Source organism: Glycine soja, chromosome 15 (assembly GCF_004193775.1).
Source record: "Glycine soja cultivar W05 chromosome 15, ASM419377v2, whole genome shotgun sequence".
NCBI lineage: Eukaryota > Viridiplantae > Streptophyta > Magnoliopsida > Fabales > Fabaceae > Glycine > Glycine soja.
The window spans coordinates 21,937,153-22,009,241 of NC_041016.1; the positions used below are offsets into that span (position 1 = coordinate 21,937,153).

Below are 72,089 nucleotides of genomic sequence, written 5' to 3' on the forward strand. Positions count from 1 at the left end.
TTTTAGAGGAAAATTTCATAAATTTAATTCAATCTTAAAATAATATTATTAAAATGAATAATTCTTTTGAAGTTTTCAAATGTTTTAAAAAGTTTAAAATACAAAGGTGATGTCTTACTATATGATTTCAAAATCACAATAGATGAAAGTAATAAATTGAAGCATAGTATTTGGGTCTTTAGCGATTCAATTCAAGTTTATGATCCTTTTGATAATGTGGTAGTCTTTGATACCATATATAGAATAAAGTATTATAATATGCTTCATAATTTTTGGGTTTGGATTAACAATCATGAAAATTTGATTTATACTTTTTTTCTTTTATATTGCGAGATTGAAAAAATCTATTTATTCACATATATTATAAACAAAAATTCTTATTCATTTAAAGTTCTTTTATTACACTATTTTTAACATCGAAATTTTGTTTATATTTTATTATTAGAGTTTTAGGTATTTTCTATAATGAAAATATTCACGAACAATTTTTACTGACCAAAGTCGTGTACTTAAAAAAATATTTCAATGAGATGGTTAATGCAGGTGACATATTGTAACAAATTTATCAATCTGATTCATAGTTATAACAACCAGACCGATTCGATCAGGATCGATGTCCTAAGCAGTTTGGTTAAGGTATAGGATCAAAAATGCAATTGACCCAATTTGACCTAACTGATTTTGGGTAAATCCAGTGACCCAGACCGATTTTCCCCGATTGAGATTTTTTTTTGTTCTTATCCCATCTTAAATAGTTAATACCTGATTATTGAATAACATATAATATGTTCCTATAATATTTTTATTATCTTGATAACAATATATAATAACTAATTATAATCATATTGGTTATATATGGTTCAAAATTTAGGTGTTTTATACATCTTTCAACAAATGTGCTTATGATCATTTGATAACTTTTATATTTAGTCATGAAAAATAAGAGTTTTCTTGGTAAATAAATGATAATACCCAATAAAATACTAGTAACTTATAGTAATAAACGATTGCATAATACTTTATAGTTTGATGATGATAGTGAATTAAATTTTAGAGTATAGAATTGATCACATTATATTAGGTATTATATATATATACATACAATTTTTTATTATATATACTAGGTTAATCGGGTCAAAAAGTGACCTACCAATTCAACCTCTGACCTAGTATCAGACCGATTTTCATAACACTGACTTGAATATCTTTGGAGTTCAAGATATAATGATTCTAAATATGAATTCTATAAGTTATATAATTTAGAATGTGGAGATGATTTTAATAATGAAAATTCATGATTTGGTGTACATATGGACAACCATGTTGACTTAATATTTAAGTCTTCAAGCTTCAAAAAACTATTATTTTGCTTTAAGTAAAAAAAAATTAAAACATCTTTAACGGTAGATTCTTCATAGATCTTGGCATAAAAGATTCCAACTTTCCATGTTTGGTCATTGGACCCCCAATGGAGATATCCATGTTGGATGATATGTTCTTTAGTAAAATCCCTAAAGAATGGGATGGTATGAATTAAAAAATATTTAATTGTAAAAGTAAGAATGGTTGAAAAATAACCAAGAAAAAAGACCATAGATGAAGAACAACAACAAATGAGAGCCTCGTGGAAGAATAAATTAAACCAAACAAAAATTAAAAGTTAAAGAAGAATCTCAAAATCAAACCACAAATCAACAATTAACTATGATCAAACTCAAAGTTAAATATCAATCAACAATGAATTTCAAATTTTAATCCCAAAATCAACAATGAATTTAAACTATGTTTGAATAAGAAGAATATTCAAGAGGAATCAAGAGAAAATTTCAATCCCACAAAACAATGTTAAAAAACTAAATTAGAACAACTTTACTGGATTGTGCCCAAAATACACACCACACCATATCACAATGGTTTTCATGGCGAAGTGGATTTGGGTCGTGGAGGCGTGTAGTGGTGCGGCTGCGTTCGTGGCAAAGTAGATATTAGGCGTGGAGGTATGTGGTGGTGTGATGGTCTCTCTGGCAGTGCGGATGTGGGTAATGGTGGTGTGTGATGGCATGTCCATTGTGATGGAGCATATTTGCATGTGGGGCCAATGTATATAGTGGTCGTGTTCATTTCAATGCATAGTCTATATGTTGTGAGTAGGCCAGCAAGATTCAAAGGTGAGTAGGAGAAATTGATTCATGAATGGAGATTTTGAAAGATGTAGAAGAAGTGTTTTTGATTTTGAGGGAGGTGTAGTGTATGTTGGGGTTGAGAGGAAGTATTTAATTTTTTTATTTATGAATGGATGAAGATGTGTTAAAGGTTTTGGAGAGCACGGACAAGAGAGTATATTGTCATGTGGGAATGAAGAAAAAAATTGATTATTTCCTACATGTGTGAAGTGTTTATTGATTAGAAAATTTGACATTTTGTTATAGAATTGTAAATTTGATTGATAGGCTGAGATTTAATAATCGCAGCTAATTGAAGCAATAATAAAATTCTATAAATTATATTTTCTTATTTCATATCTTACACAATCTATCTTCTATTCATTGTATTCAATTGATCTTAAGTTATAGAAAATTTATCCACTTCAAATAGTCCATTTTTATTAGTCATTTATTTATTTTTTCTTTATAAAATGAATCCAAGTCAATTTTATATTTACTTCAATCATATGCAAAATTATCAATTATCTCCTAGTGAAAATTCACAAAATCATCCATTTTATCCAATGTATCCAACACCACCAAATAATTTCACATTGAATTCACAAAATTATTCACCCTCTTCCATCGAAAATTCTAAACATCCTTTATTTTATCCTATGCATCCACTACCGTTTTTAGGCCTACAAAGGTATCCATGGTGAAGAATCCACTAATGAAAATTCCCAATCAACAATTGAGTCCATGTCTACGCAATTTTCACAATAAAGGATATAATGTATGCATGCGTCATATTGCACGATATGATTGTTGACGGTGAATGACACACATCATGATAATTTTCAGTATTCTTATGATCATTTAGACAATTACATTTCACTCATTCCAATATCTAATGGTCATCATTCTGATTTTAAAATATATCTAATACGGACAATAAACATGCGTCAAAAGAAAATTCAACGAAACCTTCAAGCAAATTTGATGGAATACATTTGAGCACTTTCGAGTATGAGAAAATGAAAGTTAGATTTTATTTTAAATATTTATTGTTATGCATTTTCCTAATTTTTATTTTTTTGTATTTTTCTTAATTTTTAAATTATTGTTATGTATTTTTTTCTTAATTTTTAATTTATTGTGAACCTAAAATTAACATAATGTATTTATTTTATTTTTATTGTTATAAATTTTGAAGAAAAAAAATATACCTTAAGAATATATAGTTTTTGGTATATTTATTATTTCAAAGCTAAAATGCAAATGAATTATCATTTTAAAGAAAAAAATATAAATATAAAATTATAAACATGTGGGGTAATATGTGAGACCCGATTGAAGTTGTTAGTGAAAACATTGTTGAAGCAAAAAAATTTATAAAGATCTTCAAAGCTGAGGTAACGTGTGAGACCCACAAAAAGTTGGTTAAGATCCAAGAAGAGAAATCTTTATTATGGATGTTCTTAGTGGTAACAACCCATGTTGGGTTCTTAAGTTTCTTTTTGTTGGTCCCGTAGCATTTTATAGGATATAAAAACTCATCATTTTTGCTCTAATGGTATAACTCACTCTTGGTTCTTATCTTATTTTTTATAGGTCCCACAATGAATCTTATATTTATATAGTTTTGTTTAAATCTATTTTTAATGTAAATTCAAATGATTATTTATATAAATTTAATTGTGAAACAACAAATAAAAAATACACATAAAAATATAAATCATATAATTTTTTTTATCACTAAAAATTAACTTGATTTGAAATACATAACATTGATATTGAGATGGAAAAATTAATATAAAGTTACAACATTGAATTGATTACCTAATTTGCACCTAATATAATTGTTATACAATTCGTGGTCTCGATGTTAACTCTAAGACATGATAGATGTGTAATTCATTAAGATGTCATACAACATCACTATTTTCTTTGTCTCCTTTGTTTCTATTATTTTTGTTATGATGACATCTTTTTTCCTTAAAGCATTTCCCATGACATGCAAATTGATATTGTTATGATATGTCACAACTTCTTTTCCCTTGCTCTTAGATTGATGAAGGTGTGAACTAAATTGATGATGATCCATTTAGAAAATAAATGAGTTAAGATATGGAAATATTATGAAGATGGAACTAACATAATAGTTTGAAATTGGAAAATAGAGATTGAGAAACTAAGCATGAGAGTGAGAATGATAAATTGTGTGAAAATGTGATGACCAAAGAACCAATTTAGGTCAAATCACGAGTTTGGGCCTTCTCAGCACCCTCAACTTACATGTTTACTCACATGCAATGTTATTCATCAATACATGTATGTTATGATCATACATCCTATCACATTCTACATATCATCAATTCATCATTAATTTACTATTCATATTCTTTTTACCAAACATGAACTCTCACATAGTTCATCTAAACATCATGGGACTTTTCCACATCACAAGTTCACATAATCAACACCAATCATATGAATATGAATTGCATGAGAATAGTAAGATATATAAACTATACTCATCCAATTTAAGGTTCATATAGACTTCAAAAAGCAATTAAGGTTGAAATTCAAATGAGATATCCAAAATAAAACTTGATAGACAACCTCGCTTAAGTGTGGTCCTTTTAACATCCAAATTTTCTAGATTTAGGAAACTCAATGTAGAAATAACTTATGTTTGTTTGATATGCAATGTGACAGTATTATCCATGGTGAAATAATTGATATAAGAGCTAGAACCATCATTGGACAATCAAGTAACCTAGATTTTAAGTACTGGGTCTAAGAAAAAGTGGTTAAGAAGTAGAAAACCCTTGGTCAAACCTTCAGTCAACAAAATTCAACCACAGTCTAGACAATCAAAGTTACAAAATCCTTTATTAATAGTAGTTTATTAGTAATTAAGAACATTTAGGCTAATATGAGAGATTTACATTAATGAAAGTTTAGAATATTAGTTTTTCTAGATGTGAGAAATTATTACTTTGATTAATTAAGGAAGAAGAGAATTAATTTTTCACTCACTTTAATTTTTTTTGTTAAATCTAACAAAAAGGATTAATAAATGAAGCATTACTCTATAATCAATTTAGAAGTTAGAATTTAATTAGGAACTAAGTAGAGGATTGAGTCATTAAGGGTGGTTAGGAGGAAATAAAAAGGGGGGGACCTAGGGGACCCACATGTGGGGCCCACTCATGACCTAGGACACTTGATATAAGAGAGAGAAGCTCACCTTCCCCTTAGCATGTGTCGTCGATTTGGAGAGAGAGGGGTGCCTTCTCTTTCTTCTCTTCTCCTTCATTGTTGAGGTGCTTTGAAGGTTTTTGAATAGGTTTTAGGTGAGTTCTTAGTCTTTTTTCATGCTTTTCTTCATCCTTTTCTCATCAACCCACTAGGATTCTCATCTTCCCCTCTTATTTCATTTTCATGTTCATGTTCTAGGAAGAGCTCAAGGTTTCAACTCAATCCACACTCATCTTTTTGGTTCTTTGTGTTAACCAAAAGGAAATGGAGGAGTACTTGATAATTTTGAATCAATGTTTTGTTTATGAGAAGTTAAATTTCTACTATGTAGTGCTTTGGTGTGAAATCTGAAATCTGCAATGTGATCCTATGATCTATGCGTGCTTTATTTTTGAATTATGGGTTCAAAAAATAATTTCCTTAACCCCAAAAACCTAGGAAATCATATATGATATATCTCATTTGAAGTTATATAGCATTTAAAATTAAATTTTTTTAGTTAGGTTAAGTTATATTTGCATATTGCTCTGTTTTCAAAAAAATTGAAATTGAGACTAGAATATATGATTATGGACCTCAAACTTGAACTCACTTGGTCCAGAAACCTAGGGTTAGACATAAAATACCCCTAATTAGTATAGCTCTCAGAATCACAATTTCATGTTTTGCTCTTTTTTGGTAAATCCTACTCTATTTTGCACGAACTGCACCTATGGGCTTTGTTTCTCTAGATTTTGACCATGTAAATGAGTTCCTCATGTTTGAAAACATAGGGTTTGATATAAAATTGCACGAAATGGATTTATACAACTCTTGGAAATTAGAAAACAAGTTGTGTGAACTTTGAGAATTAAATGTAGGACAATTTGGTATTAGGGTCAAATGAGAGTGGAATTAGAGAACTTTGAATTCAAAACTAAATTCCTTGCCTTCGAAAACCTTAAGAAGCATATATGGTTTGTCCTAAATAAATTTCTACACCATTGAGAAATTTGATTTTAAAGCAGACAATTATGTACAATTCCAAGTGAGAATGTGTCATGAATATGTAAAAATGCATGATATGAATTATGGAATGAGTTGTTTACTTTGATTGAGACCTTATGATGTGAATTGTAAGAATTGTTATGTTATATGTTGTAAGATGGAGTGAGTGTGTCCACTTGGCAATACATATTGCATGTTATAAATTTGAGTTTATTAATAATGTTGATTATGAACTGTCATGCTTTGGGATTGAGTTTGGGGATGTTTGACCCTCAGTAAAATTTACTTTGAATGTTTTGCAATGATTTTAGTGATTGGATATGTGGTGATAAATGATTTTGTAAAGTGGTGTTTTCCACTTAAAGGGTCATGTTGATGATGGATGACACTAGAGAGAAAAAAAAGGATTAATTCTCTTCCTCTCTTGATATGTTTGTGTGTTTGTGCACAATGAAGGATATTTGTGATTGGGAGCTTCATAAGGATCAACACACATTTCAAGGAAGGAAGGGACAAACAAGGTAGTGAGATTATGTTAAAATTAAAGATATTGATGTGTCGGGAGTTAGGACATGACCCTATACTCAATGGGAATACACCTTTTAATATATATTCACAAGTACCAATGCAACCATCGTTCATGCTTCTCATCATGAAGGAGGAGAGAGGATTCATTAAGTGAGGGTGGATGACATACAATAGGTAAATTAGGAGACAATCCAAATGGTTCAAAGGAACTTGGAAGAATGTTGAGTGGTGATAACCCGACTAAGGGCATTCCTAATTAGTTCAAGGGACTCACAGACCTCACTTGATATTCCTGACTAGAGTGGAGTTGTATCCATGGCTGGTGAGAGCGTCATGTCCTATATCAGCATTACGTGTCCTTTTAATCGTCATTCATATGTTGCATAAGATCGTGAGGGCTTGAGAGGCTTAACGGTAGTGTTGGGCCCAAGAATAAGGCTTGTGTGAAAGTAGAATCGTAGATTAGGATATCATGAGCGATGTATGTTAGAATACCACTCTGGTGGTTGTCTTGGTTATGTGTGAGACTTAATGTTTGTATGCGTGGTTTTCAAAGAGATGGAGTACTCACTCCCTTATTACCATTTTCAGGATTGAATGTCGAGCATATCACCAAATCCTCCATACTTCATTGATGTCATCGAGACACGGTGGAAACATGATGATACACTCGTTGTGGACTGTTTCTTTAGGTTCCTCTATTGCCATTGTGCGCCCATAAACATATCAGGATACAAATCTTGCATAGTTGACTTCTATGTTTGGTGGACCCAACCCACACTGTCGTACTATCGCTTTGTCGTGCCCATGCTAGAGGTTGTTATTCCTTCTGAGTCGCATTCACCACCTGTGGATGATGTGATGTCCTCTTCTAGATCTGACACTTCATCTTTGGATATTAAGACCATTTCCCCTACTATGATGTCTCACGAATTGATCTTACCTAAGTCTTGGGTACCACTTAGGATAGACTTGGTGAATCACGTGTTGAAGGAGGAGGGTGAAGATTTGGGGGGAGGACAAGTCTTTTGAGGAGAATTTATCGATGGCTAAGAAGGATCTCGTCATGGAGTCAAAACTTATGGAGGAAGATTCATCACAAGATTCATCTAAAGAGTCTTGCTAACAAGCTTCTTACATCAAACTATACTTCTTTCTATGGATATAGTTGACTTTGGGCTTTGGTATAGGTGACTGCTTTGAGTCTTAGGTTTTTGCCCTTATGTGCGTATTTTGGGATGGGTAGACCTAGGCTCACACCTTTTGTTCTTAATTAGTCATTACTACTTTACATCACTTTACTTTACTTTAATTTACTTATTTGGGGTTGTATATGTTACTCAAAAGTTTCACTGAGACGCATTATATTTTGCTACTCTTTATGGCACATGACACTTATTTGTCTATATTTGGTGACCATGAAGATTCAATTGTTTATCATTGTCTATTATTTGAGCATGTATGGTTTATTTATGTCTATATTTTACTCACCAAATTGAAGTTTTAATGTGTAAAGTGATCACTACGTTTTATTAAGCATGTTTTGTAAAAAATAAGTGATGGTTTATGAAATTGGAATGGAAAGTGTTTTTAATTTTGCCAAAAAATTTCACCATCTTTTCTAATCTTTTGAGTTAACCTTATTGAGAATTGGGGACTATTTTTTCGTTATGTAAATCAATGGGTGATTAAGCATTTGTAATTTAGTATTTTTCTATTTTTCTTAGCTCAATTGACATCTTTTGACCCTTATTTTCTCACTTTAACTTAGATTTGGTCTTAGGCAAATGATTGAGCTTAATTAATAATTGTGACTTATTTTCAGATTTTTGTACCTACTTGACCTATCTACCTTGTGCAGGGCTTATAGGATACTACAAAACTCCAAATGTAGCATGTGAGTAGCCCTGGAAAGCTAAGAAAGAGATCTTCAATTTTGTCAGAAATAAGCTTGGGCCAATTCTTTCATTTCGTGGGTTAAATTTGGCTTGGAAGTAAGAACCTTTGCACTTGAATAATTGGGTTGTGAGTTTGTGCTTTGTTTTGTGTAATTAGTTTAATTAGGTAGATTAGATGGGCTAATCAAGGCAACCCCTTCCTTTTGAGTAGTCATCTATATATTAGTGGAAGTTAGTTAGTTACTTAATTTGGTAGAAAAACAAATTTAGTTACTTGTTGTGCAAGTTTTAGGATGAAACTAACTTTTCTCTTTTTCTCTCAAGTGTTCTTCACTCTTCTTCTACTTTTCACTTATGTTCTTCCTTTTTCTTACACAAATTTTGTGGCTCTTCCATTGGTGATGATCATGGAAGGCTAAACACTCAATCAATCCAATGATCCACTCCAATCAAGGCTGAATTCGAGTTTTGGTTTAATATTTCTATATTGTGTTAATGTCCATCTTTTTCTTCAATTTGATTTTTGATTTTCATGATTATGAATATGCTTAGGATTGAAAATGGATTAGGTTATGGATTCATTTTCGAATTGCGAAATTTAATCACAGATTGTTTGGACGATATTCCAATCTAATTTGCGAATTCAATGATTTTATGGATTAATTTGATTGATCTAACTCTAATGACATTGATTGAACTTTTACAACATGATCATCCTTTGTGGAACTATGATAATTCTGTTTGCATTGGTTTGGTGAATTGGATTTATGCTATTAAACCTGATTCATATTCTATTTTTGTTCTATTTTGTTCCTTCATTTCTATTTTTATGATTTTGCATTCCTTTATGTTGCCTACAAACTATTTGTTGAAATTCCCCCCTACTGTTCATAAGTGAGTTAAAGTAGGAACCAAATTGAATTGTATCTTTGAGTTGATCTAGGTTAATCCTGTAGTGCAGAATTTCCTTGTTTTAATTGTTTTGGAATGATTCGATAGTCGTTATAAAAAATTGGCATCGTTGCCGGGGATATGATTCATTGTGTGCCAACCTTAATTCACTCATAACTAACATTAGTATAGTAGTATAGGTTTGCATTTGTCTATTGGGAAAAAATACACATTTGTGCATGTTTTGCATATTACAGCATTTTGCATTATCTTTCTTCGTACACTAACTGTTTGACATATTGGATTAGTCTTGTTAATGTTGTTTATGTAGAGTATGTGTGAGTAGTAGAGTGTTTTACATTGAGCATTAAAGTAGAGTAGCAATAAAACAGAGTAGTGGTGTAGAGGCATAATGTAGTGTATTGTGTGTCAGAGAAGTAAACTGTCTTGTGGAGTTTGACTGCGCAACTTGGTGTCCAAAGTTTATTCCCTATTCTAGGGATATTTTGGTCATTTCACATGCAACTATCTCAAATAGACTGAAACTTTGTCATAATGTAGAAAAAATAAAATAGAGAGAATAAATTGATACTAAATTTACTATTTTGTCCTTTTAATTTTCAGGTTTAATTACTATTTTTGTTATCTAATTTATTTTTTAGTTTCAATTTGATCATTTAATTTATTTATTTGTTTCTATGATTTTAGATGACACTAATAAATTATGTGTTTGGTCCTTGATAAATTAATAAATTTTGTTTTTGGTCCTTAATAAAATTGTTTTTGTATTGAGTCCCAAATAAAACAAAATTTTTTTTTGGTCATTATTATTTTGTTTGTTTTTTTTATATATTTGCTTTTTCATTTTTGTCCCTATAATATATATAGATAATTTTTTATTAATCCTTATCAAATATTTTTCAAAGAAACTAATACATAATGAACAAAATTTTATAAAGACTAAAATGAATATATATATATATATATATATATATATATATATATATATATATATATTAAGGATTAAAACAAAATAAACATAACTAAAAACAAATTTTTAGTTTTTTTAGGGATTTAATACAAAAAATTATTAGAGACTCTAAACAAGATTCGTTAATTTATTAGGCACTAAAAACATAATATTTAAGCTTTTTTTTAACCAAATAAAGCTATTTCTCACCCCCAATGATAAAAATTTCCGCATCTGTCACTGAGTATAATGATAAAATATAATTATTATATTAATAAAACATATGAGTAACATTTTTTTTTTATTTTAGTAATAAAGATATATCAATGAAATTTAAATGAATTTTTGTTAATAATAAAATACTTCATATCTTTTTTAATGGAAACCTATTAATGTTTTTCTTTAACAAATGAGATAATTCAAATATGACTTTAAATATTATTTATGGAGAAGTCTTTTAAATTTAAACCAAGTATTATCTGTATTTATTATTTTCTATCATGTAATTCTTATTTACTTTTTTTAATATTTATTAAAATATCATTTCTTTATTTGTGTACTCTTGAATATTGTTTTGTTATTTTAAATTAACATGAAAATACAAAATAAGATTCAAACTTTGACATATTTCATATAAAAAAATATACTACAATAAATGTTTTCATTTTATTAAACTTCAAAATATAATTGATCATAATATATATATATATATATATATATATATATATATATATATATTATCCTCTATTAACTATACATTATGTTATATTATGAATATTAATAATGTAAAATTGCTATAAAAATTAAATTCATTTAACTTAATTTATCAATAATTTATTATCAACTTTATTATATTAAATTAATTTTATTTTTATTTTCCTTGATAAAATATTTTGGACAAGTGACGAATAATTAAACAATTTTTGATAATTTATAGTTATTTTAAAAAATAAAATAGACTTAAATAATGATGATGAACCTATTTTTAACATGAGTACATATTTTATTACACGATAAGGCAATTGCTTTCCTATGTTATTTTATTTAATTATATTAATTTATTTTTAGAAGCTTTATTTACATGATAGTTCACTTTAGCAAAACACTGTAACCAATTTTTGATTCGACCCAAATTTTTTTAGAAAAAGAGGTTTATGATTTTTGAAGTTCAACAGCAGCTGCGCTGGTAACGCACATGGCCTAGCTCCTTCCGCTCCTAAGAAACCTACTCTTGCAATAAACAAACGAATTCCCCTAATAAATACAAATTACCAAACCGATTTTACTTGCACCTTCTTCAACTGTTCTTGTTCTTGTTCTCCCAAGTCAAATCGAGTTTACTTTAGTGGTCGAAATTATTATTGACTATTATTATTGGAGATTCCATGCTCGAGAAAAGAGCAATGAGTGTATTTGAAGGCACGGACCCCACATGGGTGCTGGGGTTGGTCCTATGAGATGCCAATGCCATTAATGTTTTACACATTGCCCCATGTCCCAAAACCATAACTTTCCACACACATGAGGGAGTAGTAGTAGTCAATGTCGTCTATTTAACCATATTGTTACTCCTTTGTGTACTTTTTCTTTGATGGGTATGAGTGGTTTTTTGTTTTGCCCCTTTGGTTTAGGTTTTTTCCTTTTGTTTGTTTGTTAGGGGTAGACAGAACTTGGTGGTTGACCTAAACTCAGTGGTGATTAGGAATTTGGGTTTTTAGGGTTCCAATTTTTATTTTTTGGGAAGTGGGTGTAACCGTAGTGGAGTGGTTCTAGGGTTTTTTGAGGTGGTGTTGTTGTTGATTGAATCTATTGGTGGTGGATTCGGCTCTTTTGGTTTGTTGGGCTGCTGGAATTTTTGATAAAGGTTGCGTCTTTGGAGGAAGGGGATAGAAAGAAGCTGCATTGTGAATCAATTTTGAGGAGGGTGAATTTGAGGCCAAGTGGGTCTATGTGGGTTTGATTAGTCAATTGAACTTAGATCTGTTCTTGACTCGGTTTTGTGAAGTAATTGGTGTTCTCTTTTGGGATTTAAGGAAATGGCTTGTGTGAAATTGGGTTCCAAAGCTGATGCTTTCCAGCGGCAAGGGCAGGCCTGGTATCTAGCTTTATGCTTTTGTTTGCTTTGTAAATTGCAGTTTTGCTGTTTTTATTTTCTCTTTCTTCTCTCCTCAAATGTGATGTTCTTTCTGTGTGTTGTGAAGTCTAGGATTAGGAAGAACATGTTATCTACTTTTAAGCTGTACGTTTACTGCATGCTTGCTTGTTTCTTTGAGTGTTTATGATGGTTCGGAATATTGAACTCTTGTTAAAGTGTGTGTTACTTAATATTGGATATAAGGAGAATATTTCTTTTTGTGAGGTCTTATTAGTCTTGCTTGTTAGATCTTTCTATGTCAATTTCATTCTTGGTGGTACTTGAGACTTACATGTAAAGTGGCAATGAAAAGTACTTCAAGAGTTCCTACCTTTTTATTAGTAATTTGATATAGTTTGTCAAACGTACATGCATGGCAAAAGTATGTAATTTATTTTTCCTGTGTGCGAGGATTGTACTCATTTGGTGCCATAATGATAGAAATAGACATGTAATGAAGATTTTTATTCTTCTTTTATGAGTGTTTAATTTGATTTATTTTGTTCATGGTCCTTGAAGAACTGATCTAAGATTTTTCTTCATTTTTTCCCCATTTGTCATTTGATTATGCTTCTTGCATGAATATGCCTCAGTAATGGACCTTGCAATGCACTTTTTCTTACTAGATTTTTAGTTGTCATATATGTTTCTTTTATTACTATTCGGAAGTGAAATTGGCATTCGTTGAATATATGATTTTACAAGACAGTGAAGGCTTAACATATTTCTTTACTGTCTTGCCTTTTTAAAAGTAAGCCATTTTTAAATGAGACTGTTCTGAGTACAAACTGATCTAAATGCTCTGTGTTTGATGGAACTTTTTTGTAATTTTGTCACGTTTGTATAATCTTGTAACCTTTACATTGCTGTTATAACTATAGGTTCTGCACGACTGGGCTTCCTAGTGATATAGTTGTTGAAGTTGGAGAGATGTCATTTCATCTTCACAAGGTATAAAATATCTATATATCTATATCTATTCTTTTAGTTTTTTCCATCACATCTAGTTGATGCACTATTCAAACATTAGTTTGCTTAAATTTCTAGCTAAAAACTTTCCAAAGTATACATGAAGATAGACATAGCAGAATTTACACTAGTACATTAGCAATATCATGCTAAGAAGTATTTTGCCAATTTACTGGTCATTGAAAATAATTGATATTGGGCATGTTTCTGTGTTAATAAAAACTTGACAATTTCTGTTATTGTCTTTGGGCATTATGTAAATGCAATATGGTGAAGGGCATTATTTTGTTCTGTTTTTGGAATGCAATGCCAAGTTACAATTCTATTTCCCTGCATATATCATTTAGCGCATGTTTGATTTTACATTTTTACACAATAACTTTCCATCTAAAAAAGCTTGCTCTCACTATTTTGAAGATAAGATTTTGTGAATATTAGATTAGCTAATTCATATTTATGCTTAATGCAGTTCCCCTTGCTCTCTAGAAGTGGGGTTCTGGAAAAAATGATTGCCAAGGCTTCTGAGTCAGAGGAAGAATGTGTCATATCCCTCGGTGACATTCCTGGTGGGGCCAAAACATTTGAACTCGTGGCAAAATTTTGTTATGGTGTGAAACTTGAACTTACAGCATCAAATGTTGTGTACCTCTGGTGTGCTGCGGAGAGTCTTGAAATGACTGAGGAATATGGTGAAGGTAATCTTATTTCACAGGCTGAAGCCTTTTTCAATCAAGTGGTCCTCCGTAGTTGGAAAGACTCTCTGAGAGCACTTCAAACCTGTGATGATGTTTCGGCCCATGCTGAAGAGCTCCACATTGTGAAAAGATGCATTGAATCACTGGCAGCAAAGGCATCTACTGACCCAAATTTATTTGGGTGGCCAGTGCTGGAGCGTGGTGGTCCCTTGCAGAGCCCTGGTGGAAGTGTTTTGTGGAATGGAATAAGTACTGGGGCAAGACCAAAAAATTCGAGTTCAGATTGGTGGTACGAGGATGTAACAAATTTGAGTTTACCTCTTTTTAAGACATTGATAGCTGTCATGGAATCTCGAGGCATTAGGCAGGAAATTATTGCCGGTTCTCTTGCTTTCTATGCTAAAACATATCTGCCTGGGTTAAATCGACGTCAGGTTTCTGGCGAGTCCAGTACCCGTCTGTCACAGGTAGCCATGGGGTCTCCACTATCAGAAGACAACCAGAAGATTCTACTGGAAGAGATTGATGGATTGCTCCCAATGCAGAAGGGCCTGGTTCAAACAAAGCTCTTGTTTGGTCTACTACGAACAGCCATGATTCTACGAGTGAGCCCCTCTTGCATATCAAACTTGGAGAAACGGATTGGCTTGCAGCTTGATCAAGCTACTCTGGAAGATCTCTTGATGCCAAATTTCTCATATTCAATGGAGACACTTTACAATGTTGACTGTGTGCAAAGAATTCTTGATCATTTCCTTGCCATGGATCAGGTTACTGGAGGTGCCTCTCCATGCTCAATTGATGATGGTCAATTGATTGGATCGCCTTCACTGACTCCAATCACCACGGTAGCAAAGCTGATTGATGGTTACCTTGCAGAGGTTGCACCTGATATTAATTTAAAACTTCCCAAGTTTCAAACCCTTGCCGCTGCTGTTCCAGAGTATGCCAGGCCTTTGGATGATGGTTTATATCGTGCCATAGATATTTATTTTAAGGTATGAATCTTGAACAAATTGGTTTATGTCATTCTATAATTAGTGCTAATATGCATTATCGTGCTATAATTCCCATCCTTGATTTGAATAGGCATACTTTACCCAAAGGATATTTGACTATAAGCCAGATATCTGTGTCACATTTCTAGACAGTTTTCAAAGTCTGTTTTCTTCTATACACGTCATATAGCACAAGTTAGCATGGCTTGTCACTCTTCTAACTAGTTTGGACTGATTCACTTTTGCTTTCACAAAACTACAGTCTCACCCATGGTTGGTGGAGTCAGAGAGAGAGCAACTATGTAGGCTGATGGATTGTCAGAAGCTCTCATTAGAAGCATGCACTCACGCTGCACAGAATGAGAGGCTACCCATCAGAATAATAGTTCAAGTTCTATTTTTTGAGCAGCTCCAGCTTCGCACTTCTATTGCCGGTTGCTTTCTAGTTTCAGATAACCTCGATGGATCGAGGCAGTTGAGAAGTGGTTTTGTCGGATCTACGGAGGGTGGCTGGGCGTCAGCCGTGAAGGAAAACCAGGTTTTGAAAGTGGGAATGGATAACATGAGGATGAGGGTGTCTGAGCTTGAGAAGGAGTGCTCAAACATGAGGCAGGAGATTGAGAAATTGGGTCGGGTGAAGGGATCGAGCGCTTGGGGAACTGTGTCTAAGAAACTTGGGTTTAAGTTAAAGTCTCAGATGTGTAGTGCTCAAGAAGGGTCTGTTAGCAACCAGAACAATGCAAATAATACGGTTGAGAAGTTGAAGGAAAGACATGTAAAGCACAAGAGAAGTTCTTCTATTAGTGACAAAGCATCAGTCTCTTCAATTGTTCATTCGTAGTGTCCACATGTTAATTTACTCACAAGGTACTTTGCTCTCATGATACTGTGTCATATTGACTAATCAATTTTCTTTGCCCTTGCTTCTTAAGCAAGTGTAACTGATGGAAACAAAAGTCTCTGTATTGTGTAAAACCGTAGTTTTAGCTTCGTTCCCCCACCCCCTTCTATTCCTTTGTCCCACTACATCTGCATATAAAAAAATTCCATGCACATTGTCTCCTACTTGTCCAAAATATTCATTTGTTTGAATTTTAATAGAGGTATGTCTAAGGATTTATTCCTTAAAATTATGAAAAGTCTCGGTAGTGTAGTGTGTGGTTTGAATGGTAGATAATCATGTTTCTTGAGTATATGATTAGAGATTTGATTTTCAAGTTTAGGTATATGAAAAAAAAAAATAGGATATAGGCTTAATTTTATTTTTTATTCTCAATTTTTGACATTTTATCACAAGTTAATTTGGCGCATTTTATTTCCATTTCCAACTGTTAAGAAACTTGTGAATTTTATCTTCTGCATTTATTTATTAATAAACACATGAGTTGGAGGTAAAATTTGTCAAAAAATATTAAGTTAGGGATAAACTTTGTCAAAAATTAAAAAATTGGGTGCAAAATTTGCCAAAAAAATAAAAAGTTGAGAGTTAAAAGTGTAATTATGTTAAAATTGGAGGGAAGATGCAATAATTAATTGTTGGGGAGTTAAAATTTGTCAAAAATTAAAAAGTTGTTTAAAAAATGCAATTAAGCCTAGGATATATTAGTCTTTTAAATAAAATTTGAGTACTTCAAAAAATTTGTTTGACTCTTAATTATACCTTGATCTTACTCAAAAGAGAACTCAACTTCCTCGAATATTATTTTTTGTGAACTTATCCCATGGACATAAAGATAGAGTTCATTTGTTGTGAATATATGATAGCTTAAATGCTATGTAAGACCATGTTAGTGATGTATTTGTTGATTTGAGGATTGTCCTTTTTGTCTACACTAATAAACTTTTTCATTTATAAAATGAGATAAAAATATATCGACATTATTAAACACTGGTAATTTAAATATTTTAATGATAATAATAATAATAATGTCTTCATTATTATAAGGATTTTATTTTATTAAATAAAAATTTAAAAAATAGAATATTTGGAATTAATAGAGCTTGAATTATATGTTGAAGTATAACTCTTTTTGAATTAAATATTTTAATTACAACAAATTTTTAAGACTTAAATTTTAAGTTCATTAGACGTGTGTTACTAATGATTTGTTTAAAAGTATTTTCAAAGAAACAAGACTTGGTCAAGAAAGGTGCCTATGGTGAATGTTTCTTAAATATGAAGAGCATCTAACTTCAAAGCAAGAAACGAGAAGCAAAAGGGCAAAAAGTGGAAATAATGTATTTAATGAGCTATTAATAATATCATTATATCTAATCATTAATTAAATTTGATTAAAAAATATATTTTTGAATGATTAATGATATCATCTATTTATATATTATATAATAAACTTTCCTTTTGAAATTTTTAGAACTTTTGCATGGAAACCTTAACTTGAATGTAGAACAATTGTTGATTTGATTTTGCCCTCACTTCACCATTTTATGTCGTTAAATAGAAACTTAAAACTTGAAATGTATAACAACTATTGATTTAATTTATTTTTCTACCGTTCCAACATTTTGAGCCATCAGATAAAAGTTTAATACTTGAATTGTATAATTGTTGTTGATCTGATTTTGCTTTCACTTCAACATTTTGAATTGTTGATCATATTTAAATTAATATTATTCTAAAATCTAGGGAAAATTAATATTATTTTTAAAATTAATTTTTTAAAAAATAATTATTTACCTTTAGAATATTTACTATGAAAAAGATGTATTGTTTAGACTACTTGATAATTATATTATACTATCACCTGTGTCATTACTTTGAAAAAAAAATTATTTAAGTATTATATCTATATAAATTTTGCCTCAAGAAATTAAAGGAGACCATTACTTTTCTTTTTAAAAAAAGTTAAATAAATATTCTGCTATCTTTTACAAAGATGTAATTATATATGGGTTTCTACTTTCTTAGCCCGTTAGCACTTACCAAGGAAAGCGTGCTGATAAAAACCAAATTCAATCCTTCTTCTATATTTTACAAAGATGTATAATAACTTCATTTCATAATTTGAAACTACCAAATTTAATTTAAATCAATTACATATCAGTTTTCTTTTTGTTTTGAAATTGCAAAATTTATTAAAAATGAATTGCCAAAATAAGTCACTGGACCATACAACAAATAGAGCACAAACGTATCAGCCTGAATGTCTCCTTCAATCACATTTTTTTTTTTTTTATCTTCATAACAGTCAAATAATAAATTAATGATATAATTACTTTTCATTATATGAACTTTATAAATAGGCATGTTGATAAAATTTAGCTCCTTGCATCTTTTTCCTACTATTCCTCCTACTTCTTAATCCCATCCCATGATAATAAAAAGTGTCTATTTTTAATCATAATAAATATAAAGGATACTCGAATCAATCACCAAGAAACAAAAGATTAATTATAATAATATTATGAATAATCATATAAGTAAAGATTAATTACAACAATATTATGAAGAAGTAAGAATTAGTCTTACATTTTTTTTATTAATTATCATGTTGTTTCTCACATAAAATTTACTTTATTTTACTATTGACTTCCATTTGATAAAAATCATATACTTTGTTTTTTCATGCTTCCTTGCCATTACATGCAGGGAGTTGAAAGTTTTAATCAATATTCTCTTTCTCTTTCTAGGGATCAATTTTAGTAAGTGTATTCTTTCATTCTTTATCTTTTTATTTGCTCATTGCTTCTTTTTTGGGCTCAATATTTTTTTATCTCATTTTATTATTATAGTTTGAGAAAATGAGAGTCTCGCTCAATATATCATACTTAATTAGTTTTCAATGGTAAAACTTTTATACACATCAGAGATGAAAAATCATCATCCAATGAATTTGATGGAGCATGAGAAGGGAGGATTGACAACCAAACATTACATAATTATCAATTAATCTATATATTTTATTATTACTGTTATTTCTTTACTCTCTTCACATATGTAATTGTATGTATTTTTTTCTTATCGTTTCTCATTTTATAATCATGTTATTTAATGTTTTTTATTATTACTGTATAACTATTATATATATATATATATTTTTTTTTTCCTGTTATATTATAAATAAATAATGTATATATTTTTATCCTTTTTCATTTTCAAGAACAAAAAATTAATAATTAATTTGACTTTTACTTTATATTTTCAATTTATAATAATATTATAGATGATATTTAAAGTAATAGTACAATAGTAATAAGTTCACTTAAGTGTGTTTTATAATTATTTTCTCCGTATATACGACACTTAAAAAATGGCAATAAGATTTATGAAAAAGCCTCACACGTATTTTTATAGAAAAAGTTTGTTAAATAGCGCATAATTCACAATACTAATTGAATTAATATAGAAATAAGATTATTATTGTTATTATTATTATTATTATTATTATTTAACATACATAATAAAAACTTATTATTCTCTAAGCTATGTCTAAATTTAAAACAATAAAAAAATCATAATGTCTTAAAATTCATCAGTATGAAAAATAATAATAATAGTAACAATTATTATTATTATTATTATTATTATTATTATTATTATTATTATTATTATTATTATAACATTGTCTTTCTGAATTTATTAAAAATGAAAAAATAATAGTAACATATAAAAATTAAAATATAATAATATTAAAAAAATAGGACCACATATAAATAATATTTCTTATATAAATAAATAATATTCTTGATGATAATTAAATTAAATGATATAAATTTTAAAATATATAATAATTCTTATAGATAAATGATTTAAAACTAACAAGTTATAAAATTAAAATTAAAGAGCAAACTGTAGTAGCAATAATAATAATAATAATTTATATTTTTTATAAAGTACTGAATCATTATTATTATTTTAGAAAAAATAACAAATCATAATAAAGTTCAAGAACCTTAGTATTTTTGAAGTTAAGATATGTTTAATTAAAAACATAGTTAATTATCATCAATTTTAATATAATTATATTTAATATGATATTAAATATTTTAAAAATTAAAAATATTTATTTATTAACATATATTAAAAATATTTAATATAAATAATATATATAATTAATTTAAATAAATTCGTGCATAACACACATTTAAATTTAGTTATATCTAACCATCACTTAAATCTATTAATTCCGTAACAACTTTTGGTATAAAGTTTAGATGTATAATAATATTAATAATTAAAATGAATTAGTTTAATTATTTTTATTATTTTTATATATTAGATATTTATTAAATTATATTAGTTCAATGTATATTCAAATAATTTATTTTATTTTATTTCTTGACAGTTTTTTATTTTTATTTTGTAAAAACTAAACACTAATATCTGATTAAAAATTGATCTCCAAAATTATATTAATTTCATTTCCTCCCTCCAAACATTCATAAATTTCTTGCTTCTTCCCACAATTCTCCTACTCCCGTTTCCCATTCAAAGACGCATCTCTGTCTCCCTCTCTCTTACGGTCTTTACTCTTTTACCATTCTCATTTTATCGACTACGTACGTAATCAAACACACAATAATATAAAGCGCTGGATCTGAATTTTCCGTTGCATATTCTCTGTTTCTCCCTGTCCAATAAATTTGTGATTTGGATCTGAGAAGAGATGGATCGAGAAAATGGCGACGGCGACATTGAAGGCGGTGGAGCCGACGACGGGGGTTTTCGATCTTCGATTGGTCGCAAGTACCGCCCTGTGTTGGCCAACGATCGCGCGGTGCTCGAAATGTCCTCCATTGATCAGGGATCTTCTTCTTCCGCTTCCGCATTTCCAGATCAAAATCCTAATCTCAGGTATTCGCACTCTTCCATCTCCGCTAATTGCACGCTTCGCGATTTCGCCGATTTCGTTTCGTAACCGGAAACTTGTGCCCCTATCAGAATAATGCAAAACGAGTGGAATTTTGTGTTTGTGTGTGAATGCGATTGTGAGATAAAGGAATCAAAGCTAGTCACTTGTGATGAGTTGATTTTGTGTGAGAGTGCGATTGTGTGTTTTTGTGATAGAAATAATAAAGCTAGTTCATTGTGATGAGTTGACGATGTTGTTGTTATGATTGGGTTTATTCTGAGTTTTTTTTTTTTACTTGTGGTTGTGTTGGCAGAAAAGTAAATACGAGTGTGAATGGGAGTTCGGATGCTAAAGAAGAGAACCTTTCTCATGAACAGAAACCTAATGGATCCCGGCAGCAGGAATCTAAACTGGAATTGTTCGGTTTTGATTCTCTTGTCAACATTCTTGGTCTGAAAAGGTATATGTATACGGGGCCTTGTTTGCTGCTACCGATACTCCTCTTCAGCCGTTTAGATGTTGCTTTTATAGTTTGCATACTACTTTTATTCGTTTGAATTTGAGGGTGGATTGGATAAGCTTTGAAAATAGCAATTTTGGGATTTGACTTTTTTTATTTATTCTTTTTATAAATTTCAGAAGCCTTAGCTACTAATTTTGTCTGGGAGAAAAAAACTGCAATAACTTTGAGTTTTTGCCTTTTTTTTAATTATCTAATTATTGTGAAGTGATTCGAGTATTTTTTTAATTAAAAAGGACTTTTTCTCTCTTAAAAAAAGGCAGAAACAAATGGACATTAAATCTAATTGTTTCCTACACTGGACGGGTGACTTTGATCAATGTGATTGTTAAATTTGATCTTAGTGTGGAATTTTTTATTCTGTTTTTCTGATGTTAAACAATGTTTATTGACTATATCCTGTCCTCCAGTATGACTGGTGAGCATGTTACACAACCATCTAGTCCTAGAGATGGTGAGGATATTTCCATCACAGCTGGCTTGCCTAAGGTATGCTAATTTCTCTAGTAGATAAGTTTTCTTCCTTTCATTTGTATTCTATATATACTCTGTTAACAGCGATGACACATTCACATGTAGTCATTGATGAATATGTTATGTGTTTTTTGGTTTGAATTTACCAAAATAAAGGATTGGAAAGAAAAAAGTTTAGAACATTTTCTGTCTGTGTATTTATAAGCAAAAAGATTAAGAAGAAATAATTTTGATTGTTCTGGTAGTGGTGACAAAACTATTGTGGATCTTTTATAATGATAAGTTATGAGAAATTTCTCTTTCCTCATGCTATATGGACTTTATACACACAACTAGTATTTATAATGAGTAATAGAAGCAATGGGTGTTAGTTGAGAGGAACAAATCTTGACCGTTGGGTCTTGCAATGGTGATCTGGAGTAGAAATTAACTAAAGTTAACCTATTCCCATTGCAATTTATGAAGTCACAAAACATAATCTAATTCTACCTACCTGTGTGATTTAGTGGTCATGATTTATGGCTCTCACTTTCGCAATAAGCTTCTGTTCTCACTTGATGTGTCCCTTACATGCATGCACAAATAAATACTTCTATGCTACATTGGAGCTATTGTTTTCTACTTGGTTGAGGTAAGTTGTTCATATGAGACTTAAAGCTGTGACTACTGTGTGGTGTGTGGAGTTGTAAATTGTAATTCACCATACTTACTGACAGTTCAATATAATTTTGGACCTATTTTTTGTCACTGAATAAGTTACATTTCCTATTTCACTTTGATTTTAATTTTGGACTCTTTTTTTTTTGGTCTTGACATAGCATGTTTATTTAATTCTGCAGCCTGCTGCTCCCAAACTGGGTACGCTGATGGGTGTCTTTATTCCATGTATACAAAGCATTTTGGGCATCATCTACTACATTCGTTTCTCTTGGTAACTTGTAAATTGCTTTAAATCTTGTCTTATATTTTAGCTCGTTTGAGGCTTTTGGAACCTAATATCTGAGCATTGGAGAGTGATAATTGAAATTCAAACAAATGTCTCAAGCATTCTGATATTATAAGTTGGTATTCAAATACAATTTAACAATTCACCTTCAAATTTAAAGCTCCAAAGCCACAACTTCCTTATTTCTTTCATGTTTTGAGTGAATGGTCATTCATTTAGTTTGAAGTTCTGAGTTCACTTGTGAGTTGTGACAACAGTTTGAAGTTGAAATTTGATCCTCTTGTGAGATATGCTCAAAATAGTGAGAAATGTCAACTTTCAAAACTCCGACTTGGCTATTTCACTTAGTTTTGAAACATTTCCATGAATGCCTTTTCAATATATTTATTTATTGTTTATTGAAATTAAAGGTTATTTGTTAAGATTGAATAACTTATTTGAGCTTTCTAGTTACAGTTGTACCATTACATAGGAAACTGAGACTATTAGAAATATTTACCTATTTGCGTCCATTGGCTTTGTAATGCAATCTAAGGGCCTATTGGGTTTGAGAAATTGTTTTTTTTGTTTTCATTAATAATTATAAAAATGCCACATTGAAGATTGTACAAAAAAATGGTGAAAAGTGAAAAGATAATGCCTTTTTCACCAATCAACATTTCTTGTACAAACTTTTGAAAATTGGAAAGAAAATGAAAACAGGGGGGTTATTTTGTAATTAGTGAAAGCAAGAAATGAGAACAGACAATGTTTTTTCAAACCAAATAGAGGCTCTAAGCTTCCAAAACTTCGAATCTTCAAATATTCTGCCTGCTTAGAAAATCTGGAACCTGCATCTTGCGTATAATTGTATATGATTCGCATGGACACATTTAACATTTGTGGAAGTGCTTTAAGTAATTCTACTAATTATGTTACATAGAACCTATGATATGATTCTTATGTGAAATATGACACTGACGCATATGCATCATGTATTCGCCCTAATCAAAATGAATTGTATACATGGCCTCATTAATTAAGCCCTTCTTGGCCTCTATGCTCCAATTAATTTTAATTTCCCCTCTCCCTAGGCCACTGGGTTCACTATAAAAAGGTTTTGGATGAAACAATGAGGCTTAACAGTGTGCAGTGTGCGATCTTTGCTATTCTTGGGCATTTAGTTGGACCAATTGCATGCTTCTTTAAGTGAATTTCCTTTCCACCTATATTGACAGTGTTATGATCTTAGCTGTTCTGTGGTTCATGGCCCATGGTTGTATCATGGACGTTGGCATGTAACATTTCATTGTGCCCTCAGCTTGGTCCAGTTTAAAAACTGGAATCCTGCTAGACACATATCTACTAATTTGTAACCATAGTACCACTGGTACTAATTCAGTTCTATAGTATATATATTTTTGCTGAGCAAAAAAAAAAAAAAATGGACGTTGGCATGTCCTACTTACAGTGGGGTTGGGATGCCCTACTGGCCTACTACATTCCTATTCCCCGCAGCTCTTAATAGGACTTCATTTTTCTGAGCTGAAATAAAAAAAGAGAAAACCAAATGATGAGAATTATGTTGTGATTTTAATAGCTAAATTGTAACTTAATGATACTGATTAACTTTTTCAAAAAAAGTTTGCCTTGCATTTGCATAATCTGATATAGAATATGATCAACCAAGTATAACTTACAATAAGTTGATCATTATTCATTACTTTCTATGTGATACTGTATTTTAATTATCATAACATTGGTTTTCTCTCCTTCGGTATTTTGCATTTTGTGGTTAAATTAGCTGACATTTGGATATTTTCTTTTCAATAATTGTCATTGTTGTAGGATTGTTGGTATGGCTGGCATAGGAGAGACATTGTTGCTTGTTTCTTTATGTGGCGCTTGTACATTCCTTACTTCAATATCATTGAGTGCTATTGCAACCAATGGTGCCATGAAGGTATGCACTGTATGAGTAAGTTGAGCTTTTGCTTATTTGGTATGACTACAGTCTTTTCAAAATCTGATTGTTAAAATTAAGTATACCTTATGTATCTTCTGTTTTAAATTTTATTTTGGATTATTTCACAAATTTCAACTGTATTTGTTAGTTAATTTGAAAAAAGGAGTTTGCTGTCATGTCTTGCTCAAGTTATGAGGCTAGTACAGTTGATTTGTGACAAGGGAATGACTGAGTATTTAATTTTAGTGGCTGTTACGTACATAGGATATTATTGGATCAACTAGAATTTTCTCTCTAAAGACCATTGAATGGGGGATTAGTCAAACCAGGAAAGGATGTGAGGACTCCTTGTGGTCTTATGATAACAATAATAATGACAACAAGTCTTTTCCTGTTAGTTGGAGTCGGATATGTGGATGATTAAATCATAGTTGTCAATAGCGGCTGTAGTGGCCGCTATAGCGGCGGAGCGGCACCCATCCGCGACGGACACGTGTGTAGTGGCGCGGTTTCGGGTCACGGCTGGAGCGGCCGCTATCGCGGCGCGGGTTGCGGAGCGGTTTTTCGCGCCGCTACTTTGAAGCACTGGTGGTTCTGAGTGGGTTCAGTGGTTCTGTTCTGTGTTGCTTCTTCTGCTTTGTTCTTCCCAGAGAGAGAGAGAGGGAGGGAGGGAGGGAGGGAGGGAGGGAGAGAGAGAGAGGGCTCTGTGTTGCTTCTTCTGCTCTGTTCTGTGTTGTTAAGAAACCCTCGATCTCAGATCTCACTTGACGAAGTTGCACCCGTGCGCTCCACCAACTATTTATCTCCACGTCTCCCAAAATTGTTCTGCCTTAACAATTATCTAGTATCTACCATGTGTATACAATAAATTCACGTTTTAATATATCATTAGGGGATTCAGCAAAAAAAAAACATATATACCACTAGGGTTGGCTTATGTAGAGGCAAACAATATTAATATATAATAATAATGTTAATAATTAAATAATATAGAAATAATATTAAATAAATATAATAATATCATAATTTTATAATATTAAAAACTTATATATATATATTTATATTTTTGTTTTTGAACATATATATATATATATTATTAATTATTTATATATTTATATTTTTGTTTTAAAGTTTAACATATCTAGTTAAATTGTAGCCGAACAATATTAATATATAATAATAATGTTAATAATTAAATAATATAGAAATGATATTAAATAAATATAATAATATCGTAATTATATAATATTAAAAACTTATATATATATATATTTATATTTTTGTTTTTGAACATATATATATATATTATTAATTATTTAACATAGATAAAAAAACATTAGAATAGCGGTCATCCCGCGATCCGCTATCCCACTTTTGGAGTCGACCGCTCCGCTCCACTACGCCGGTATTGACAACTATAGATTAAATGCACCATTGTGTTTTGTCAAAAACCAATTCAAAAAGGTCATTTAGATCTAAAGCATTGTTTGGCCAAACTCTGTTAGGGCTTCCTTTCTCCTTAAAAGGAGAATTTAGGTCCAGCACAATTTTATTTCTAATATGTTCTGTGAGATTTTTATTTGTTTCTTTATCCTTTTTTTAGCTTTAATTTTGTGTATGAAATAGCTCACAATAAAATGTCTTCTCGAGTGATCTTTTGTAAAAAGAAAAGCAGTTTTTTCCCCCCCAAAAAATCAAATTCTAACACTCATTAATAATTGATATAGTTTAGTATTTTCTTGTGTATGCTCTGTAGGGTGGGGGACCTTACTATCTCATAGGCCGTGCCCTTGGTCCTGAAGTTGGAGTTAGCATTGGTCTATGCTTTTTCCTGGGAAATGCTGTTGCCGGAGCACTGTAAGTGTATAATATGATTTTTTTTTTTTAAATTTTCAACTTTTGAAAGGAAATCAGGCTAGGAGGATGATGTATCAAATATTCAAATCTTACCAAATTGTAGTCATGATAGCTTGACATGTACTGTGCAATTAATTCTGAAGTTCTTTTCCTGTTGCTTATGGTTCTAGTTATGTATTGGGAGCTGTAGAAACATTTTTGAAAGCAGTTCCTTCTGCTGGGATTTTTAGAGGTAACGAGTCTCATTTTTTTTTGGAACTAATTGTATTTTATGCATGTTGTTTATTTTTAAATTGTTATTTATTAGTTGCTGAAGATTAGTATTTTGTGGTATTAGTTTTGCATATATCCTCTCCAACTGTCATTGTCATATAAGTAATTTAGTCAGTGACAGTCTGCTGTGCTAGGTTTGATTCAGGGACAGATCTACTAGTGCTTGTGGGGGGGCCTTGCCCCCCCCCCCCCCCCCCCTGATTTTTTTGTGTCCAACATTCTTTCAAAAGTAAATTTTAATTTTGAAAATTAAATTCATAGTTTATTGGAGAATATGCTCCCATCATCATTTACATTCGACACTCTGGTGTTGATAGAATGCATAGCGTCTCCAGAAGAATTTTTAATGTTATATACATATGAGTCCGTGCAACATTAATATAGTTTATGAAATCCTACAAACTGTGCAATTAAATGAGTTGTTTATTATTTGAAGTATAATCAATTTTAATATTATATTAGGGTATCTGTTTTTACTTAAGGGGTCTAATTAAAATAATAATAATGACATTTAAGTGTTATTAATTTTTTAGATTGTTTGATGAAATATGTTTTTTAATATTTTTTCTGTGTATAGATAATTATCTTTTTCTGTCTCTTTTCAGATGAAATATTCAAATATCATTTTTTTTCTCAATAATTTTTTTCTTTTGTAATCTCTTATTGTTATTTTAAAAGTTATAAATGATTACAATTGCATTCAACATGACTGTATTAGCCTTACCTTTATATTGATTCTTTTTTTAGGAGTATATTGATTCATTTATAATTGATTTGACAATTAAATATTATTTATTAATCTTTACTAAATTGATAAACTAATGAGCACTCTAAGAAATTTACTTTTCATATTGTCTTTATTTGTCTTATGTCGTCTCTGTTCTTCTTATCATTGTTTGAGTTAATATAACTTATTCTGATTTTATATATTGTGAGTAGCATAATTTATTCTAATTTAGTAGGTTTTTATAACATAATTAATAGATTTTTTTTATAAAAATCACGGTTGACTTAGATACCAATTTTTTTATTATCATTTTTTTCTATTATATATATATATATATATATTCTTGTATTATTTTGAAACATATATATTTATATATTTCTTAGATATATATTTTAATTTTTATAATTGGCACTTGGCCCCCCTATAATCCCAAGCTAGCTCCATCCCTGGTTTGATTCCTAGTGATGTGTGCTTTTTAATCAGAAAAAAAAATTAGTCAGCAACGAATTGCACCTCAAACTTTGGTGTAATCTACTGAAATTATGGAATTGTGTCATTGTGCTATATATGTGGGATATAAAGAGATATTTTGTGTGTGTGTGTGTATTTACTTTAGTGTTTGCTTTTTTTGACATGTTAAAAAGACTCTTTCTAAATGATAAAGATAAATGTGCATAAAGCCCATCAAACTGTGATTGTTTTTGTCATCACATTTTTTGTCAGTGAATATAACTCAGGACCCTTTGCATTGATCACCATGAAAAAGGATAGCAAGAGTCACTATTCTCTTTTTAAGATTAGTGAAAACACGTTTGTAATTTTTCTTCTTCTTGGTGTTACTGTCACATTTTTTTATTGTGCAATAATTTCTTTTATTTTGAGGTTTATTATACTAAAGGGTTCTATAATATTGATATGTTGACTAAAATTAAAGCAGCATCATGTTTGAAATGAGCAATTGAGTGTTTAATGATTTATTGTTGTTGTTGCTGTTGTTGTTGTTGTTATTATTATTATTATTATATTTTTTTGTATTGCAAGTGCAGAGACTGTCACTCAAGTTAATGGTACTGCAATAGCACAACCTATAGAGAGTCCAAGTTCACATGACTTGCAAATATATGGGATTGTTTTGACTATTCTGTTATGCTTTATTGTATTTGGAGGAGTGAAGATGATAAATCGGGTTGCACCTGCTTTTCTCATACCTGTTTTATTCTCAGTCGTCTGCATATTTTTGGGAATTTTTTTGGCAGGGAAGGATCATCCTTCAGGTTTGTTTTTTGCTCTATCCCCTTTTCCCTATTTTCCACTGTTGGCTTGTCCTTCTGCATCCACTTTTCTGTTGATAGAAGATCCATGTTTTAGCTTTATCCTAGCCTTAGCTTACATGTAGACCTTTTTGTTTAGAAACTTTCTCAATCTTGTGACACTTAAGTTGGTTTTCAGGAATATGAAACATAAATTTTGGGCCTTTTGCTTCATTTAATTTCTTGTTAGGGTAAGACTATTGTGTCTCTTTTGCACATAACAAGCTGTTATCAAAAGAATGAAATGAAAGGAAAATCAAGAACACTGATTATGCCGTAGGCGCAAGTGTAACTAAATATTCCAGAGTTTGAGCTTAAAACACTTTTAATTTCAGTGTAATGGATCTTGAAACATATTATTTCATCTAATCTAAATCTAAAAGGGAAGATTAATTTTGAGTGAATATACCTGAGAGCTGAATACACTAAGTTAAATTATATGCAAAAAAAACTATCTCAATTTCCTAAGATCAATGAATGTAGGCTAATTTTAAAAAGTGTGGAAGAAATTAAGATAATACTAAGTTATTTATAATACCAACATACTCTTCTCAAGGTTCCCTTTTTACTGTGTGTTTAATTTATTTTATTTTGTACAAATTTTTCTTTTTGGCATGATTTTTGAAAGAGCTTTTCATTACAAAAATATTCCTCCAAATTTAAGTGTTACCGAACACACTCTTTGAACTTCCGTTTGAGATGAAATTTGATTGATGGAGAAGTTACTGAGTTTCAGTCTCTTTCCTTGTTTGATTCTGCTCATTTTCTGTCAATGTTGATAGGGCCATTAATTCTTTGTTATCCTTGCAGGTCCTTATTTCAGTTTCTAATTTACTCTCAAATCATCATCTTTTTCATGTCAAATGTAGGGATGTGCATATCTATAGGTTGATTTTGTGAACCTGAAGAACCCAAACCAATCCAACCTCTAAAAAGTGTTTAGGTTTGGGTGGTCAGATAGAGTGGTGACCTGATAGTGTTTGATTTCTGATTATATATGTGTGTGTGTGTGTAATTTTTAAATGATTGTTTAAATTTTCTTATGTGACCCAGTGATCAGCCCCAGACAACCCATACCTAATCAGGTTAAGCATAAAAAATTCACAGAAAAAAGCGGCCTGGATTCAGTTGGTTTGGACTAAATTTTTTCCCAAACTTGACCCAGCGCAACTCAGTCAATCCTAGAAAAATGTATTTGGAAGTCCAAATCTGCCTAAAATCGTGTTTTGTTTGGAAAGCAGTATTAAATAAGATCCCTTTTTTGTTTTTTGGAGACAAAAAAGATTAGTAAAGAGGGAAAGAGTATATAATTAACAATTTGACTTGAGTGATAGAAACACTCCAGCAGAAGCTGGAAAGAGAATCAAATATGGTCATTGATTTTACTCTTTAGGATTGGTAACTTGCCATTTCGTAGGGATTTTTTTGCTATTACTCCATGTTGTTGAGTGTTGAGGATTTATTTTCTTTCATTCTTCCATTTTTTTTTCATATTTACTTTTACTTATTTAGTTCATTTCATTTCCCCCCTCTTTGCCTTATTTAATCCAGAGGGAATTACTGGGTTGAGTTCAGAGACATTTAAAGAAAATTGGAGTGCAGATTATCAAAAGACTAACGATGCTGGAATTCCAGAAACTGATGGCTCGGTAACCTGGAATTTCAAGTAAGACTTTATGGCTTTTTCTTATGTATTTATATCCTTATTCCCTTGTGGGCTTTGCCTTTTAGTCTGTAAATAGTTTGTGGGCAAAGTGTTTTTAATAACTTTTGACGACTGACCAAGTGTTACATGGTGAATCTAAGCAACATGATAACAGTATGAGTTTGATTAGACTAAATCTGCAGTTATGCTGAATTCCATACTTGTGTTCTGACTCTAGTGTGGCTCAATTTTTTATTTTTTATTTTTTCCGTGCAAATTCTATTTCTTGATGTTGTAAATGATTTCAAAACCTTTTATCCAAACATTTCAATTTAGGTGCTGGAGATTTTTAAAGAGTGGTTTATTTCATCTTTTAAGCAGTTGTTGGATTCCATAGCTAGGGCAACCTAGTGGCTAATGAACAACAAGGCTCCCACCAGGTGGGGTTTGGGGAAGGTAGATATATACAGCCTCCCCCCTCCCAAAAGAGGCTTAGCAGAGAGGCTGTTTCTAGGATTTGAACCTATAACCCCCAGGCAGCTTGCACCAAGGCTCACCTCAACTTATTGGATATTATGCTGAGTTGATAAAAAGGATGTTAGACCGTTAAAAGATATAATTGTTATTGTTGTATGAGGCGGCTTGAAATCTCTCTTCTAGAGATTGGCCTATCATAAATATAATTATATTCACTTACATATATGAACATTGATGACCGATCAGTGGAGATGTTAAATTTGGAGTTTATTCTATGTTGATTTTTGGTTGAAGGATTGTGGAGTATGTCCAGAACAAAGATTTTAAAACTGGAGAGCTGCAGATGGCTGTTTTATACACCTAATATTGGATGATAAGTCCTAATTCCTTATGTTGTAGGAAACCCATTATATGGAACCACTTTTTCCCAAAGTTGCTGGTTTCGCTTTAACAAGCTATAAATTGCTATTTTCCCCCTCATGTTCTTTTCCAATCCTTAGAAAGCCATATTTTATAATTTGTATTAAGGCTTAAATATGTTTTTGATCCCTAATAAATATCTGATTTTTGTGTTTGTTCCATAAATTTTTTTTGCTTTGTGTTGAGTCCGTACTTAAACAATAATTTTGTTTTTAGTCCTTAGCATTTTTTTAGTCCCAGATAAAATTAATGGATTTTGTGTTTGTTTCCTGATAAATTTTTTTCATTTGTTATTAGTCGGGATTAAAACAAAATTTGTTAATTTATCAGGGAGCAAACACAAAATTTACCAATTTATCAAGGGCTAAACAAAATATCAAGAACAAAAAACAAAATTGTTGTTTTATTAGGGACTCAACACAAAACAAAAATTTATTATGGAGCAAATGCGAAAATCAAGTATTTATTAGGGATCAAATACATATTTAAGCCTTGTATTAATTATGTGCCCATTTTTCCGGAAATTTACTATCTAGGTACTTGAGTTTCCTTGTTTGTTTCTTATAATAAATAACAAATTCATAGTTTCAGACATATCTTGTTACTCATTAGTCATCATTATTGACTTTTAGTATCATGTTTGCTGGGACCATTTACTGCAAGTCCGTGACTTGAATTTCACAAGGGTTGATTCTTTCAGCGGAAAGTAGAATATTGGAATAGACTTAAGATGGGTTTTTGTTAGTTCCAGTAGACAGTATCTAATAGGAATTTGTAACTTATATTTAGTATATGTTGCCATCTGACTTTTACTAATGCATATGAAAGCATGGTTGTCAAACTTATCTCTTAAACTCATATAACTATATGAATTATGAATACGATTGTAGAACACAAATATGAGTTAAATGGCAAGTAATCTCTATCTTTGACAAACTCATGCAACTTCAATGAATCTCTAATAAAATTGGTAAATTCTCTATTCTACTTGTGAGTTTGCAAGCCTGGATTTTACATGGTTTTGCCTTCAAAATATACAATTTTGGTTGATCTTTTGCTATATGTATAGGATTGGTAAAGCTAATTATATGTTTTCATATTTATTTTGTTCTTTTTTGTGTAACTATAAACAATGTATATATTTACTTTTGCTGAGAAAAAAAAAAATAAACAATGTATGTGCTGGGCTGATATTATAAGGCAAATGGATCAAATGTTGAGTTATGCTTATACTTTATTGCTTTTTTTTGCTTTATTATGGAGTTTGAATGTTGAATATTAATTATGGGCGTTCTATTTAATTATGCTTTGGAACAATGATGTTTTTTAAACAATATTTGTGAAACTTGGAAACTCTCAAGAGTTTATCGTTTGCATTTTCTAGGTCTTTGTGAGTTCAACTAAACACTCAAGTTTGAGAATCTTGGGTGAAAGAGTTTGGGAAAGAATTTCACCACCTTAAAATATTTTAGCCTTGGTGTCCGTATAATTTAAAACCATTCATGATTAAAGCATGTTCCCTAGAGCCCATTTTGTTGAAAAATTTGCTAGTTTATGATTCATATTTTTTAACTGTAATATTCCTTTTTCCTCCCAGTTCATTGGTTGGCCTCTTTTTCCCTGCTGTGACGGGAATAATGGCAGGTTCTAATCGATCATCCTCTCTGAGAGATACTCAGCAATCAATTCCTGTTGGAACTTTAGCTGCAACTCTTACAACTACTTCTCTGTATCTTGTTTCTTTGATGTTATTTGGTGCCGTTGCCACCAGAGAGAAGCTTTTAACTGACAGGTAATTTTTGGTTAAAAAGTTGTTCATATAGCTTTTCTTGATATAAGAAAGAATTTGTAGTGCATAATCATGTAAAATTTATTTTTAGTTATTGTAATTAGGATTAACATCCCTAATTTCCCTCTTACCATTCTTACGTATAGATTTGTAGCCTAAAATACCTAGGTTAGCATTCATTTTCTTGTCCATATATACCTTGTACTCACTGCTGTAAATTATCAGAAAATAGTAATATCATTCAAGTTCTCTTTTTTCAAGTGAATTTATTGAAGAACCTGAGAAAAACTGAATAGGAAGATCAGGAATCCTCCTAACAACAGAAAAGGATAGTGAAAACAAGGTACAAGGATCAGCTCAAAAGACCCACTCTCTCTGAATGTGCATCAAATAGACCCTTTTTTTTTTTGTCACTTTACCTTTTACTTTGTAGTTTGGAAGTATTGTGTCAGGAAGTCCATGTTATCCATGCTACTATGTATCTGATCCTGGTTTGAAGTTGAACTGTTTCTTTTTTATTTGGGAGGGGGGCATCTTTATAATTTTGGATACTTATAGAATTTCTGTTCACTGGTTTTAAGTCTGATTTCTAGCTTTTATGCAGGCTACTTACAGCTACAATTGCCTGGCCTTTTCCTTCATTAATTAAAATTGGAATTATTCTTTCAACTATGGGTGCTGCTCTTCAGAGCCTGACTGGTGCCCCACGTCTGCTTGCAGCAATAGCCAATGATGATATTTTACCTATTTTGAACTACTTTAAAGTTGGAGATGGCGGTGAACCACATGTTGCTACCTTTTTTACTGCTTTCTTATGTATTGGGTGTGTCGTTATTGGGAATCTGGATCTTATCACTCCAACTGTAACTATGTTTTTTCTTCTATGTTACACTGGTGTCAACTTATCCTGCTTCCTTCTCGATCTTCTAGATGCCCCTAGTTGGCGTCCTCGGTGGAAATTTCACCATTGGAGTCTGTCCCTTGTGGGAGCATTACTTTGCATAGGTATGCTGTCTCCCTATGTTTTTTTTTCTTCCATTGTTTCTTATTATATTCAGTCTTTTGACATCTTTGTGATTTAGATTTGGCTTGTTCTTCTATCTGCTGTGGAAAGGCTACACCTAGCATGGTTGAAATTCTTTTTAAGTAAACATAATAAATAGAAATGTAGCTATGGATGTGAGAGATAGTGCACTCCTATGTTGTTTATAGCAGGATTCGCCGCTGCATTTGCAGTGGTGCAGCGCGGAGAGGCCCCTTAGAGCGACATGAAAAACTGAAACTTTGTTTTGGAGCCTTTTAAAGGAGCAGTGGTCGCGGGCGGCTGCAATCGCGGGGGAGTGGCGCGATCGTTGTGGTTTCTCCATTGCGATTTTTGATTTGGAAAGAAAACACAAAAATGCCCTTATTATTACAACGTTAGTGAGTGTTATTTTGGAATTTTTATGCTTTATTTTTGTTTGGGTTTTTAGCTTCTGAAAACAGAAGCTCTTAAAAAAAAAAGCTTGAGCCAGCAGAGAACACGAATGGATGAACCTGCTTTGTGCCCTAACTCTGACTCACAACCTTCTTCCTTCTTCTTTGGCGCCATTCATTCTCGAGTGGCTGGTGACCCTTGTTGAGGTTTCTTTTTTGAGTCATTCTTTCCTAGTGCCTGTTTCGTTTCTTCTATTTTGTTTTCTTTTTTTTTTCCTTCCAATTTTTTCTCTTCTCTTAATATTATTATTATTATTATTATGTTATTTGTTTTAATATTCTCTCATTCCTCTCTTGCTCTTTTTTTCTTGCTTGCTGACAGCAGCAATATTATTTTTTTTTTAGTTTTTTCCCTTTTTGGGTGTTTCTACTCTGCATAGTGCCTAGCAAAACCATGGCATCTGCTGTTATGCCCTTTGTTTCCTAACTTATATATATATATATATATATATATATATATATATATATATATATATATATATATATATATATATATATATATATATATATATGTATGTATGTATGTAAATATATATATTTATTTATGAGGAGGGATCAACTTACTCTAAGAGTAACTTTTCTCACCCTCACCATTCATTTTCTTGAAATCTAATGGTTGTAATAAGTAGTTAATCTTAACCAACTTACTCTTGGAGTAACTTGATCCCTCCTCTCTCTCGTCTACATAGACTCGTGGGAGTTCTATAAACTCGACTCGTAAGAGTCTACTTCATATAAAAATAATAGCCAAATATCTATAAATAACATATTAATTAAACATTTCAACAACATAATAAAGCAAAATAGTAAACCATAAATTTCACAATACTTAAATAATCAAGTCTAGTAATGCATCATTACTAGATAATGACTTGCAGAGGTGATAGTAGTAGTAGAGTATTCCCATTGAGGGTTTGATGTTGTTGGAGGTTTATCGATTTAGGAACTACACACCAAATGGGGGTGTAAATGAGCAAACAAAATCCAAAATGACCTGTGTTTTGGTCTAATTTTTTTAAGTTGTTGACTCGGTGGTAAACTCAAAAGTTTACCGAGTTTGCATAGAGTCTACCCTGAGTTTACTAAAAAGGATTTTGCACATGAGTCAACTCACAGAGGGTAAATGGACTCCTAACTTGTATGAGTTAGCAAATTAACTCAAGGATAACCGTGTGTGTGTGTATATATATATTATTGATTATTTAACATATAAAAAACATTAGAATAGCGGTCATCCCTCTATCCGCTATTTAGGGGTTGGCTGCTCTGTGCCGCGATGACGGTATTGACAACTATGGTACACTCTAGACATCAGTGAAATACCATCATGTATGACACATGGGTGTTTTTTTTTTTCTTTTTTCTGGCAACACTATGGGTGTGTTTGAAAGAGCTTATTTGAGTTTGTCAAAATTGCAGTTTTGAACTTTCTGATTAAAATGTGTTGAGATTGTTTCATGCTGTAAGGAGAATGTTTATTCAACAGATTAAACTTGATTCCCAGAGCAACAAAGCCTTGTCGGTTCATATAAACTTCCTATTCAGCTTCATCCCAAATTGCAGTTTTAATATGTAGTTGTAGTGGCCAAAGTGAAGAGAGCATTGTACGGAAAATATTTGAAAATACTCCATTTGTTCTCTAACTACTACAATTTAGCATTGCGGCATGTCTGCGAGGAAGTTTTGGGAATCTATACATAGTTTGCTATTATTCATTAGGTGCTTACCACTGTGGTACTGCTGCTGTGTGAGTGTTACATTGAAACTTGATTCTGTGGTGATCCTTACCTATGCAGTGATCATGTTCCTAATCTCTTGGTCATTCACCGTGGTGTCTTTGCTCCTTGCAAGCCTCATATATAAGTACGTGAGCATTAAAGGAAAGGCTGGGGACTGGGGAGATGGTTTCAAAAGTGCATATTTCCAACTAGCACTTCGTAGCCTTCGGTCCCTAGGAGGTAAGTATCATTCAAATTTAATCATCTACTCTCCTCAAGTAGAGACAATACAAAATAAAGTAATATTGCTAATTTTCGCATCTATATATGATTGAATGGTCAAGAACTCAAGATAGATTTGGTTGATCCACTAGTATGTCTTGCTAGAGGTCCCCACCACCAACAAATATAGCTATTTGTTATGTTGATCTATTCCTGCGGGCTTAGAAAAGTCATCATTTTAGTTGATTGAGGCAATTTCGTAGCCTTGCACTCTGTTTGGCAATTCAGCCTGATCACAAAATTTCTGTTTTATTGGGTGATTTCAAAGTGAACTATAATAATTTTGACCAAGTTTCCACATTGTGGAAATGTGGAACACCTTATTTAGTTCTAAGTTTTGTTTAATTTTTATAATGAATTATCTTGTATACAAATGCTCTTAATAGTGATGTTTAGGCTTGAAAATTTGTGTGTAATATTAGGTATATGTGCAAGTTTTTTCATTTTTATGAAAAACAATCTTACTCCCCATGAAAAGACTGGATTTAGTATTTAGAATAATCTGAACTTCTAATCTCTGAATTATTGATGCAACCTGCATTCCTCATGGGATTATGGTGGAAAAGAAATCTTGGGTTTAAATTTCTCTTGATTCTTTTGTTGGGATTTTCAATATGAGACGTGAATAAATTCTATTTTATGGAAGCCAACTTCGTTTGCATCTGAGGCTCATCATAGTTGGAAGCTCAAACTGAATAGTGAACCAGTTGTCCAATTAAAGTTTCTCATTGAATGCATCAACCCCAAGAGAAGAGAAAAGAAACATGATCATAGTTGGAAGCTCAACCTGATTAGTAATCCAGTTGTCCAATTAAAGTTTCTCATTGGATGTATCAACCCCAGGAGAAGAGAAAAGAAAGATGATCAATTAGAAGTAGTTTTAATCGAAAAACGAATATTTATACTGGAAATTTTAAGATAATATTTAACAGAAATCCTTGACATATTTGGGACAAATATCATTTTGATTGTATTTCTGCTATCTTTATGAATCCTAAAATGTTTTCCAAATTAACACTTTATTCATTACAGTGTGCTTGATTATAAGTTTCAATCACAGGCACTTCTAAGTTTCTCTTTATGACAAATATTCATTTTGATCATATTTCTGGTATCTTTGAGTCCTAAAATGTTTTCCAAATTAACCTTTTATTCATTACAGTTTACTTGATTATAAATTTCAATCATAGCACTTCTAAGTTCAAACTTGAATTGCTGTTGCTTTTTTTAATATTGCATGTATGTCTAGTAATCTAATTTATCATCTACAGTTATTATAATATCATTACCATTCAGAGTGAGAATTTTATAATTCATTTGATAAAATTGTTCGGTGGTCTACTGTTTAAAAGTATAAAAAAAAATGTTTTTATACACACGTAGAAGGAGCTTTATAGCATTATGCCGCCCATTTTAGTTTCTCCATTATTGCAAATTTAGGTTGCTCTTGTAACTTATTTCCGTTCATTTTTGTAGCAAGCCAAGTGCACCCGAAGAATTGGTATCCAATTCCACTGGTATTTTGCCGACCCTGGGGCAAACTGCCAGAAAATGTTCCCTGTCATCCCAAACTTGCAGATTTTGCTAACTGTATGAAGAAGAAAGGTCGGGGAATGTCCATATTTGTCTCTATACTAGATGGGGATTACCATGAATGTGCTGAAGATGCCAAGACTGCTTGCAAACAACTTAGCACCTACATCGATTACAAAAATTGTGAAGGTGTGGCTGAGATTGTTGTTGCCCCTAACATGTCTGAAGGCTTCCGTGGCATTATTCAGACAATGGGCCTTGGCAATCTCAAGCCGAACATTGTGGTGATGCGTTACCCAGAAATTTGGCGGAGGGAAAACTTGATAGAAATCCCTGCCACCTTTGTTGGGATAATTAATGATTGCATTGTTGCAAACAAGGCTGTGGTTATTGTTAAGGGTCTTGATGAATGGCCAAATGAGTACCAGAGGCAGTATGGCACAATTGATTTGTATTGGATTGTGAGAGATGGTGGTCTCATGCTGCTTCTCTCTCAGCTCCTTCTTACCAAGGAGAGCTTTGAGAATTGCAAGATTCAGGTCTTTTGTATTGCAGAAGAGGATGCAGACGCAGAGGGGCTGAAAGCTGATGTGAAAAAATTCCTTTACGATCTTCGGATGCAAGCAGAAGTCTTTGTCATAACGATGAAATGGGATGCACAGATGGATGGTGGTGGGTCTCCTGCACAAGATGAGTCAATGGATGCATTTACTAGTGCTCAGCAAAGAATTGATGATTACTTAACCCAAATGAAGGCGATGGCGAAGAGAGAAGGTACTCCTCTAATGGCAGATGGCAAGCCCGTGGTTGTGAACGAGAAGCAGGTCGAGAAGTTTCTTTACACGACACTTAAGCTCAATTCGACCATTTTGAGATATTCAAGAATGGCTGCTGTTGTGTTGGTGAGTCTACCTCCACCTCCAGTGAGCCACCCAGCATATTTCTATATGGAGTACATGGATCTGTTGCTGGAGAAAATACCAAGGATTTTGATTGTAAGAGGATATCGTAGAGACGTTGTAACCCTATTCACATAGTTTTTAAGTGGAGTCTAGGACACTAATCACATTTCTCCCTCACTGTTTATATTTTTGTAGCTTAAGTGCAAGTGGCTCATTCTTTTTGTACCAATTTTCTTGCTCAAGAGGGTCTTTTGTATCCACCAGATTTTATAGGAAAACATGAAATTATTTTCAATTTATAATTTCGTTGTAATTAATTTCGTATCAGAAGATAAATAATGTTATTCATACTTCCACAGCAGACATCTCAATTCACCCGACGGTTGCCTTTGTATGAAGGTGAAATGTTATCCATATACTGCATGGGCAAAAGTCTTATGAGTAACGTAGCACAAGAATAATTGACGAAAAGACGGTCTCGAAAACCCTACACTGGGTGTTTTTTTTATAGTTTGTGTATTGTTTTCTGAATTTATTTTCACACAGGAGCTTTGTCCAATTTTGTTTGTGCATAAATAACTTACTATAGCCACTATCAAGCCCCGGAGTGACAATTGGAACAGAGGCAAGTGAATCACTATTTGCAGTTAATGTGAATTGTGAGCCCTCTTCGTTTCGTTTCGTTTCGTTTCGTAAACAGCATCATTGCTGCTTAGTGCTACCCTACACCTCGTTTCGTTTTATAATTTATTAAAGCATAATCAAATTTTTTCAAGAAAGTGTGATGCAGTAATAAATTGATATCCGAAAAATAAAAAATATAAATTTAATCTCTAAATATATAAAAGTGTGACAAATAATCATGTCATTTGTGAGATTGTTGTAATATTCAAGAATTAATTTGATATTAAATTGCAAAGTTTAAGAATCAATTTAACATTAAATTATTTTCAAGATTAATTTATCACATTTTTTTCATATTTATAGATTAAATTTGAATTTTTTTTATCTTTTATGGACAAATTTGTTAATACTTTATATTTTTATGGATAAATTTTACTATTAATCTAATAAATTTTGATGGATTTATCAAATAGATATCTATTTGATTATTTAATAATATTATTGTAAATTATAGTAAAGTAACTAATAATAATTAGAAATTTCATATTTGTAAATGAATGTCTAATTCTACATTAAAAAATGGTAAAAAAAATAAAATAAAGTGCCATAATTCAAATTTTATATGATATTTATATTTATTGCGTGTGATAAAAAAGGATATTATATAAAACTAATGGAAATTCCCGTTTTGGTCATGTTCAATTCAAGATTGACCAAAAGAGTATTAAAAAAATAATATTTAGATAATCCAAATTCCAAGATTTGTATGAAACAATAATTAAATCTAACAAATTTATATACTTTATTAAACCATCCCGCCCCTCAATATTTGATTAGATGCGTTTTGAGATTATTAAGATACAAAATCAAATAATAGGATAAAACGGAGTGAAAGAGAAAGTTAACGGCTGAGTTGCAGAATACATTTCCTTTCCTGTAATACCCTCTTATGTTTTTTAATTCATTTAATTTAATATTGTTAGAGTTTACATAAGTCAAAACGGCAAGAATAATAAACGAAGGAACAACATAAAAATACGAAGTCTATCCTCAGGTTGAGCATGACTTTCTATTGGGGATAGTCTTTCTTGGTTTTAGTTATATCTATCTTGATAGATAGATACAGAGACAATTAAAAATTCTACAGCCTCTATATTTCCTTAGAAATTTGATCTTTCATAGAAGCAATATTCTTCACATCACGCATAAAAAGTATTTAATTATTTCATATAATATTACTTCAATGAAGGGAAAAGTGTCAAATGTTTTAATTGAACAATTGCTAGCAACATAATTTGTCTATAATAACTCATTTATTAATAATGCATAGCAACGTAATTTGTTTATGATAACACAAATAATTCATAGTAATGTAATTTATCTACAATAACACATCTATAAATAGTGCATAGCAACCTAGTTTATCTACATAACATCTATTATCTATAAATAATGCAACATACCAAAGTTGTAATTTGCCAAAACATAACTCAAGAGTCAAAGCTTGCATTTGTCTAAAATGGTAGATTCAACCATTAAGGTTCTTGCCATAGTTTTCTTCCTTGTTCTCATTTCTCAAGGTAATGATTTCTCGATCCCGATGTATAAATCATAGTTTTATATATTGTTATTCATAATTTCTTCAATGCATCATGATGTGAGGCTTTAACCAATGCTTCTTAAGTGATGTCTCCATAAGGCAATCTAGAATAGGAGTTAGTGTGGAGGGGAAGCAAGAATGAAGTGTGACTATCACCAATCAATGCTCATGCCCTCAAAAGAATCTAATCTTGAATTTCAAAGGATTTCAGTCCATTGAACACATAAATCCTTCACTTTTGACAGTCTCAAGTGATTTGTGTCTTGTTAATGCTGATCAACCAATCTATAAGAGTGTTATCAAATTCAAATATGTGTGGGACTACAGATTTCTATTAAATCCATTTCCTCAAAGTAATTTTGTTCTTAAATGTGCAACAAAGGGATTCAAACCTTGATGCCATCTTTTGTAGCTTGGTTTACAGGCATTATAATTCTAGAATAGAATAAAACGTTGATTTAGGTATGTTGAATTTGCTTCTCATATCCTTTGTCATTTTCATGCTACCTTGTATATTATAACTTGCATTGATATCTGTATCTTGAAAACAAAACTGTGGCCTCTGGAACAAAAATAAACAAAGACCATCAGTCAAACAATTGATTTGTAAAAACATGCAAACGATCATTCTAAAATTAGAAGGAAATTTCGAAAGTCGAATTACTTTTTCCCATTATTACCCTTACATTAAATAAAACATCCATACTTTTTGTAACAGACCAATCTTTGTCGTTCATGCTTAGGAAATTTTAAACCCCTTTAAAAGAGCTTATCATTACTCCTACTAACAACATTAGCGAAGCAGATAAAACACATTTAATTTTGGTAAATGTTAGAAAATAAAAAATATTTCTATCTTCCTTTTATTTTTTATTTTTCATCTTCATTTATTCTTTTTACTCCATTTATTTTTCCTTAGAGTTATCTTTCTCCGTCGACATGTATTCTTTCGTGTTCAAGCTCTTTCTCTCTTCCTTCAATGGCCCCCAAGTTTGGCTCAGAGTTCCTTAAACTTCGCTGCTGGAAGTGGTTTGGTGAGGAGGTCTTCCAACCGATCCTTGGTGGACATGTGTGAGACTTGAAGCTTGCCCATTTGAACTTGTTCACACACAAAATGATAATCTAAATAGATATTTTTCCTCTGTGAATGCAGTACTGGGTTGGAGCTATGGTATGTGGCTCCCACATTGTCACATAGTAAGTGTGGTGGCTGTTTCATGGGTACTTGAAGTTTCATGAGGAGATAGGTGAGCCACATGATTTCTGAAGTTGCAATGGCATCGCCCTGTATTCCGCTTATGTTGAAGATCTTGCCCGTGTTCTTTACTTCCTAGACAACCATGATACCTTGTTCCCTCCAAAGAGAATGACATGTGCAGACGCAGAGGTTCTGTCATCTAGGTTGCCACCCCAATCTGCATCTGCATCTGCATCACTGTATGAGAGTAAATGGGGTGGTCGAGACTGTTGCTGTTGGAATTTTAGGGGATTCTTATAAAATACCAATAACCACCAAGAACACATTACATTAATTATCAAGAAGAGTTTTAGGAATATCTGAATCCATAATGATTGATCAACAAACGCATCAGAATCTGAATCCGTAGGTAATTAGTGGTTTCATGGTTCTTCCTAAACCTCTTTAATCTTTAATAGGACCTTCGTAACTCTTCACATGGGAAGAAAGAGAAACTATATGTGACGATTCGGTATATTGGGACCATAGTCTTCTTATAGTGTGTTAACCTAATAGGGTTCCCATTATCCCATAATGGATCAACACTAACATCTGCTCATTTAAGTCCGTATCATTTGATTTGGTTGTCTAACGAGCTCACTTAATTTGATCACATAAAATAAAACCCACTAATGATAAATAGCTAATATAATTGTCTTATAATATTAACCCATATTAATTATTGGAATAGAAAATTCCAACAATCTCCCACTTGGGTTACATATTGTAACAATTTTATCAAAAATCCTTAAGCGTTCATTTGTATGCTATTTACCTTTAGACTTTCACCTTAACAACGTGGTCCATTTCATGCATCAATAATGGAATCATTGCGTCTTTGTCACTACAACAAATGTAATTAGACCCCAATGACTACCACATCAATACACTTAATGACATAGGTCAATTGGATAAGCAACATGAAAATTACATGCAATGTGATCTCAGTCATGCCTATTTCTAATTTGTCCAAACTTTATTCTTTATAGAGATCAATCCAAACACAACATAAATATTGCAAACAAAACAAACTTATAATGAAATGATTAACTTAAACTTTATTTTTGCAGAAAATCCAAACAACAAAATATTTGTAAACCATAAGATATAGAACATAAGTAAGACTCCCACTCAACTAAGATACTATCAGGAATTACACCCATATGAGAATTGTGCTCATGAAAAACTTAAGTGTCATACCTCTAGTAAGTGGATCAGCTAACATGAAATGAGTCCTTATATGTTCTATACAAATCTATATTTTCTGGATTCTTTATTTAACAACCAAATACTTTATGTCAACAAACTTTTACTTAGTTGAATCCTTAATAAGACCGCTAAGATATTGTTCCAATAAACACCCGATGGCTACTTAATTTTGGCGACAATAGGCAAGCCAGTTATAATAATTTAGTAATCATAAATTCTAGTATGACGTCTTATAGAAAAATATTAACTCCACCAACATGATTAAATGTGGATCCTTATGTGAAGTGATTGCTATTAAGACATTCTGAAAAAATCGAAGTCAGAATATCCAATGATCTCTAAACTTCTAGACTTTCGATATGAAAACATGTAGTTTCTTGTTCTCTTCAATTAATGCATAATGCACTTTACTACTTTCTAGTGTTGCATACCAAGATTACTGATATATCACCTTAGGACTCCCACAAAAAAAATATTTCATGACAATAAAAAAAAACTTAAGCATACATGATAAATTGTAATATAACTACTTTGCAACAATAAGCTGTATGATGATAGTAAGATATCATCAACATACAATTCCAAAATAATAAATTTACTCCCACTAAACTTTTGGCACACATAATCATCAACCAAATTTTACCTCAACACCATAAGAGACAATCTTGATGAATTTTGTAATACCATAGATGAAAGACTTGTTTAAAAGCATAAATGGATTTCTTTAGTTTGCATACCATAGACTTTAGATCATCTTAAACAAGATTTTTTGGTTGTACCGTATAAATTGTTTCATCAATGTTTCCATTTAGAAACATAATCTTTACGTCCATCTATGCAAAACAATTATCAAAATGATCTCCAGTGTCATTGTAGTCCTAAGAAAGTCTTTCTAAGAAATCAGAGAGAAAGTCTCTTTGTGATCCATGCCTTCCTTCTTATAAAACTTTTGGCGGCAAGACAATCTTTATATATCTCAAAATTACCCATTGAATCCCTTTCAACTATAGATATTTATCTACAACTCACACTTTCGAGCAATTTGATGATATCCCAAATGTCATGTTCAACCATTGGTTTTATTACATCATTTATGGCATCAATCGACTTAAGAGTTAGAACACAACATGACTTGACTAAGGTCAATTAGACCTTCTCAGTCAACCTAACATCATATTCATGTTCTTAAAGAAATATGACATAATCATATCAAATTACATTTTTCCTTTCTCTAGTGGATCTTCTTAATGACACTTCTTGAGGTTATTGAGTTTGAACTTTAGGTGGTGTTTGAGAGGGAATCTTAGTGTTGTCTTGTATTTTAATAATGTTAGGAGTAACATCATTATTTAATTACCATATCCGTTTCTTGAACAATGGTAAGTACAAAGGCTTATCTATTGCCAATAACAAATTATTCTTTAAAGACAACACTCCTTGTGTTTCATTCCCCTCCAAACTCAATTTCCTCAAGGAGTCTTGCATGTTTCAAACATGAACTTAAAGTGGGATTGTAAAACTTATATATGTGAGAGCTTTAAATGTAACAAAAACAAAATTATAACTAATTATTTTTAAGTCCAACTTACCTTCATGCAACCTATAAGACACATATCCCTAAATGTGTATATGCCTAATGTTGGAATTTCCCCGACTCATATCTTTAGGGTAGTGACTACTTTAATTGGTACCCTAAAAGGATATAAATTACATTCTTTAATGTCTTTCCCCAAAGCGACTTTGGTATAGAAGAATTAAACTTCTTACCATATCTGTTCTGCAACTTTGTTCATGTTAGGTTTGCCTAACATTACATGTTGTAAAAAAAAAAATTCACAATTATTGAAGAAAAACACATGGGAGGCTCCAAACGTTGTACCTTATGTCATATATACCACAGTAATTCCCACGTTCACATTTGACAACCTTAGTTTTATTTCTTTTTCTTAGTTGAAGTTCAACTTCATCTTTGAAAAACTGAATGTTTAGAGGCCAAAACTTCCCATAATTTAAATAAAGATGAATCATCTATGTAATAATAAAATACACTTGTTCATTCCATGAATCCATAAGGAATAGAACACAAATATATGCATGTATTAGTTCTAAGACACCTTTATTTCTTTCAGCACCTGAATTTTATTTTATTTGTTTATTTTCTCTTTATGTACTCAATATAGACTATAAGGTCCAACCAATATAAAGGATCTAGAATTTTCTATAACACAAGCATCCAAATTCTCTATTAAGAGATATCACTTAAGCACTTATGTTATAAAGTAACAAAATTATCATTTAATTTTAAGTTTTGTACCACCCAAAAAAATGTTTGCAATAGGAACACTCAAATATCCATAAAAGAACTCATAACTTGCAACATTTGAATCACACGAGAGACTAACTTTATTATTTCTAACTGAATTTGTCCAAATTAGAAATAAAATTTGGTTTAATAAATAGCTTAATATATGTCTCAACCAAATTCAAATGAAATTGAGTCTTTTAAAACAACATAAAAGTTCTCATAGCTTCAACTATAACTTTATGTTATCACACACATAGAAGAATCTTTCATTATCACTTGGCGGATGACTCCATAGGTAGCATCGTATAGACATGCTTTTCTGAGTAGTAGAATCAAAATCTACCCACTAACATCCTCCGGTACAAAATGAAATTAACTTTAAAACAAACAAAAATGAGAAGTTTACCATTTTCACACACTAAATAGTGTAAATGGGACCCTTTTTTTTATATGTCTCATCCTACAAAAGCAAAAAAGAAATTCCTTATCTTGCTCTCTTGTTTCTTCTCTAGAAAAAAAATTATGCAATATCTTGAACTCTAAACTGACTCCTCTCAAACTCTAAATTTTATACATGCAACTTTGAGATTTAAATAATATGAGTAATTTAAACCATAGTAGTAGCAACAACAACAACAACAATTAAAGAAGAGAATAATAAACATACAATTCTCAAATAATCTTTATGGTAAATTCCAAGACCCAAGCAAGATACCTAGCGCACCATTAATCCTCAATCTTTGGATTGAAATAGACTAACTGCAAGTGGTATTCTCAATGCATTGATCAAACATTGGTGATAAGTTCTGTCAAACAAAGGTTGTCTTTGGACACTCCATTGCTCACATGGAAAACTTATATGATGATTATTCCGGTCAAATAATGATTGTCTTTGAACATTTCAATTCACATGGAAAATCACACTATTTATAATCGCCACATGTTTACCATCGCAAGCATGCAATTTTTCTGCCAAATTATGTCTTCCTTTGGGCCGAGCACAATTCGCATGAATAATTCCATGCAACATCCATGTAAATTCAATCAAATCAACTTACGCAACAGAGATTACTTTGGCAACATGTTGTTTCAATCAATTTAACCAAAAAATACAAGACAATTTAATATAATAAATGTGAGGTCTTAAAATTACATAACTTTCACATATAATTTAGTTATATAAAAATATATATAACAGAACATGTAAATATTTTGCAGAACAGATCCATCACAAGATACCCAAACATTAATTCATAGTCTTTGGACAGAGAAATTAATTTGTAATTGGTACTCTCAACGCAATGATCAACTATTGACAATAAATTATGTCAAATCATAGTCTTTCTTTGGACCGACTATAATTCACATGAAAATACCTTATAATTGTCTCACTTTTATCATCACAGGTACAAAATTATTTGGCCAAATTGTGTCTTTCTTTGGGCTGAGCACAATTCGCATAAATAATTTTATACTAATATCTATGCAATTCTAATTAAATTAATTTACGCAATAGAGATTGCTTTGACAATATATCATGTCAATCAATTTAATTAAAAATCACTAGATATGCAAATAAATGGGAAACATCTGGTACTGCTAAATTAACTTCAATCATGATAGCAAAAAATATAAAACATTAATCATGGCAAGTAAATATCATATCCTTAAATTATATTTAATTCTATCATTGATTTATACTTAAAATACCACAAACATCTTTCTTTTGTTTCTTTTGCTTAGAACAGCCTTAGTTTTCCTTTTCTTATTCTTAGAGGTTAAGCTTAAATGAACACTTTCAAATGTGTCTTTCTATAGCCTCTCTTCCTCTTGCACACAATGAGATATAAGCTCATTAATGGACCATTTGTCCTTCTGAGTGTTATAGCTCACTTTGAATTGCCCAAAGTGTACAGTAAGTGAGATCAAAACTAAGTGCATGAGCAATTCTTCACCAAGCTCTATCTTAAGTGCTTTCAGTTTTGATGCCAAGTTAGACATGTTCATTATGTACTCCTTTATATAACTTTCCCCCTCTTTTTTTTAACAAAAAAAATAACAAATAAAAAAAACAAAAAACTGCATGCACAAAAAACTTCCTTATATATATTATGAACAATAGCCATGAAGAGAAGCCGCTCACAAATCCAAATAATGATGTTAAAAAAACAAAATAAACCCGAATTAAAATAAAATATCCAATTTACCAACAATTAATATGTGTTGTTCCAAAAAAAAACTTGGATTCATATAACCAAAGCAATCCAGGTATAATTGGAATCAAATAACTTTAAATCCCAATAATCTAATAGTAATGGCGGCTCTGATACCACTTGTTGGAATTTTAAGGGATCCTTATAAAATACCAATAACCACCAAGAACACATTACATTAGATTATTAGGAAGAGTTTTAGGAATATATGGATCCATAATGATTGATAAACAAACGCAGCGGAATATGAATCCGTAGGTAACCGGTGGCTTCATGGTTCTTCCTCAACCGAAACCTTTTTTTTCCTTAATGAAACCTTCGTAACTCTTCAGATGGGGAGAATAGAAACTATATCTGATGACTCGGTATATTGGGGACCATAGTCTTCTTATAGTGTGTTAACCTAATAGGGTTCCCATTATCCCCTAATGGGCCAACACTAGCATCTGCTCATTTAAGTCCGTATCATTTGATTTGGTTGTTTAACAGGCTCACTTAATTTGATCACATAAAATAAAATCCACTATTGATAAATAGCTAATATAATTGTCTTACAATATTAGTCCACATTAATTATTGGAATAGAAAATTCCAATAGTTGCAACATGATGCCATGGTTGACTGCGTGCTTGAGATAGCGAAGGAGACACTTTAGATGTTGTAGGTGAAGAGCTGTAGGTTTGTGCATGAACTAAGAGCGCTTGTTTATGGAGAGGGATAGGTTTGGACGAGTGAGATCTAGGTCTAACAACCCATCCACTTTTGCTACATTACAACTTAACTAATGTATTGAGGAAAAATTGCATCTAATCTTTTTTTTAATCTAAAATTATGTGTAATTTTTTGTGTTTTCATCTTTCTCAAAGATAATCGCCAACAATAATTATTTGTAACTTACAGATTTAAAATAAGAAAAACATATACGAGTCACATTCTTGGATATCATAACCAACATAATATAACTATTGTGCCTTATGGCACTACAACCCACATACCAAACTTATAAATGTATCTCAAAAGGTGAGGGATATGTGTGTGCCATCACATGGTACTCATCAATCACTACATACAACAAAAGAAAAAAGGGTACATATTACTACTCACTTCCTACTAGTTGGCCACAACTAGTTACTATCCTCAATTAGAACTAGGTCGATACAAGATAAAGTAGATATGGAAGCAACTAGAACTCCTGGGCCTTCAGTTGTGAAGGACCTGATCTGTTGGTAGCTCATCATCTGCTCCCATGAAGAATCATGACCATCACATGTGCAATAACGCAAGGATAAACTCACAGAAACAAACATACATTTCAAATAAAATATTAAATATACATTATCATATTCACTTGAGGTAAACAAATAAAAGCATACTGAAGAATCCATTTTATTATGACAGTCACAACAAATCCTCAACCAACATGTCCTAGTCATGCACTATATGCACACATCCATGGAGATTTTCACCAACCGAGTGACCAACACAGTCAAACCCCTTAACATAGTCCATCAACCATTCGAAGAAAGTCCCATACTGATCGTGGAAATAAATTAGTGGCTTTATCAAAATAGGTGTACGTGGGTGATGGCTTACCACGACACAATGCATGCAACGACCTTTACCGCAATGTGGGTCTGCTCGTTCTTTTATCCCCTAGGCCTATGTTCATGATCCCACCAATCTTTCTAACACTAGGTTGTGGCTATATGCTTACCACAACTTACCTGTCAACTCGTATCCAGAGTCACCATCCATTATGGATTCATGCATGTACAATTCAACAACAACATATCCACATTCATTGTCCAGTGTGGACTAATCCAACAAAAACTTATTGACGGTCATAATTGGACTTGCATATGTACTCTTGAACAACCCAACAACAACCAATCTTTTAACATACTAATTTTCTTCTCATGGTTTAATACTTTAAGTCAATGACGAAATAACACACATTATAAAATTTATATAAATTATAAAATTCTTTCCACTTAAAACTTTTAAATATTGTAGAATACTCAACTAAAAATTAATTATTTCCATTTTTAAATCAAATTCCTATAATATCTCAAAAATTGCTTTCTTGATTATGATAAATCAACAATATTATAATTAGACATGGCAATGGGGCGGGGTGGCGACGGGTATTGTCTCCCCAATCCCTAACCCCGACTCCCCAACATGTCCCCATACCCATACCCATTATCCGACGGGTTAAATTTTTTTTATCCCATCCCCGTACCCGTTGGATATCGGGTATTCCCAACCCCGTCCCGTACCCGATTCAAATTAGAAAAATAATTTTTTTTTGTAAAGAAAATATTAAAAATTTGATTTTGGAAAAATAAATTGATTGTTAAAAATTTATTTTTAACTACTTATATATCAATAAATTTATTATAGCGCATGTGTCTAGAAAAATCGTTAAGAAAAAAATATTAAATTATGTAAAAATTCTAAAATAAAATTAACTAATACCTTTTGATTAAATTATGCAAAAATTCTAAAAATTTTAAGTGGCGGGGCGGGTTCGGGTTCGGGGTCGGGACGGATGTGATAATCCCATACCCGTACCCATACTCGACTTTTGGTTATCGAGGAAAACCCGAACCCGAATCCATACCCGATCAACTCAGATATTACCTGTCAAAGTCGGGACGGATTCGAACGGATACCCAAAGTTACGGGTTTTCTTGCCATGTCTAATTATAATTTTATTTCAGCATTAATTTATTTAGAAATGGTCTCAAAATTATATTAACTTTACAAATTAAATTCCTTCACGTTTCTTCTAAGAAAACGTATATACTTATGTAAACATAAATTAAATGTCTTAGATATTTCAGACTTTTTTTTTTAAAAATTCATTATCTTTTTAAAACTCTTTTAAGTCCTAAACTTAATGTTACATCACTTAAAAATTGAGACTTAACTATTTTTAACAAAGTTTAGAGTTTTATTTTAATTTGGGACTAAACCAACGCATACACTTATTGTGTTTTTAACTTAAAATAAACTTTCAATCTTTGCAAAAGTTTTCCAGACCCTATGGCATTGAATTGCTCACGGCCATGGTAAAAAAAATAAAATTTAACTATTTAATTAGTATTTTACTTTTTAGAAATAAGTAGTCTAAAAAAATCATTAGGTTTTAAGTTATTGGGAGACTAAACATTCTCCAATTGGCCTTATATCCCAACGTAAAGTTCAAGCAACCAAAGCACCACAAATTTCAACACATAAATATAATATTCCAGCAGACATGTTAGTCTCAAAAGAACCATATATTTTCACACGTAACAACCAATATCAAAGTAATAACATAACTTTCACACGCAAAATTTTCAAGGATTTTCCCAAACATTCTCTGCATACAAATCACATGGTATATAAACCAAGCATATCAATAAGTCGTCATACTTACAAACAGTTCTACACAAAAGATAGGATGAGCTTCTCTTACCTCAGATATGCTAAAAGATAGTTTTTGGAGAATATATAGGAGGAAGAAAAAATATAGTTGCGTAGACAAGATATCGAATAAGTCACCTTAAATCTAACATTGAACCATTTCCATGAACAAAATAAAAATAGAAATGGTTTGGAGAAGAAAAGATGTTCAGATTTTACAAGAAAATAGTAGAAGAAAAAAAATTAAGAGCAACTTACTAACATTAAGAATAATTTAAGACAAGGAGAAGATAATTTTCTAGCTTTGGATGTCCCTTGATCTCATGATTTATGGAGTTGGAAGTGAGTAATTTGAGTGACAAAAAGGAAACCAAATGATAGAGGGAGAGACGGTTGGAGTCTCATTACCGAATAAGGCAAAAGTTAAAAATAAAACTCATGCTGAAATCTATTTATAATAGCAAGGAGTGTTTCCTTTTCCATTTTTATTTTATTTTTATATGTTGTCAAATGGCAAGGTTAAGAAAAACTTGGGAGGATATTTTCAACTAGAGCCGCGTGTCAGAAAGGTTTTAGGAACTTGTGTTTGACATTTTAACAAAGCTTTAAAGTATTATTTGGCAAAAGTGAGAAAAAACGTGAGAAGAAAGGTCCTCGGGTCAACCAAGATAAGTATGCTTGTTCTCTTTTATATATATATATATATATATATATATATATATATATATATATATATATTTCAATGCATACTAATGAAAGTAGCATAATAATGCTTTCATAAATATGCAAACTTGTGCCTTCCAATCATTAAAATTGTACTTACCGAAATTTGGAGTGGATTGACGTCAGGGTGGACCGCCATCAGAATGGGTTCACGATCTCCTGTGTCGGACTTGCAGGTATCCTCCACAGGATTAACGAGGGGAGTACCTATAAAAGGGACTCCGACACTCAAGTAAGTATGTAAGTGAGCTGATGAATAAATGAAAGGTGAGTGTAGAACCTGATTATTTATAACATTGGACGAAAGCCATGGGTACTTGATTGTTGGGGTTGTTATAATAGTATAACAACTTTGTTGATAACTTGTAATGACTTGATAAGAAGATAACAACACTCTCATTGAGATTCAAATATATCAACAACTTAATGGCCCATCCCAATTACCTGGCTCTTGAGCGAGAAGCGCTGATGTTAGTCGTCTTATACAACTAATTTTTGTATAGAAAACTTTTACAAAATGTATATAAATCCCCAATTTATAGTTCTTTTGTAGGATTGTAAATAAATTTTGCTTTGTTTTAATCTCTGTTCATTAGAAGCCTCTTTATATGGAATTAATGTTGAATTCTCTTCAATTTCAGGCAAAAAGGAGCAAATTTGAAGAAGTGCCAAAGTGGATGTCGCGCTAAGTGAGGTCTGTGCGCTTAGCGCATATCAACGGCTAAGCCCAACACAAGAGCGCTTAGTGAGTTAAGGGAATCTGGAAGGGCATCTGCTACGCAAGCTCGCGCCTAGCGCGATATCAGCTCGCTAAGCGAGTCGTTTGTAGCTTTCCAGGCTCAACGTGAGATTGGCGCTAAGCTCAAATTCACTTACTCGTGCTAAGCGTGAAAATGGTGCTAAGCACGACGTCTAGGTTTTTGAGCCCCTTTTAAGCCTGATTTGCATAGAATTGAGAAGAGCTTTTTTTGAGAGACTCAGAGAGCCTGAAGGGTGAGTTGTAGAGAGAGAAAAATCAAAGCAAGGAGCTAGGTTCTCAACTTTGAGGAAGATTAGGGAGTTTTTGAGTGAGTGTGAGGTTCCTAGAGATGGAGGAGACATCCCTCCTCCTGTGTAAGCAAGCAATTTCTCTTGATTCCCTTTCTTTATTGTAAAAGGATTTTCCTTGCCATGGAAGGCTAAAACCCTCAGTTGGGGATTCTTACTGAGTAGTTGATGTAAACTCTTTTTCATATCTAATTCAGGTTGTTTTATGTGTTCACTGCTTCTATCTATGCTTATTGTATGCATGCTTGTGGCTTGATCACCCATTTGCATGTACTGTTAGGGACTTTAGCATTGGGAAATGTATTGTTTCCTTAGAACTTGATAAAGCAGGGATTGAATAACTGCATTGCTAGGGATAATGTGCAGGGTTTTAGTTTTCTTTATTATGCTGTGAGTATAATGCTGTTTAAATTAAGCTAAGTTCAACAAGAGGGATCTGCGAATGAAGTTTGATGTAAATTAGTCCAAACTCTAGAGGAATCGGTGTTTGGTATTTTTGTCCTCGGCATAGAACACAAGAACATCTTTAATTAGAAAACATCTTTAATTGCATCAACTTACTCAGTAGGAGGACCCAACGCTTTTAGATCACTGTTTTTGCACTTACTTGTTCTCGTTTATTGCTTTTAATTAGGATAGAACACACTTTTACTTCAATTCACACTTATTAATTTCTGTTTACAAAATGCCAGATTATTGAACAAAACTTTGCTAAATAAACAAGTTCCCTGTGTTCGATACTTGTATCATTCCATTTTAATTAAATACTTGACGACCCGGTGCACTTGCCAGTTAAACCACTTCTGCATAAAATGAGTAATTACAAATTTTGAAAAAAAGGAATTGTGGAAGGGGGTCAACAAGTAATTTTTGGCGTCGTTGCTGGGAACTTTTTCTATTTGGAAAGTTTAGTTTAGTTTGAAGGCATTAATTCATTATTCTTTTATTTATTAATTTTTGTTTTTGTTAATATTTGTTTAGTTCATAATTTATTTTCTTCTTGAATTGGTTAACTGTTGTTACTGTTAGTGTTTGCATGCGTAGATCTTTTGCAGGTGAATTGGTTCCATTGGATTTAGAAATTGAAGCCACCTTTAGAAGAAACAACACAGAGAGAAAAAGAAAGCTTTTGCACGATAGAATAGTAGCATCAATCCTTGAAAAGGCTCACTTTTCTGAGTTATCATCTTCTAATTCACCTACATCCAAGGAATCTCAAACAGCAAAATTTGAAGCCAAAGTCATGGCTAAAGAGCAACCTCGACGAGTGACCTTGGAAGATTACTCAAGTACTCCAGTGCCGTAATATTTCTCAAGTGTTGCGCGGCCAGAGGTTTAGGCACAAAACTTAACTTACCCACCTTCACTGATACAACTAATATAGAGCAATTTGTTTCATGGTTTACCAAATGAAGATCCATACTCACACTTGGCAACATATATTGAGATTTGTAATACTGTCAAGCTTGTTGGTGTACTTGAAGATGCTATTAGGCTCAGCCTGTTTTCATTTTCTTTATCTGGGGAGGCCAAAAGATGGTTGCATTCATTCAAAGGAAATAGTTTAAAGACTTGGGATGAGGTTGTTGAGAAGTTTCTGAAAAAATATTTCCCAGAGTCTAAAACTGCAGAGGGAAAAGCTATAATTTCTTCATTGTATTAGTTTCTTGATGAATCTTTGAGTGAGGCATTAGAAAGATTCCGTAGCTTGCTGCGGAAAACTCCCACTCATGGTTTTTCAGAGCCTATATAGCTGAACATCTTCATTGATGGGTTACGGCTGCAGTCAAAGCAGTTACTCGACACTTCTGCAGGAGGAAAAATTAAATTGAAGACACCTGAAGAAGCCATGAACTTAATTGAAAATATGGCTGCCAGTGACCACGCAATTTTGCATGATATAATTCATATTCCTACCAAAAAGAGTTTATTGGAGCTTTCATCTCAAGATGCCTTGTTGGCCCAAAACAAGTTGTTGTCCAAGCATCTTGAAGCTTTAACCGAAAGACTAAGTAAGTTGCTAACTCAATTGCATGCTGGTCAACCTTTACCTTCATCTATTTTGCAGGTTACAAGTTGCACACTTTGTGGTGGAGCTCATGGATCAGGCTTGTGTATTCCCACTGAAGAAACATCTCATGAAGTTAATTACATGGGAAACCAGCCTAGACAAAATTTTAATGCACGTGGATTTTCTGGATTTCAACATGGCCAACCTTACCAGCAGCAGAATCAATGGAGAACTCACCCTGGTAATCAGTTCAATAAAGATCAGGGTGGGCTACCTAACAGGTCACAACAACAAGGGCCTAGCTTATCTGAGAGAACAACAAAGCTAGAAGAAACTCTTGCTCTGTTTATGCAGGTGTCATTGACTAATCATAAGAGCACAAAGTCAGCCATCAAAAATCTAGAAGTCCAGGTAGGGCATCTAGCCAAACAACTTACAAAAAAATCTTCTAGTACTTTTGGAGCTAACACTGAGCAGAATCCAAAAGAAGAATGCAAGGTTGTGATGACCCGAGGAAGGAAGGTAACCATGGAGGAGGAGAAGAAGAATGAGAAAATGGTGGAGGACGACAAACAACAGCAGGTAATTGAACCAGCACCTGAACCAGTGCAACCCTTTTGTGAACTTATAAAGGAAGAAGAAGATGAGGAGGATGAATAGAGGAGTGAGACACCAATAATTTTGAGTGAAAAAGAAATAAATGAAAATGAAAAGAAGGAAAAAGAAAAAGAAAAAGAAAATGAAAAAAAGGAAAAAGAAAAAGAGAGAAAAGAAGAGAAAGAAAAAACAAGAGTGAGTGTGCTAGAGAGAAAAAGAAAGAAGCATCTTCAGCTGAAGGGAGAGAAGTACCATACCCCTTGGTACCTTCTAGGAAGGACAAAGAAAGACATCTAGCTAGATTTCTAGATATTTTCAAGAAGCTAGAAATTATCACGCCCTTTGGAGAAGCTCTACAGCAGATGCCACTCTATGCTAAATTTCTGAAAGACATGCTAACTAGGAAGAACAATGCATCCATAGTGACACCATAGTTATGGAGGGAAACTGCAGCGCTGTGATTCAACATATCCTTCCACCAAAACATAAAGATCCAGGCAGCATCACTATACCTTGTTCTATAGGTGAAGTTTCTGTTGGCAAAGCTCTTATTGATTTGGGAGCTAGTATTAATTTGATGCCGCTTTCCATGTGTCGGAGACTTGGAGAGTTGGAGATAATGCCTACTAGGATGAATTTACAGTTAGCAGATCGCTCCATCACCAAACCTTATGGAGTGATTGAGGATGTTCTGGTTTGGGTCAAGCATCTATTATTTCCTGCTGACTTCGTTGTAATGGACATTGAGGAAGATGCAGATATTCCCTCAATTTTGGGACGTCCATTTATGTCTACTGCAAATTGTGTAGTGGACATGGGGAAGAAAAAGTTAGAAATGGGTATTGAAGACCAATAGATCAGCTTTGATCTATTTAATGAAGAAAGAAAATTGTTGGACCAGAATGTTTGTTTACAGGTGAAGGAGTTTGATGAGAAGGTTCTGAAGAAGAGAACCAAGATTGATCCAGGATAACAAAGAGCTATGCGTCAAGCTAATGACGTTAAATGAGCGCTTACTGGGAGGCAACCCAGCCCTTTTTAATTTTGTTTTTTCTTGCATTTAGTCTAGTTTGATTGCTTGTGATTGTGTGATCTTCAACATGTTTAGTATTGAAAAAGGGGTTCATAAGCTTTTGTGAAGAGGTGGACAGAAAAAGAACTTAGAAAATTTTTTAGTTGTTCACTCGCTAAGCGCTACACTCGTGCTAAGCGCCAGGTCTTCATGCGCTAAGCACTTTGACCCCTGATCATTGGCTGGATGGTCCCGCTAAGTGTGCTTTGCTGCACTAAGCCCAAATATCTCTTCGGATTCTAATTTTCTTGAATTGGGCTTAGTGAGCTGATGTGCTAAGCGCAATTTCTTCTTTGTTTTGAAAATTTTAGAATTGCGCTAAGCGCGAGCGACACGCTAAGCGCGGGCCACTACTGCATTTAGAAGCATGTTTATGCGCTAAGCACCAACTTTGGTGGCTAAGCGCAAGTTGCAGGACCAATCAAAGCTGCAGCTCCCACTAAGCGTGACCTTGCACGCTAAGCCCAAAAGCTTTTCTGGAATTTTAAAATTTTGAATTGGGCTTAGCGAGCAGACGCGCTAAGCGCATGGGCTTTTAAAACTTAAATGTGATATGGACACGCTAAGCGCAGCTGTGCGCTAAGCGCACCATACGAACTGCCAAAAATTATAAGGTGACTGCCTAGGCAGTCACCATTTCACTCTTGATGTGCATTAAGGCCATTCACTGCATCCCTCTGCCCTTGCTTCATCTCCCTTCAATCCTGCATCTTTGCTCTTCTTTGCATTCATCTACACAATCCGAGTAAGTTTCTTTACTTTACTTTATTTTCGTTCTAAGTTTTCAACCTTAGGATAGATAACATAGTGAATGTTAGGTAGAATTTCTGTTTATGCTTAGTGTTAGGTTAGTTGTTAGTTAGAATAGCTTTAGGGTTGTACTGTGGTCACAATGTGCTTGTTTTGATTAGGGTTTGATGGCCTAATAGGGGCCTGTGTGAAGGGGTGAGAACCCCTGGTTTTTCTGGAAATCACGATGAACGCGCTAAGCGCCTTGTTGCGTTAAGAGAGTTCATCGCTCCTGTTGAAGATTTGTGATTTCCAGATGAATGCGCTAAGTTTAGCTGTCACGCTAAGCGCGTTCATATTCTCTATTGAGTTAGAATTTTTGTGTTTTTGTTGGGCACTAAGCGTGCATGTCACACTAAGTGCTATTATGTCTCTGTTTTTAAATTTCATAGAATTGGGCTTAGCAAGCTTGCTCGTTAAGCCTGTGCTTTCTTTTTGAGTGGTTGCGCTAAGCTCGGCTTGCCGCACTAAGCGCTAATCTTTCTTTGTCTTAAAAAATTGTGGAATTAGGCTTAGCGAGCAGGCTTCCTAAGCCTATTCTGCAGAAAAAAAGATTTTATGTGTTCTTGCGCTAAGAGCATGGCTATCACGCTTAGCTTATGAGTAAAATTTCATAAGGCGCACTAAGTGCATCTGCTGCGCTAAGCGCCCAATCTTAATTCTAGTTTTATTTTTTGCTTTTCTTTTGGAATAATTCTTGTCTAGTCTTGTCTTTTGATTCTTTTGTTTTTCAGATGGCTTCATGAAAGAGGAAGACAACAGCTGCAGTACCCCAGGCCGGATATGACATATCTAGATTTACATCCCAAGAGGCATGTGACTGCTACACATATAATGTACTCGGCCGGAAGATCCTTCCGAAGAGAAATGTACAACTGCATGTCACTGAGTTTGATGAATTTAGAGGGGAATTGGAGATGAGAAATTTGCATAAGGAGCTTATAAACTTTGCAGATAGGAGCATAGATGTGGCAGTAGTGAAGGAGTTTTATGCAAATCTCTATGACCCCGAAGTCAAATCGCCCAAGCAAGTAAGGGTTAGGGGGTATCTGATTAAATTTGATGCTAATGCCCTCAACACCTTCTTCCGTACACCAGTGGTCATTGAGGAAGGGGAGAGCCTCCTAGCTTACTCCAGATTTACCAGGTTAAGGCCAGATTCGCAAGAGCTGGTAGCCCGCTTATGTATCCCACGAAAGGGATTTGAGTTGAATGCAGACGGGCTGCCTCGGAAGATCTTGAGGAAGAATTTGACTACGCTGGCCCAAACCTAGAGTGTACTGTCTTTTTCTAACTTAGCCCCTACTTCCCACACTTCAGATATTACTTTGGACAGGGCCAGGTTAATATATGGGATTATTCAGAAGATGGACATGAACCTTGGGTACCTTATCTCGAGTCAAATATCTCTTATAGCTCAACATGAATCATCGAGGCTAGGTTATCCTGCCCTCATCACTGCCTTGTGCATGGCCCGGGGAGTCACCTCTGATTCTTTGGCTTTCGAGAGCTTGAGCCCAGCCATTAATTTGGCATATGTTAAAAAGAACTGCTGGAACTTGGATGACCCTTCGGTTCAAACCCGTAACCCAAGGAATGACAATTTCGATTGCCAATACTTCGACAACATTTCACAAAGATGAATGACTCGAGCATACTTAAGCTATGCATGGAAAATGTAATTATGAGATTGAGATGCCCGAAGAAACATCATTTCTTAGTTAACCATGCATTAGATACCATGTTCAATCATCCTGTTTTTTAAGTGAAACGAGTTTATGATCCCAACATGGTTGGCTCATGGTACCTAACATATACGACTAAGAACGCAGTGTGAATTTTCATGCTTCTTTTTGTTTTTGTTTTGCATGAAAATAAAGGGTATGCAAAAACATGTTAGATGCATATGCATGGTGATGAAACAACTTATTCAAAATGCAATGCATGAATATGATAAGTGACAAATGCAGGAACGATATGTCCATTACGATGCCATGAAGAGATGCTTATGCAGTGCATGATATGAATGCATTTATGGACACGAGAGCCCGGAAAATCATCTCTTCTTACTTGCGCATTTGGGGGTGCAATGCCCCATGTGTGCAGTTAAGAAGGTGATATGGACCTTCCGACTTCCCGTGACAAAATGACGTGACGCGGTTTAAAATGCATATAGGGTCGCAAAAGCATGGTAATATGTCATTTAGAGGATATGCATGATAGTGTTTAAAGAAGACAAAACAAAAGCACAGAGCGTGTTTGCTTCGTGCCCCTATTTTGGGCACCTATACGGGAGGAACTGAAGCCTCTTAGTAACAATTCCCGAGGTGGTCATATCTCTCTTGATGGTTTCTAGAGGTATTATTCCTTTTGACAAAAATATTGCGGCGGTAGGGACTACCAGCGACAACATAATATCAAAGAGAAAAACTCTAGATGAGGTTTAACTGTTATCAAGCAAGTTGGAGACTTAGCATGACCACAGATTCACCTCCACTTCCTATGTTCCCATGGACCCGGGTATAGGGCCCCTTTTCCACTCACCGTGTGCAAAAAGGTGTTGGTGTTCTTGTGCATCAAATGAATAAATATTTATCTCATGCATACATTCAAAACACGCTAAAAGCATCAAAGAGTTTATACAAGAACATAAATAAAATAAAGGGAAACCAATTGAAAGGGAAATCATAACAATGGCACAAAAGATTAATAGGCCTAACTCTAAAAAAATAGTCCCCAATGGAGTTGCCAACTGTCACAACGTACCCTTCGGCGGGAGGGTGACGCGAGGCTCACGGGTGCATCTTCCAAGGAAGGAAAACGCGCAGAGTCACCACCAACGTTTATTCGAAGAAAACGTCAGAAAAACCGAAACGTGTGGTCTACGAACTTTAAGTGTGAAAGGTTCGGGAGTTGTTTTTACGCACGATGAAGGTATTAGCACCCCACGCGTCCATTACAAAGGACGACAACCTTTAATCAAATGTGCAATATCATGTCTTCAATTTGTTTTATTTTCCCTATTTTATGTTTTTATGGGCCTTTTGTATTTTTTTATCTTTTTGTGGTCGACAAGGGTGTTTCCCTCGGTCCTACATATCCTCAATTGCGATGAGGAAATCAGACCTACGTAGTTCTTTCAGAACTAAACGTTGGTTAAGTTGTTTTTATCTTTTTTTCGCAAGATAGATTTTAATTGAAAAAGGTCATTTAAGGAATTGGACCATTAAACGATCTTTGATTTTGAAAGGAGAGAAACGTTAAGGCGTTGGACCATTAACGATCTCTTGTTTTTTTGAAAGGAGAGAAATGTTAAGGCATTGGACCATTAACGATCTCTTGGTTTTTTGAAAGGAGAAAAATGTTAAGGCATTGGACCATTAGCGATCTCTTGGTTGTGAAAGAAGAGAAACGCTAAGGCATTGGACCATTAACGATCTCTTGGTTTGTTTGAAAAGGGGTCATTGACAAAAGAAGGGCTTTTGCTCCTACGTATCCTCGATGGTGAGGAACTCAGACCTACGTAGTTCTTGAGAAGCGGTAAAGTTTATGTGTTGATTTTATGCTTTTGAACGGCCCATGTTAACCGATAAAAGCAAAGAGGACGGTTTAAGGCATTGGACCTTAAAACGATTTTAAGTGACTTTTGCGGATAAAGTTTGGTTTGTGAGTTGATTTTAGGCTTAGTTTCTCTTTGGTTATTAATTAATTCATTCAAGGAAACTTTCAAAGAAAAACATCTGATTGATTTTTTTATTATTTTATTCAAAGATATTTTGATTATTTTATTAAATTTTTTCAAAGATATTTTGATTATTTTATTATTTTTTTTTCATTTTTTGATTATTTTATTATTATTTTTGCCTTTTTTGATTTAACCGAGGTTCAACGTGAACGATCGATTGGATTTTATTTTAACAGTGATTAAACGAGATTACAACACAAATGATCGGTTGAAATTCATTTCATCAATTATTAAGCGAGATAACGGCTTAAATAAAAGGTCAAAAGCTCGTTAAAAGCGGAAGAAAAGAATATCGAAAGTATGCGAAATAAAAATGAAAGCATACAAAACAAGAATGGACCGCTGACGGTGCATAGAATGAATTGAAAAATTCAAATTTGAAAACTTACTGGTTGAAGAACGAAGAACAACGAAGAACAATTGAAGAACGGTGAAGAACGACAAAGAACGTCCACAAAATCGATCACGAAAATGTCTCGGAAGCGTTACAAAAGCACCTCGGCTTGGATTTCCTTCCCTTTTTCACTTCTTGTCGCTAAAAACAACTGAAATACACAGCATAGAGGTCAGGGACCCTTGAAACTCAACCTCTTCCCCCTATTTATAGGAGAAAAGGGAGGTGGTTGTCGGCCAGAGGCTTCCTGAGGAATATTTCTGAGCGCACCCCTTTTGGTAAGTTCACCCCCTGTCCAGAGGCTTCCTGGGGAAGTTTCCTGAGCGCACCCCCTAATTGATAAGTTCACCCCACTTTCTAGAGTGTTCTAGATGAAGTTTCTTGTGCGCACCCCCCGTGTTTGATAAGTTCACCCCCGCTTTTGTGTTTTTGGTTGTTTTCTTTCCGAAACGTCTTGGAACATTATGGATTCCACGACAATGGGTATTAAACATTTTGAAGTGGTCAAACAGAGGTCGCATGCCAACAAACAATGGTCCCCATACGGAATTAGGGTATGACACAAAGGATCATTCACAGGATGATTGACATGATCTTTATTTTCTTGCATTTTGAACAATTCTATTATTATTCTTTCTTTAGTACATTTTATGTTTATGTTTCAGTTTTTAATTTCGAGTTCAACTTTTAAATTTCAGTTTATAGTTATAGTTTGTTTGGTAGCTTGTATAAAAGCTTGATTGAAGAGTGCACTTATATTATTCAGTGGTTGATGCTTGATTTTGGAAATTAGTGTTTGTTGATTGGTTTGAATGAATCAATTGTATGATTTGAGTGGATTGGAATGCGTAAATCATATGCCTTGAATGGGCATGCAGTCATTAGAAGAGAAAGAACATGAAATTAGGATTATGACTAAAAATGCTAGTCGGTTTTTCAGATTGATTGTGAAGGAATGCGTTAACCATAAACCGGTGAGAGTGTGATCTTTAATTGTGAGAGAACGACTAACATTAAGTAAATATTTTTGCATGAATCTTTGAAGTATGGAATGAATGCATGAAATTGAAGATAATGAAGGCCATGTTTTAATTGAAAGTAGCCACTTGGCCAAAAAGCTTACCTTGTGTATGAATGATTTATCCCTTGCGCCCAGTTTGAGCTGAAAGTATGATTGAACCTTGAGCCTGTACAATTTATCTCCTTCAAGTTAAATTTGTCCCAAATTTGGGGGAATCACTGGGTAAAAGATTGAAATGGTAAGAAAATAGCAGCACACACAGTCAGTTAATAAGTATGTGTTAAAAAAACTGTAATTATAAAATAAAAGTGTGTGTTGCTATTCTAGAAAAAGAAAGCTAAATGCGAAAAAGGCAAGTAATAAGGTTGGAACAAAAAGAAAAAGGTTGATCTATGGTTGAATGCTCTCCTAGAACTTAAGTTTTGCTTCCTAGAAAAACCATGATTTGTTTGCAGCCCAACCTCGTTACAAGCCTAGTAGAAGTCCTTTGGATTCAAGTTTTGTGTTCTTGACTGTATGGTATGAGATGAAGTGCATATTGAGACTTATGTTGGTTGTTGACTGATGGATAGCCTAAACACTTGTGCTTGAGTGAAACAGTGACCGTGAGGCTTTGGTTAATGACCCTTCCTTGATATCTGTCATTCTTACTAGCTTATTTCAGTTATGAGGTCTAATAAATATGTTCATATCTTTGAAAAGCTGCATGTCTTGAGAGAAGCTGTTGGTTGAAGCATTAAATGCCATTCATTTCATGTGATTGAATTCTTGGGAACAAACTTTGTTTTTGAATAACCACTGTGATTCTGTTAGTTGAGGACAAGTGAGTTGTTCTTTCTTTGCTTGAGGACAAGCAAAACTGGAAATTTGGGGGAGTTTGTTAGTCGTCTTATATGACTAACTTTTGTATAGAAAATTTTTACAAAATGTATATAAATCCCCAATTTATAGTTCTTTTGTAGGATTGTAAATAAATTTTGCTTTGTTTTGATCTCTGTTCATTAGAAGCCTCTTTATATGAAATTATTGTTAAATTCTCTTCATTTTTAGGCAAAAAAGAGCAAATTTGAAGAAGTGCCAAAGTGGATGTCGCGCTAAGCGAGCTCCGTGCGCTTAGCGCGTATCAACGACTAAGCCCAACACAAGAGCGCTTAGTGAGTTAAGGGAATCTAGAAGGGCATCTGCTACGCAAGCTCGCACCTAGCGTGATATCAGCTCACTAAGCGAGTCGTCTGTCACTTTCCAGGCTCAATGCGAGATTGGCTAAGCCTGATTTGCACAGAAGAAGAGCTTTTTTTGAGAGACTCAGAGAGCCTGAAGGGTGAATTGTAGAGAGCGAAAAATCAGAGCAAGGAGCTAGGTTCTCAACTTTGAGGAAGATTAGGGAGTTTTTGAGTGAGTGTGAGGTTCCTAGAGGTTGAGGAGACATCCCCCCTGATGTGTAAGCAAGCAATTTCTCTTGATTCCCTTTCTTTATTTTAAAAGGAGTTTCCTTTCCATGGAAGGCTAAAACCCTCAGTTGGGTGGGGGTTATACACGCGCGTTGCCTCTTTACACGTGTCGCTCTGTGAGAAGACACGTCTTAAAGATGTGTTACGTGGTTTGGTGGGGGTTATATCGTGGCACGGGTTTTTAGGGTGTCATTTCAACTCCTGCCATTTATTGAAAGGTTGCAACCTCGTTTAAAAGGAGTGTACGTTAGGTTTTTGTCATCTTCAAGCTTGAGCACTCTTTACCCTTATCTCTACAATTTCTTGTTACGACTTCCGCAATCATTGCGACTCTAGGCCGTAGCTCTCTAGAATCATTTGGTTTCTTCCACTGTACTCCGTTCGCTCTTTTGATTTTCTCCTCCACTCCAGGTACAACTCTTTTCCCATTATGCTTTTGTTTCAGACTCCACCCGGGGTTTAGGCGGAAGCGATTCTGGGGGTTCCATCCAAGAATCCTTGGTGGAGCGGGAAGTAGTTCCCATCGGTGATTCCTCATTGGAGAAGTTACCCCAGGAGGCTTCCAACAACGGGTCCTCCTCCTTTGAAAGGTTGACGGACTTGAGCAACATTGGCAAGGGCAGCTTCAGGCTCTGTGAGAGGGTGAAGCCCTCGCGGCTCCTTTGGAAGAACAACCTTTCCCTGTCACGACCATAAGGCCCTCTTTCCCTCTGGAAGTTGTGGGAAGGGGTGACTGATGCAATCCTACCCCCCATGGGCATTGGATAGAAGACTCAAAGAAGATTGAGCCAGAGATGTAAGAGAAAGCCCTAGGATTCTCATGAGCCTTAGGGTAGATTTCGAGCCCATGGGCTAACTATGAGCCCACTTATCTTTGTACATATTAGATTAAGGTTTCATTATTTCTGGGCCTTGTATTTAGGGCTTCATAATATAGGTAGGGTACACTAGAAATGTAGGATTTTGCAGCCCTTGTATTTTAGGGCACCTAGACTAGTTTTGTATTAGGGGTAGTTTTGTAATTTCACATGCATTAAGTGAATATTTGATGTGTGTGTTGGGAAATAAATTTAATTGAATTGGGAAAGGCCCAATCCAATTACATTTTAGAGGGGGAGGTGAGCATTTGCTTGCTACACCCCATTGCCACATCATATAGTCACACTTTGTGCATGTCCTTCATGCTTTACATGCCTCATGACACCTAAGCACACTTAGTGGAGAATCTTGGACTTGATCTTGGATTAGTTGGCTGAACCATAGTTAAAATAAATAACTCAATAAGATAATATTTGATCATCTCGGGTTGATTTCAACATTGTTGAAGGTCTTGCCCAATCATCTTGTGCTAGGTTTCAACCTAGTGATGCTCCCTTTTCGCTTTGTGGAGCTTCTTACCCAAGATCGTATGTTTTCGAAGGAGGCACGTTGGGTGTGAGACTTACTCAAGTGGTGCATTAAACTGGTCAAGTGTTAGATTATTCTAGACCTTGACTATGATTGTCATGGTTTTAAGTGAATAAGTTTACCATGAATGTGTCTGGGTTTCTAGAATACCCGTGTAGGATAGACCATAGGCATAAAGAGTCTTATCAAGGACAGACCTTGGGTTTGATGAGCCTTTGAAGATTTGACTAGGAACACATTCGTACTTGGTTTGGCAAGACTCACTAAGGGTGGACTTGGGATTTGATGAGCCTTTGGAGATTCGACCAAGAACATGTTCGCCCTGGGTTTTGTGAGACTCACCAAGGGTGGACCTTGGGCTTGATGAGCCTTTGGAGATTCGACTAGAAACGTGTTTGTCTTGGGTTTTGATGGATTCACCAGGTGCAGATCTTGGGTTTGGCGAGCCTTTGGAGATTCAACCAAGAACACGTTTGTACTGGCTTTGGTGAGATTCACCAAGGGTGGACCTTGGGTTTGATGAGCCTTTAGAGATTCGACCGGGAACATGTTTGTCCTGGGTTTGGCGAGACTCACCAAGGGAAAACCTTGGGTTTGATGAGCCTTTGGAGATTCATGACATCAATATATTATATGCACAAAAATAATCAGACCGAAGAGAGAGGGAAATTTATTTAATTCAATCATTTGAGTACAAGTTCTGTCCATTCCTAAGGTGTGCCTTATTAAAACCTCTCAAGCCAAAATCCTGATTTTTCTATTTTTGGGACAAAAAACTTGAGCAGGAAAAAAAGTACAACACTTGGTCTTGTTGTTGATCAATTGAAATAAAATTTTAGATGGGTGGCTTCCATGTTCTTGGAATTGCTTTTCCGTCTAGTGCTTAAAGTTTGTATGCTCCGTTGTCTAAGGTCGCCACGACCCTGAATGGGTCTTCCCAGTTAGGTCCTAGCTTTCCTGCTCATGGGACCTTCCTCACTTCTCTTTGGACTCAGCATATTAGGTCGCCAGGTTGAAAGGCTCGAGGCTAGACCTTGGTATTGTATCTTCTTGATGTTTAGAGCTTGGTAGCTTCTTCCTTGATTTTGGCAATCTCTTGGACTTCGTTTTTCATCTCTAATTCCACCTTCATGTTTTCCTTGTTCTGTTGTGCTTGGAAAAATAACTTTATTGTCAATGGTTCCCCGACTTCTACAGGGATCATGGCGTCTCGTGTCATATGTAAGACGAAAGGGACTCTCTTTAGTTGTTGTTTGGGGTTAATAGTGATAAGCCCATAGTATTTTGGGGAGTTCTTCTTTCCACATGCCTTTGGACTTGTCATGTCTTGTGTGTAGGGCTTTAAGGATGGCCCTATTTGCTACTTCCGCATAGCCCTTCATCTGAAGATGCTTAATAGACGTTATGAAGTGCTTAACTGTAACATCCTGGAAATTTCTACCCGGAATTTTTGGAAACGATGTATTTTGAATGATTATATATATATAGTATTATTCAGTGTATATGCCTATATGTTCTTGGTAGAAGTAGGAATAGTGGGGGCAAGATATGCGGGTTAGGCTGATTAAGGAAGAGAAGTCCATAACTAGGAGGTTATGGGTTAATTCTTAATTAATTAGTCTAAAAATCATCGTTTTGCGTGCGACTTAAAATTTAACGAAACCAACCTCTGAACCACGCTCGGGGTTTTATTCTGAGCGTTTTGATATATATATTGCTTGCTTTCGAAAACTGGCCCCGACGGACGCAGAGAAACGCGAGGAACTAGAACCAGAGAAACGACATGCAAACCGAGGCAGGATTTTAGCGTTTCAAAGGTCAGATTTTTCTCACTGTTTGTGGCTGAGTATGAGTCACAATTAAAAGAGAAAGTGGGCCCTTCTTGCTCCACTCAAATGGAGACATGTGGCATTGCTTAAATAAAATAATAGAAAAAGAGAAAAACCCTTTTATTTAAAAACCAAAAAGCTTTTCTCTCTCTTCACTCAGCCCCCACACTTTTTCAGACAGCTCTCTCTCTCCCTCACGTTGCCATTTTCTTCTCCCTCATTCTCCATTGAAGCTCCAAACAAAGCTTCAACCTTTGGCCATCATTTCTGCCCCAAATCGTGAAAGGATGGCGTTTTTGGAGTCGTGAAGTGCGTGGCTACGAGTGAGACTTCGAAATTTCAGGTTTGGGTGGACTTCTTTCTCCTTTGATTTTCGTGGGTATGGGGTTTTGGGAGATATGATGGGTAGTCTTGCTAGGTTTCTGCTGTATGATGATTATTTGTGAAGGCATTTGCTGAAAACTTGTTGAAATTGCCATGTTTGGATGAGTTAGACATACCCATTCTATTTTAGGGTTTTTGTGATGATGTTTGTGGTGTTTATATGCTGAAATTGCCTATGGAAAACTGTTAGAGATGAAATGTAGAGTTAACCTAGGGTTGGAAAGTGAGAATGTGGTGTTATGAGTGGAAAAAGAGTGAGGCTTTGAGAGTTGGAAGGTTAAGTCTGAATTCTGTGGTAAATGGAGGTTAAAATGAGTTAATCCTAGCTTGAAATGTCATTTAGAACATGTGAGAAAGGTTAGGCTGTGCTAGAGGGAGAAACAAATGACCAAAGTGAACAAAGAGCCATTTCTAGGGCAAAATTGGGTGTTGAAGAGTCAAATTTTGATTCGGTGGAATTTTAGGTGTAAATTCAGTTTGAGCAAGTTTAGATTGATTTTATGGACTTGTGTGAGGTGAGAGTTGGCTTCAAATTTACCTCATTCTAAATTTCACTTTTCAAACCTAGAAAACCCATTGAATTGAGGGGTGTTGGACACCTAGATTCTGTGTTGCTGTGTTTTAAAGCTTGATTTTGGTTTAGACATGATTGATACATGATTTGGGACTTGTAGGATTTGATTTGGGCAAGATTGGATGAGGGGAAGAGTGATTTTCGAAATCTGCACTTTGTGCAGATTTTTGCTGTGAAATTGTGCAGCAGAATTTTGCACAAGTGCAGAAAAATGCTTGTGTGTGGTTGGCTGTGGAAAGAGCAGTACAGAATGAGTTCTGGATGTTTGCTAGTAGATCCCAACGGTCACAATGTAGGCATATGTACTAGAGACTTCCAGTAAAATTTTCGAGTCGATCCAACGGTTAACGAATTGGATCGAAGGGATTGTTACTGGGGTCTTTAAGTGAGAAAAACTGTGATTTGGTTGGTGTTTTGGCAGAGTTTTCTGCCTTTGCTCTGTTTTGCTTGGCTGTGATAGCTTGTGCGGTTTGAATGCTGTTTTGCTTGGATGTTGTGGAAGCTTGGGAGGATTGATGGGGACCCGGTGTTGAGAGAAACGAGGATATGGGCTACGTGGGAGTACGTGAGCTCAGTTGGAGGTGGGCAACAGGGGATGGTGGGTTTATGCGCGCATTGTGGATGTGGAAAACTTGTTGTGCACCATCGCCCGACCGCCACCTAGTACCACATGTGATGGGTACCCCATAATCCTACAAGCTTGAGATGAGGAAGTGTTGAAGGGTGAAACTTCCTGCTTTTATTGTTGACCACAGAGTGGTACCTGGAGATATGTCGCGGGGGTCAGGAGACCTTGGGGACGTCAGGTGGGGTGCTATTGCCCAAAACCAAGCTTGACCAATCCCGACCCAACCCGGGCATAGTCGGTCAGTGAGAACCTGTGATGTACCTAAGCAGGCGAGCTCCTGGCAGTCAACAGATAAAAGGAACAAAGACCACAAAGCAAGGAGGCTTGTGGTGGCTGGCCAGCTGTGAAACTTGATTGATATGTGAGATGTGGGCTCTGGTAATCGATTACCAAGGGTGGGTAATCGATTACAAGGCTTAAAAATGAAGACAGGAGGCTGAGATGGTCTCTGTAATCGATTACCAAGGGGTGTAATCGATTACCAGGCTTGAAAACGAAGTCAGGAAACTAAGGGAGCCTCTGGTAATCGATTACCAGCCTGTGTAATTGATCACACAGAGGGATGGGTCACTGGTAATCGATTACCAGGTATGTGTAATCGATTACACAGTGCATTTTTGCATATTTCATGTCCTGAGGCTGTGTAATTCAAGTTTAGCCTCTGGTAATCGATTACCAAGGCTGTGTAATCGATTACCAGAGATGAAAAGCCTTAAGATACCCCTTTTACTTGCATGTAATGGTTATGAGAAGCTTTGTGTTGCGGCATAGTTAGATTCTTGTGAAAGAGTCTACCTCTTTCTTTTCTTCCTTGTAGATCATGATGGCGGCGCAGCTAATCCGTGATCGAGTAGAGATGGAGTGCCTAGAGGGAGCTTGGGAGACCCTCGAAGGCAACACGAGGTGCCGATTTCGGGGCACTATTCGATTTACGGCGACTTCTTTGGTGCATCCAGATGAATCTGCACGGACGCTTCAGCGCACGGTGGAGTGGACAGCTCCTTGGATTAGTTTTGTATATTTTGAGGGTGGGTGTATCTAGGACTGACTGTTAGGTTTACTCTTTTGTTTTTTGTATGGGTAGACCTGATGTATAGGAATTTGATGATTGTATACATGTGGCTGAGGCCACCACTATGGACACCTTTGCTCTGGATGACACTGTATTTTGTAAAACTCCCATATTTTGGACAGCTTTAAATGATGAATGTATTTATGATCAATCTTTTTACTCGAAAGGAAAGCGTTTGCAACTTTATTTGTAAAAGGGTTTATCGACCGTATTTTATTCTTTTATTTTCACGTGACGACCTAAAGTAATGGCTGGTATATTCTTCCTTTGAAACAGCAAAATAATTTAGAGAATTATGAGCGGTAAGAAAGAAATGACTCCGAATAGAGTTGTGAACTGGCCATTCAGGACTCTGTAGTGAGGATTTTCCTTCTAAACCTAGTTATGGTGAAAAGAGAAAGAAATGAAAAGAGAAAGAAGAAAAAAAAAATTTACCATGGTTTTTGTTAATTAAATCATTACTATTAAACCAGTCATTATTTTGGGGACGCCACATTAACTCCTAGCCTTGACAAGAATTCTTCGTAGGATTAGGCCTTAAATTGCATGCCTTTGTGAGTGAAAATTGCACAGGGAACACCGTATCTGCATATGAGGTGCTTCCAGGTAAACTTTTCTACCCCGCTGGCTGAAATCTCTCGCAGTGGCCTTGCTTCGATCCATTTGGTATAGTAGTCGATGGCGACCAGTAGGAACTTGACTTGCCCTAGGGATTTTGGCAATGGTCCCAGTATGTCTATCCCCTACATGGAAAAAGGCCAAGGAGAGCTCAAGTTGTGGAGGTTGTCGGGGGGCATGCACAAAATATTTGCAAATTCCTGACATCTTCTGCACTTCCTCGTGAAGTTAAGGGCGTCAACCTTGAGTGTCGGCCAATAATAGTTGGCACATACTACCTTGGTTGCCAAGGAGTACCGCCTTGTGTGAAGGCTGCATATTCCTTTGTGTAACTCTCGCATGACGTAGTCTGCTTGCTGGTTGTGCAAGCACTCAAGTAAGGGTGTTGTCAACCCACGTTTGAATAGTTCCCTGTCAAGGATAACGCAGTAACTGGGTTCCTTTTCAAGCGTTGGGCTTCATTTTCATCTGGTGGTAACACCCCTTGAGTTAAGAAATTCTTATAGGGGGTTATCTAGTCTGGTTCCTTTCACCCATCATGAC

The 72,089-nt window shown here is 33.8% G+C and overlaps 2 protein-coding genes across 2 annotated transcripts; both read left to right on the forward strand.

Annotated features, from left to right (window-relative positions):
* The first annotated feature begins 11,822 nt into the window (after positions 1-11,822).
* On the forward strand, positions 11,823-16,611 carry LOC114387981 (BTB/POZ domain-containing protein At1g30440-like). The gene is made up of 4 exons (XM_028348292.1): positions 11,823-12,780; positions 13,701-13,770; positions 14,258-15,481; positions 15,744-16,611. Exons 1-4 carry the CDS (start codon positions 12,722-12,724, stop codon positions 16,320-16,322), a joined length of 1,932 nt encoding a protein of 643 aa, XP_028204093.1. The 5' UTR covers positions 11,823-12,721; the 3' UTR covers positions 16,323-16,611.
* Positions 16,612-20,892: 4,281 nt separating this feature from the next.
* Positions 20,893-39,946, forward strand: LOC114386825 (cation-chloride cotransporter 1-like). Its single transcript, XM_028346880.1, has 13 exons — positions 20,893-21,293; positions 21,605-21,751; positions 22,222-22,300; positions 23,125-23,216; positions 25,059-25,173; positions 26,933-27,033; positions 27,204-27,265; positions 29,080-29,307; positions 30,895-31,009; positions 33,483-33,677; positions 34,279-34,679; positions 36,947-37,108; positions 38,627-39,946. The coding sequence occupies exons 1-13, from the start codon at positions 21,106-21,108 to the stop codon at positions 39,718-39,720; spliced, it is 2,979 nt and encodes a 992-aa protein (XP_028202681.1). The 5' UTR covers positions 20,893-21,105; the 3' UTR covers positions 39,721-39,946.
* Positions 39,947-72,089: the final 32,143 nt, after the last annotated feature.

Bases quoted from the DNA above. Each gene is read 5' to 3' on its own strand.
- LOC114386825 (XM_028346880.1), top strand. From the start codon at position 21,106: ATGGATCGAGAAAATGGCGACGGCGACATTGAAGGCGGTGGAGCCGAC. The intron at 21,752-22,221 runs GTATATGTATAC...CCTGTCCTCCAG, and splicing joins AACATTCTTGGTCTGAAAAG to TATGACTGGTGAGCATGTTA. The intron at 25,174-26,932 runs GTATGCACTGTA...TATGCTCTGTAG, and splicing joins CAACCAATGGTGCCATGAAG to GGTGGGGGACCTTACTATCT.
- LOC114387981 (XM_028348292.1), top strand. From the start codon at position 12,722: ATGGCTTGTGTGAAATTGGGTTCCAAAGCTGATGCTTTCCAGCGGCAA. The intron at 12,781-13,700 runs GTATCTAGCTTT...TTATAACTATAG, and splicing joins CAGCGGCAAGGGCAGGCCTG to GTTCTGCACGACTGGGCTTC. The intron at 13,771-14,257 runs GTATAAAATATC...TGCTTAATGCAG, and splicing joins TGTCATTTCATCTTCACAAG to TTCCCCTTGCTCTCTAGAAG.